Source organism: Schistocerca serialis, chromosome 8 (genome assembly GCF_023864345.2).
Source record: "Schistocerca serialis cubense isolate TAMUIC-IGC-003099 chromosome 8, iqSchSeri2.2, whole genome shotgun sequence".
Taxonomy (NCBI): domain Eukaryota; kingdom Metazoa; phylum Arthropoda; class Insecta; order Orthoptera; family Acrididae; genus Schistocerca; species Schistocerca serialis.
Genome location: NC_064645.1, coordinates 82,207,171 through 82,279,259, shown reverse-complemented (window position 1 = coordinate 82,279,259; position 72,089 = coordinate 82,207,171).

Sequence of the window (72,089 nt, the reverse complement as noted above, 5' to 3'; positions counted from 1 at the left end):
GGACTTAAGTTGGCTTAAATCATAGAAAAAGATTTAGCTTGCCAGCATTTAACCTTTGCGGTCCAGAATTTTTAGGCCGGAACTGACAGTAGAACATGACCGCTCAGCTACATGCTTGATTGTTATTTACATTAAAGTCTTGAAACTTGTTATGTTTTCATTGTTTAATAAATGCAGTGAAGTGCTGTAGCCAGAACTGTCCATCATTATTATAACTGATATTTAATCTACTGCAAATAAGAACGGGTTTGTTTCAAATCTAGCTTTCAGTAAATTACTTGAAAATTATTTGTGGAAGCTTAATGGGGTCACATAGTTAAAGTTTTTATATCAAACTGAAGCTTCATACGAACTTTCATCTTTGTAAGTCTAATATTGAGCGCCTACTATTTTTCGTACAAACGTCGATTTTGATCAAAATATTGCTCCAATCAAGTTGAGACTCGTCACAGTTAAATTTGACTTACATTTGCACATTCTGACCAATTTTTGGCTTTCTAGCTTTATTATTTAGCGCCACTTGTTTTCTATTTAAGACCATGTGTTCAGGGAAGATCACTTTGAGATTTGACAATTCAGACATTAATATACTGAAGCATCTGTTGACAAAGTTTGAAAAAGCAACTTCAGTTTTTAATATCATCCTTACATTATGGTGCAATACTTGTATGGTACGCACAGGCACGTTATGATGACGTGGCGCAAGTAGCAGTGAAAAGGGGAAGTCCCGGCACACTTGCTCGCCACTGTATGTCTCAAATGATACAGCGCTTGTTTAGCCACATACCTTTGATCTTTCGGATTCCTTAGCAATACGTCCTAATTTTTCCATGTTCAAATCTTGTAAAATAAACCTGGACTGGACCGGATTGCTACTGTTTATAACTCGTGTACCTGTGTCGTAATTCTAAACAACGCAAATGGTGTAGTTTCGGAAGTGGTGTCTGGTAAATGAGTTGCCAAAACTGAAATTGTATAATTATATTTTATTAATAACTTTGCCAAAGTAATTAGAAAACCAAAACTGCAAACTGAATAAGCTATCCTGTGAAACTATCTATTGTGCAGGAGTGAGGAGTGCTACAATGTGTGACGTGCAATTCCAATACAAAGCTAACAGAATAAAAATGCTGCATAAAATTACTAACTCAGTTTCGAAAGAATGCATCATTAAAATGCGTCTCTAAAGTCCCCTGTGAATTTACATACTCAGTGTGACTGAATAAATTTCCAAACACTTAACAGTACAGATGCGAATGTAACGCTGCACTGTAAAAAAACACAACTGTTGGCACATGAAATGAAATCTGAACTGAGTTTTACCTAAACTGACCCGGTAATGATTTTTGAAAATCGAGCTTAACTGTAAACGATTTCACTGCGTGTTCTGACTCTAATGCAAAACAGGACCTAAGTAGTTTCCTTGGCCTACCTGCGGCTACAGAAACTTGGTACTGCTCCAAGTGATGAGCATAAACTATGCAGCACAGCAGCAAGCAAGCTAAAGAGGAAAGGAAAGCCTTGCGCAGCGCAATGCAAGGACGTGTGGCTATTCTAAGCACCTCGATCTCCACTGCTACTGTGTTCCGCAAAGTGCAGTACGGCGACACAAGTAATCAGAAAATACGAAATTCTTTCTTGAGAGAACGGTAACGAATTTGAACTTACCCAAAGACTCGACAGTTGCACAGGTCACACCAATATTCAACAAAGGTAGTAGGAGTAATACACTAAATTACAGGCCCATATCGTTAACGCCGATATGCAGCAGGATTTTAGAACATATATTGTGTTCGAACATTATGAATTACATCGAAGGAAACAGGCTATTGACACACAGTCAACATTGGTTTAGAAAACATCGTTCCTGTGAAACACAACTAGCTCTTTATTCACATGAAGTGCTGAGTGCTATTGACAACGGATTTCAGATCGATCCCGTATTCCTGGATTTCCGGAAGGCTTTTCACACTGTACCTCACAAGCGGCTCGTAGTGAAATTGGGTGCTTATGGAAGATCGTCTCAGTTATGTGACTGGATTTGCGATTTCCTGTCGCAGTTCGTAGTAATTGACGGAAAGTCATCGAGTAAAACGGAAGTGACTTCAGGCGTTCCCCAAGGTAGTGTTATAGGCCGTTTGGTGCTCCTTTTCTATATAAAAGATTTGGGAGACAATCTGAGCAGCCGTCTTCGGTTGTTAGCAGATGACGCTGTCGTTTATCGACTAATAAAGTCATCAGAAGATCAAAGCAAACTGCAAAACGATTTAGAAAAACAATCTGAATGGTGCGAAAAGTGGCAGTTGACCCTAAATAACGAGAAGTGTGAGGTCATCCACATGAATGCTAAAAGGAACTCGTTAAACTTCGGTTACTCGATAAATCAGTCTAATCTAAAAGCAGTAAATTCAAGTAAATACCCAGATATTACAATTACGAACAACTTAAATTGGAAGGAACACATAGAAAATGTTGTGGGGAAGGCTACCCAAAGGCTGCGTTTTATTGGCAGGACACTTAGAAAATGTAACAGACCTACTAAGGAGACTGCCTACATTACGCTTGTCCGTCCTCTTTTAGAGTACTGCTGCGTAGTGTGGGATCCTTACCAGATAGGACTGACGGAGTACATCGAAAAAGTTCAAAGAAAGGCAGCACGTTTTGTACTATCGCGAAATATGGGAGAGAGTGCCACAGAGTTGATTCAGGATTTGGGCTGTAAATCATTAAAAGAAAGGCACTTCGTTGCGACGTAATCTTCTCGCGATATTTCAATCACCAACTTTCTCCTCCGAATGCGAAAATATTTTGTTGACACCGACCTAAATAGGGAGCAACGATCACCAAGATAAAATAAGGGAAATCAGAGCTCGTACGGAAAGATATAGGTGTTCATTCTTTCCGCGCGGTGTACTAGATTGGAATAACAGAGAAATGGGAAGGTGGTTAGATGAACCTTCTGCCAGGCACTTAAATGTGATTTGCAGAGTATCCATGTAGATGTAGATGTACAAAATGACTGAATGAAAGCAAACCTTTGAAAATCTGTGTTGCAAAAACTGAAACTCATAGTCCAATTATTACAATCATCTTGACAAAAAATTATCTTTTATAATAAATTTTGCCATGTGCACTGATAACTTCACTTACTCTCGTCTGAACTATGAACTGACTAACCTAAACTAATAAAGAAGAAATTCCACTAAAACTCCCGTTTTTGAAACTCATCTTAATTACGTGCAAGCAAGCAGTGCTGCAACAACTTTACCACATCGTCTTCACTTGTCCAACTAATCTTTACCAATCACATACCAAAATTAATCGTTCTCTGTATCTTTCTGTCTGAGCTCTGCTAGCTATTTCAGAACGCTCAGCAGCATGGCCAACACCCGAATCACTAGTTTCTCTTATAACGCTTGCCAGCGCTGTAGCAAAACGTATGTATTCGGTACTGTGTAATGAATACTTTGGCTGACTCGAAGTACAGAATTGTTACTCATAGGTACATTTCGTTACTCGCATCTAACGATACGATCTCTGTAACGGAAACCAGCAGGGACCATGCGTCTATCAGACTGCAGCACCGGCGAATGTAGTACTAATCGTACGAATACGAAACGTATGGCGTTGCCCCTCGATTCGGGATGCGGGATGGAACTCGTTACCGTAATTGGCCTTCTGCTCGGCTGTTTTCGGAGCATTTAGGCATGTGCGCGCATCGGCGTGTAAATTTAGTTGCATTTAAAATGAAGCGTCCAGATGGCAAATTGCTGTAAATCGACTTTTTCTCGAAAATGAGTTGGTCCCACCATTTTGTTCTCTGTGCTGCCATCTATCAATAACGCTCTTAAAACACGAACAAAACAGCTTTTTTCTGCCCTAAAATGTACCTCGAAAACCGTCTACAGATGCATAATTCTCTTTCCACTTTTGGTTGCAAAGCAAAACTGAGTGAATCCATTGTATGATAAAGAAGCAGAAATTAGTGCATCCTTAGCATGCGGCGTTATTAAAAAGGTTTGAAGATGCAAAACTTGCTTTGTACACATTACGTATTTTGTCCGAATAATACAGCCTTCCCAGCTTATTACTTCATAAACTTTACTTTTGATCCTATGGGTGGCAATTTGTCAAGTTGTCCCTACTGCAAACTAATGTGAAACAAAAAACAGTAGCACGTCAACTGTTACCTAGCTATACTGTCGCGTTTTTCTTGGCTTGGCTTGTTCGTGAGTGCATGGAGAGCGTTAGTGGTATTGTTCTTGGATAAAATACGAACAGTGCTTTATCATTTCCTCCATAATCATGGATGTTACTGGTGGAAGACATGTACAATCAGTTCCAGAAGGAAAAGACCGTAAAAAATCGGCCAGTCCTTCTGACTGGAAGAGGAACAAAGCGAAACGCATGAGGTAAGATTTAGTCCTCAACCCTAGTATTTTGTGCTATTTCGCTGCATAGAAATAATAAGAACTTCATTACCAACTTTTCTGTAGTAGGTCTACAATTTATGAGTGGCATAAACGTTTTGTAGAAACAGGGTGCTCAGTAAGAGACAGGAAATGAACAGGTCGTCCAAGCACATCTGTCGACGTCGCTGAGTCAGTGAGTCAACGTTTTGTAAACAGCCCTAAGAAATCGACCCGACGTGCGTCTCACGAACTGCAAATACGACATACGATTGTTTGGTGTGTGTTGAGAAACCGTTTGCATTTACAACTGTACAGATTGACGATCGTACAAGCAATAAAAGGCACTAATAAAATTACTTGCAAGAACTTCTGTGCGGATATGTTAAATCGATTACATGAGGATGAACATTTCTTGCACAAACATCATCTTTTCTCTTAAGTGGCAAGGTTAACACATAACTGTAGGATTTGGGGCAGTGAAAATCCAAATCAAACATTCCAACCTGTTCGTGATAACTCTAACCCGAACGTTTTTTTGTGCATTGAGCAAGAAAAGTGTACGGCCCCTTTCTTTTTTCCAAGAGAGAACCATCAACGGGACAGTGTACCTGGATATGTTACAAGAAATTTTGATACCACAGACCGATGAGAATGACCAAGAACGAAATGTTTACTTCCTGGCTGACGTCCGGGATTTTCTCAGTGGCCGCTTTCCAGGTCAATGGATTGGCCGTGATGCGCCAATTACTTGGCCGCCACGTTCCCCAGACCTAACACCAGTCGCTTTTTTTATATGGGGATTGATGAAAGATAACGCGTTTGTACATTCTGTGCTGGCTTCTCTACATGGACTTGGATCAAGAATTTACGCCGCCACTGAGCAAGTTACACCTAAAGCGAGTTTCGGAAGAAATTGACTTCTACATCTACATCTATATTTATACTCCGCAAGCCACCCAGTGGTGTGTGGAGGAGGGCACTTTGTGTGCCACTGTCATTACCTCCCTTTCCTGCTCCAGTCGCGTATCGAACGACTGCCGGAAAGCCTCCGTGCGCGCTCGAATCTCTCTAATTTTACATTCGTGATCTCCTCGGGAGGTATAAGTAGGGGGAAGCAATATATTCGATACCTCATCCAGAAACGCACCCTCTAGAAACCTGGCGAGCAATCTACACCGCGATGCAGAGCGCCTTTCTTGCAGAGTCTGCCACTTGAATTTGCTAAACATCCCCCTAGCGCTATCACGCTTACCAAACAACCCCGTGACGAAACGCGCCGCTCTTCTTTGGATCTTCTCTATCTCCTCTGTCAACCCGACCTGGTACGGATCCCACTGTTGTTGTTGTTGTGGTCTTCAGTCCTGAGACTGGTTTGATGCAGCTCTCCACGCTACTCTATCCTGTGCAAGCTTCTTCATCTCCAAGTACTTACTGCAAGCTACATCCTTTTGAATCTGCTTAGTGTATTCATCTCTTGGTCTCCCTCTACGATTTTTACCCTCCACGCTGCCTGCCAATACTAAATTTGTGATCCCTTGATGCCTCAGAACGGATCCCACACTGATGAGCAATACTCAAGTTTAGGTCGAACGAGTGTTTTGTAAGCCACCTCCTTTGTTGATGGACTACATTTTCTAAGGACTCTCCCAATGAATTCAACCTGGCACCCGCCTTACCAACAATTAATTTTATATGATCATCCACTTCAAATCGTTCCGCACGCATACTCCCAGACATTTTACAGAAGTAACTGCTACCATTTTTTGTTCCGCTATCATATAATCATACAATAAAGGATCCTTCTTTCTATGTATTCGCAATACATTACATTTGTCTATATTAAGGGTCAGTTGCGACTCCCTGCACCAAGTGCCTATTCGCTGCAGATCTTCCTGCATTTCGCTGTAATTTTCTGATGCTGAAACTTCTCTGTATACTACAGCATCATCCGCGAAAAACCGCATGGAACTTCCGACACTATCTACTAGGTCATTTATACATATTGTGAAAAGCAATGGTCCCATAACACTCCCCTGTGGCACGCCAGAGGTTACTTTAACGTCTGTAGACGTCTCTCCATTGAGAACAACATGCTGTCTTCTGTTTGCTAAAAACTCTTCAATCCAGCCACACAGCTGGTCTGATATTCCGTAGGCTCTTACATTGTTTATCAGGCGACAGTGCGGAACTGTATCAAACGCCTTCCGGAAGTCAAGGAAAATTGCATCTACCTGGGAGCCTGTATCTAATATTTTCTGGGTCTCATGAACAAATAAAGCGAGTTGGGTCTCACACGATCGCTGTTTGCGGAATCCATGTTGATTCCTGCAGAGTAGATTCTGGGTTTCCAGAAATGACATGATACGCGAGCAAAAAACATGTTCTAAAATTCTACAACAAATCGATGTCAGAGATATAGGCCTATAGTTTTGCGCATCTGCTCGACGACCCTTCTTGAAGACTGCGACTACCTGTGCTCTTTTCCAATCATTTGGAACCTTCCGTTCCTCTAGAGACTTGCGGTACATGGCTGTTAGAAGGGGGGCAAGTTCTTTCGCGTACTCTGTGTAGAATCGAATTGTTATCCCGTCAGGTCCAGTGGAGTGATTTCTGTTGCTTTTCTATTCCTTGGACACTTATTTCGATGTCAGCAATTTTTTCGTTTGTGCGAGGATTTAGAGAAGGAACTGCAGTGCGGTCTTCCTCTGCGAAACAGCATTGGAAAAAGGTGTTTAGTATTTCAGCTTTACGCGTGTCGTCCTCTGTTTCAATGCCATTATCATCCCAGAGTCTCTGGATATGCTGTTTCGAGCCACTTACTGATTTAACGTAAGACCAGAACTTCCTAGGATTTTCTGTCAAGTCGGTACTTCTGATGGGATGTGTCCTGGGTAACCAACGGAAGCCACATACAACATCGTTAGTTCAAGTTAAAAGAACTTGATGTGTTTGCCTACAAAATAACACTAAACCTAGCTCTGTATCTTCTTTCAATAAATTTATATGAATTTTTAAAGTTGTAAAGTCGTTTCTGAAACATCCTGTACTAAAAGTCATACAAAGGATGATTGCTGATGTGGACATCGACTGGGGCGGACAGAAACATTGGGAGGGTAGGTAGACCGTGACTCACGGGGCGCATATGTCGCAGACTTTGTATTGGCGCAAATTACAGTGGGCGCAGTTTTCATATACCCGTTTTGAACGGAGTGTGGGTCTCGGCTGCCGTCTGGAACGGAAAGAGGTAGAGAGCGGCAAGTCGGCGCCTCTGGGCGCTCTCCCATACGGAACCCACGGCTACGCCGAAGGCTGGTTCCGCGGAAGTCACGAGGCCAGTGTGACGAAACACCGCCAGGGGCCGCTGGCCGTGGCCGACCCAAGGTAACGCCGGGGAGTGGGGCGACGGAGAGATCGCGGTGCGGCGGCCAGATCTCGTAGAGCCTCCTCGGCCGGCCGCTCCCGAGGTGTCGTTCACGGCTCGCCGCTCCGCGGAAACCGAGCTTTTTTACGTGTGGCTGCAATAGAAATGACCCGATTTGTTGTGTAAGGTTTTTATATGTGCATTGCGTGAGCGACAGACTGAAAGACGTTGTGAAACGTGTCGACGAGAATGTCACGGTCGTGGTTCTTAATCGCCGTCTGAATGCTGAAGTGTTTTTATTGCAGAAAGTTCCGAGGAAATGTTTTGCTGTAGGTATTTCTGTTGATGTCCTTGCAGCCGTCGCTTATGTCGTCATAAGCTGACTTTATTTTCCATCATCACCTGTCTGTTAATTTCAACTTTTTATTTTTGTTTTTACCGCAAGCATAGCCTTCCATCACATGGTCTGCGTGCGCTTTACTGTGAGCACTATAGTGTACCAATGGGTGCAATTCTTACATCGGTGCGACGAACTCATAAAGTTCAAAACGATTCAAATGGCTCTGAGCACTATGGGACTTAACTGCTACGACCATCAGTCCCCTTGGACTACTGATGACATTATTAATGTGAGAACATCACACTCATCCATGCCCTAGGCAAGACTCGAATCTGCAACCGTAGCCGTCGCGCAGTCCTAATCTCTAGCATTTAGAACTACTCGACCTCCTTGACCGGCGAAGTCATAAAGTGGTGAGTGGCACATACCGAATGCGAGAATTGGACGTGCCGTGCTTCGAACGCATGTGTGTGTCTTAACCGTACCAAAGACTTCTTTTATGGACTCTTTGTGAAGGGAATGGAGAGATCGGACGTGTAAGAGGAGGAGAGAGCTTGTACTCTTGTGAGACGCCGTTACGGTATATAGTAAATGTTCAAATAGTTTTTATCAACAAAATAAAATCCAATAACTAACATCAAGCATTCAAGGTGTGTATATCTCTATACCGAAATTAGTTTATTATCTCGGTACAGATATTACGAGACGTAGATCGCTCGGAGGTAAAGTTTGGAACGACAGTGCGAACCTTCATTTCCCACGGACATAATTCGTCGAGAGAGTATCTCCGAATTAATAAACTTAAACTTGCTGATTTGTTGGACCTAACATCCAGACTCATCAAACAACTTAGCACACAGTTATGCCGAATGATTTGCGTAGCGGCTAAAGGTGGAGCAGATAACGACGAGGAATTTCCGCGAGATCGCCGCTGGGGAATATATCTCTTGCTCTCCTGTGGTACTTAAACGAAATATTTATATTTTCCAGGTCCTCAGGAGAGTAAAGATAAAAGGAAATAAGGAACTAAGCTAAACCATATAAAACTAATAACTAAACCAATAATTAAAATAAAGGCGGACATAAAGAATATTTATTTATAATAATAAATAAATAAAGAATATTTTTAATTAACTAAGCAAATAACAATATATTAAAATACTTGTGTCCCCGAATACCAACAATACTAAGCAGCGTGTTCGGGGGGGAACGTCACCATTCTGCCCATCCGGAAGTTTAGTGGTTACTAACACCGGCGAGTAGGCCGTGGCTTGGATATCCAGTAATCAATAATTTTCTCTGGAGTGCGAACGTCTGGAACGGCGTTCGCTCTCCACCGTGTGGCCACACGGTAAGCTGCGTCTACGAGCTGCGACATAGCTGCGAATGAAGGCAATAGTGATCCAGGAACTACAGATTACTGATTTCGATCCATGAAGGTCACCTTCAGATCTCACTACTTACGTCCTGCTTCAGTTTACTCTGTTATCAGTCAGACATGAAGCTAGTTTTAGTGGCTGCGACGTCGTCACCAATAATGGCAGACTATCTCTCAGCGTCCGCGAATAGTCACAAAGAACTGCAATCAAAGTAGCCGGCCGCAGTGGCCGAGCGGTTCTAGGCGCTTCAGTCTGGAACCGCGCGACCGCTACGGTCGCAGGTTCGAAACCTGCCTCGGGCATGGATGTGTGTGATGTCCTTAGGTTAGTTAGGTTTAAGTAGCTCTAAGTTCTAGGGGACTGATGACCTCAGATGCTAAGTCCCATAGTGCTCAGACCCATTTGAACCCTTTATTGCAATCAAAGTAGAAGCCCTTTTCATCGAGCACCTCCCTTACGCGCATTGTCCGCTTTCACTTCGATGAGTATCTTCTTATCTTTGTGTTTGTAGTCAAATATTACGCTAGCTTGTATGATTGATTTAACTTTTGACAGTTATGAAAGTTATTCAAACACGCAAATAACTGTAACCAGTCACGTTCGTTCACCTTCTTTAACTCGAAATTCATTAGTGTGTGAAGGAAAACATGAACGATGGAAAAGGTTTACCTGTTTGTGTGCGCTGGAAGTTTTCATAAGTTAACTATGCAGCTGTAAGAAACAAAAAAAAAATGGTTCAAATGGCTCTGAGCACTATGGGACTCAACTGCTGAGGTCATTAGTCCCCTAGAACTTAGAACTAGTTAAACCTAACTAACCTAAGGACATCACAAACATCCATGCCCGAGGCAGGATTCGAACCTGCGACCGTAGCGGTCTTGCGGTTCCAGACTGCAGCGCCTTTAACCGCACGGCTAAGAAACAAAGATAACACCGGTAGTGTATGTTAATATTTTTATTGTTTAAAACGCAATCAGTTTGTTTTCTTCCGTGTTTCTGCATCCCACATGTTTCAACGAAGTCCAGTTTCCTGCCTTTACGTTGGACGTAGTTTTCGTGTCTTCAGCTGCCAGATAGTGCTGCAGGCTGCGTATAAATGTCACATAGACTGCTGGCCTTCACATCTGCAACAAGCACGAAGGCGGCGTGTAACAAACGTCGAACTGGTTTAAAAATGTTCAAATGGCTCTGAGCTCTATGGGACTGAACATCTGAGGTCATCAGTCCCCTAGAACTTAGAACTGCTTAAACCTAACTGACCTATGGACATCACACACATCCATGCCCGAAGCAGGTTTCGAACCTGCGACCGTAGCGGTCGCGCGGTTCCAGACTGTAGCGTCTAGAGCCGCTCGGACACCCAGGCAGGCGGAGCGATTTCAATCAAACCTGATACACATATCACTTACTGCCTGGAAATCATCGCTGTGCTGATAACTACCTACCTATTAAGGGGTGGGGGTGAGGGTGAAAAATAAGTGTAGCCCATGATGCACGAACACCCATACTTTAGTCATTCATTTTTTGGAACGACAGCACTTAGAGACTTGCATCCAACTTTACATATAATCTGAAACCATTAAGAAAATTTTTCTCACTGACAACCCACATAAAACGATGAAAGGAAAAAAGTTTATCGGCTACCACATTTTCGCTGTTCATGCAGCAAAACTGTCGCATGGGACACGAAATTTTAATATATTACTTCTTTCTTGCTTACTGTATTTGCGATGTATTTTGCAGATATATTCACATATATATCACTGAACGTACCTGCAATGTTGCATCATTGTATGACACATAGTTCAGGATATATGCCGGCCATGGTGGCCGTGTGGTTCTGGCGCTGCAGTCCGGAACCGCGAGGCTGCTACGGTCGCAGGTTCGAATCCTGCCTCGGGCATGGGTGTGTGTGATGTCCTTAGGTTAGTCAGATTTAAGTAGTTCTACGTTCTGGGGGACTTATGACCTAAGATGTTGAGTCCCATACTGCTCCGAGCCATTTGAACCATTTTTGATATATGACTTCATAAACATTGAACTGCTTGAAAATGGAACGGGCGAAATTCGCTAGATATAGAGGTAACTAAGATGCAGATCCCCCCTGAACCATGGACCTTGCCGTTGGTGGGGAGGCTTGCGTGCCTCAGCGATACAGATAGCCGTACCGTAGGTGCAACCACAACGGAGGGGTATCTGTTGAGAGGCCAGACAAACATGTGGTTCCTGAAGAGGGGCAGCAGCCTTTCCAGTAGTTGCAGGGGCAACAGTCTGGATGATTGACTGATCTGGCCTTGTAACAATAACCAAAACGGCCTTGCTGTGCTGGTACTGCGAACGGCTGAAAGCAAGGGGAAACTACAGCCGTAATTTTTCCCGAGGGCATGCAGCTTTACTGTATGATTAAATGATGATGGCGTCCTCTTGGGTAAAATATTCCGGAGGTAAAATAGTCCCCCATTCGGATCTCCGGGCGGGGACTACTCGAGAGGATGTCGTTATCAGGAGAAAGAAAACTGGCGTTCTACGGATCGGAGCGTGGAATGTCAGATCCCTTAATCGGGCAGGTAGGTTAGAAAATTTAAAAAGGGAAATGGATAGGTTGAAGTTAGATATAGTGGGAATTAGTGAAGTTCGGTGGCAGGAGGAACAAGACTTCTGGTCAGGTGACTACAGGGTTATAAATACAAAATCAAATAGGGGTAATGCAGGAGAGGTTTAATAATGAATAGGAAAATAGGAATGCGGGTAAGCTACTACAAACAGCATAGTGAACGCATTATTGTGGCCAAGATAGATACGAAGCCCACACCTACTACAGTAGTACAAGTTTATATGCCAACTGGCTCTGCAGATGACGAAGAAATTGAAGAAATGCCTGATGAAATAAAAGAAATTATTCAGATTGTGAATGGAGACGAAAATTTAATAGTCATGGGTGACTGGAATTCAGTGTAGGAAAAGGGAGAGAAGGAAACATAGTGGGTGAATATGGATTGGGGCTAAGAAATGAAAGAGGAAGCCGCCTGGTAGAATTTTGCACAGAGCACAACATAATCATAACTAACACTTGGTTTAAGAATCATGAAAGAAGGTTGTATACATGGAAGAACACTGGAGATACTAAAAGGTATCAGATAGATTATATAATGGTAAGACAGAGATTTAGGAACCAGGTTTTAAATTGTAAGACATTTCCAGGGGCAGATGTGGACTCTGACCACAATCTATTGGTTATGACCTGTAGATTAAAACTGAAGAAACTGCAAAAAGGTGGGAATTTAAGGAGATGGGACCTGGATAAACTGAAAGAACCAGAGGTTGTACAGAGTTTCAGGGAGAGCATAAGGGAACAATTGACAGAAATGGGGGAAAGAAATACAGTAGAAGAAGAATGGGTAGCTTTGAGGGATGAAGTAGCGAAAGCAGCAGAGGATCAAGTAGGTAAAAAGACGAGGGCTAGTAGAAATCCTTGGGTAACAGAAGAAATATTGAATTTAATTGATGAAAGGAGAAAATATAAAAATGCAGTAAATGAAGCAGGCAAAAAGGAATACAAACGTCTAAAAAATGAGATTGACAGGAAGTGCAAAATGGCTAAGCATGGATGGGTAGAGGACAAATGTAAGGATGTAGAGGCCTATCTCACTAGGGGTAAGATAGATACTGCCTACAGGAAAATTAAAGAGACCTTTGGAGATAAGAGAACGACTTGTATGAATATCAAGAGCTCAGATGGAAACCCAGTTCTAAGCAAAGAAGGGAAAGCAGAAAGATGGAAGGAGTATATAGAGGGTCTATACAAGGGCGATGTACTTGAGGACAATATTATGGAAATGGAAGAGGATGTAGATGAAGATGAAATGGGAGATATGATACTGCGTGAAGAGTTTGACAGAGCACTGAAAGACCTGAGTCGAAACAAGGCCCCCGGAGTAGACAACATTCCATTGGAACTACTGACGGCCTTGGGAGAGCCAGTCCTGACAAAACTCTACCATCTGGTGAGCAAGATGTATGAAACAGGCGAAATACCCTCAAACTTCAAGAAGAATATAATAATTCCAATCCCAAAGAAAGCAGGTGTTGACAGATGTGAAAATTACCGAACTATCAGTTTAATAAGTCACAGCTGCAAAATACTAACACGAATTCTTTACAGACGAATGGAAAAACTAGCAGAAGCCAACCTCGGGGAAGATCAGTTTGGATTCCGTAGAAACACTGGAACACGTGAGGCAGTACTGACCTTACGACTTATCTTAGAAGAAAGATTAAGGAAAGGCAAACCTACGATTCTAGCATTTGTAGACTTAGAGAAAGCTTTTGACAATGTTGACTGGAATACTCTCTTTCAAATTCTAAAGGTGGCAGGGGTAAAATACAGGGAACGAAATGCTATTTACAATTTGTACAGAAACCAGATGGCAGTTATAAGAGTCGAGGGACATGAAAGGGAAGCAGTGGTTGGGAAGGGAGTAAGACAGGGTTGTAGCCTCTCCCCGATGTTGTTCAATCTGTATATTGAGCAAGCAGTAAAGGAAACAAAAGAAAAATTCGGAGTAGGTATTAAAATTCATGGAGAAGAAATAAAAACTTTGAGGTTCGCCGATGACATTGTAATTCTGTCAGAGACAGCAAAGTACTTGGAAGAGCAGTTGAATAGAATGGACAGTGTCTTGAAAAGAGGATATAAGATGAACATCAACAAAAGCAAAACAAGGATAATGGAATGTAGTCTAATTAAGTCGGGTGATGCTGAGGGAATTAGATTAGGAAATGAGGCACTTAAAGTAGTAAAGAAGTTTTGCTATTTGGGGAGCAAAATAACTGATGATGGTCGAAGTAGAGAGGACATAAAATGTAGGCTGGCAATGGCAAGGAAAGCGTTTCTGAAGAAGAGAAATTTGTTAACATCGAGTATAGATTTAAGTGTCAGGAAGTCATTTCTGAAAGTATTCGTATGGAGTGTAGCCATGTATGGAAGTGAAACATGGACGATAAATAGTTTGGACAAGAAGAGAATAGAAGCTTTCGAAATGTGGTGCTACAGAAGAATGCCGAAGATTAGATGGGTAGATCACATAACTAATGAGGAAGTATTGAATAGGATTGGGGAGAAGAGAAGTTTGTGGCACAACTTGACCAGAAGAAGGGATCGGTTGGTAGGACATGTTCTGAGGCATCAAGGGATCACCAATTTAGTATTGGAGGGCAGCGTGGAGGGTAAAAATCGTAGAGGGAGACCAAGAGATGAGTACACTAAGCAGATTCAGAACGATGTAGGTTGCAGTAGGTACTGGGAGATGAAAAAGCTTGCACAGGATAGAGTAGCATGGAGAGCTGCATCAAACCAGTCTCAGGACTGAAGACCACAACAACAACAACAAGATTCAGATAAACTATCAGTACAAATATGTGTGAACGATGGCAAAATATATGTGTAATATACACGGTGAGTCACCTAACATTATCGCTGGATGTATTTCGTAAACCACATCAAATACTGACGAATCGATTCCACAGACCGACGTGAGGAGAGGGGCTAGTGTAATTGGTTAATACAAACCATAAAAAAATGCACGGAAGTATGTTTTTAACACAAACCTACGTTTTTTTAAATGGAACCCCGTTAGTTTTGTTAGCATATCTGAACATATAAACAAATATGTAATCAGTGTCGTTTGTTGCATTGTAAAATGTTAATTACATCCGGAGATATTGTAACCTAAATTTGACGCTGGAGTACCACTCCTCCGCTGTTCGATCGTGTGTATCGGAGAGCACCGAATTACGTAGGGATCCAAAGGGAACGGTGATGTCAGGCCAATAGATGTTCAATGTGGTGGCCATCATTTGCTGCAAACAATTGAAATCTCTGGCGTAATGAATGTCGTACACGCCGCAGTACATCTGGTGTAATGTCGCCGCAGGCTGCCACAATACGTTGTTTCATACCCTCTGCGGTTGTAGGCACATCACGGTACACATTCTCCTTTAACGTACCCCACAGAAAGAAGTCCAGAGGTGTAAGATCAGGATAACGGGCTGGCCAATTTATGCGTCCTCCACGTCCTATGAAACGCCCGTCGAACATCCTGTCAAGAGTCAGCCTAGTGTTGATTGCGGAATGTGCAGGTGCACCATCATGCTGATACCACATACGTCGACGCGTTTCCAGTGGGACACACTCTATTCCACTCCGTAATTGAAAACGGAAACCACGTGTGTACGTGTATCTCACCCCTCATGGTAATGTACATGTGCGTCAGTGAAAAAGACCAATAAAAAGGCGTTAGCTTGTGGGCGTAATGTGCTGTTCCAGTCTCTTCTGTACCTAAGGTCCATCACCGTTCCCTTTGGATCCCTACGTAATTCGGTGCTCTCCGATACACACGATCGAACAGCGGAGGAGAGGTACTCAAGCGTCAACTTTAGGTTACAATATCTCCGGATGTAATTAACATTTTACAATGCAACAAACGGCACTGATTACGTATTTGTTTATATGTTCAGATGTGCTAACAAAACTAACGGGGTTCCATTTAAAAAAACGTAGGTTTGTGTTAAAAAACATACTTCCGTGCATTTTTTATGGTTTGTATTAACCAATTACACTAGCCCCTCTCCTCACGTTCGGTCTGTGGAATCGATTCGTCAGTATTTGATGTGGTTTACGAAATATATCCAGCGGTAACGTTAGGTGACTCACCCTGTATATGACAGTGCTTATGCAGGCAAAGCTATGGATAAAAAGCGGTTCCTAAATCCCTGGACCAATTTCAAATGCACTTGGTACACATAATACTATCTGGAAAAGAATATGAACCAGCAACCTGCTATTGGTGTGGAGGTGCAGATGGATAAAGCAGGAAATGAGCACTGGCAGGGGTAGAAGGAGATGGACTGAAAGTGGAGGAGGAGGAAATGAACAAGGAGAGGGGTGGCGAGAAATAGACAGAAAGGGAAGAGAAGAATTTGGTCAGTGAAAGGGGAGAGGAGGTGTTGGACAGAGAAACGGAAGAGGAGAAGACGAAGGAAGAAGCGATGGACACGGGGAGGAGGAGGTGTACAGAAAGAGGGGAGAGGAGGAAATGGACAGAGAGAGGGGAGAGGAGGAAATGGACAGAGATTGGAGAGAGAAGGAAATGGCATGAGAGGTGATGCATGTAGACGCAGGATGCCTGTGACGTCTTATTATGCAGTCACAGTTCCCTCAATCACTACCAGCCGTGACCTACGATCATATCCAACGGCCTCTCACTCCGTGGCCTGGAATAACACCGCTTTGCCTCTCCGAAACATTCGAAGAATCAGATCTCTCCTCAGGTCGCTGCCGCATTCACTGACGATCGTGAGCCAGGGTAGTGCAGAACTGCGATTCTTCGCTCAATGCATTGCAATGACATTTATCAGCAGTCCATTTTTCCCTGCCAAGGATCCATTCAAAAAGCAGCTGCTCGTGTTGCTGTGTAACCTCATCTTGAGTAGATGATGGAATTTTCCTAGTTTGGCCCATACTAGTCTCCGACCAATGGTGCGGGTCGACACAAAACGTTGGAGGGGGTCCATTACTGCTGCTTTACTGTTACCAAAGGGTTACGACGTGCTTGGAGCGCAATATGGAGATTGTCACTTCTGATAGTCACAAGTGGCCGACCTGAAACTTGGAGACCAGTATGTCTGCCTCACGTTCCAATGCAGTCCATCACGGGGCCCCTGTCACATCCAATATCACTACAAATCTTGATACTGTGCGAATGGAGCAGCGGGTGAAATGGAGACCTGCAATGAGGCTCCTTCCAAATCCTGTCAGGTGCTGATCGTCTCACACGAGTACACAGAATCTGTCTGTTCTTCACAGTAATTACTCAACATTTCTTATGTATCTCATCTGGCATAGGAACATTACTAAATACTAAATATATTCTACCTCTCATGGAGAAATACAGCTGTAATCGTTCACAAATCCGCCAGTGGTGTGTACGCATACCAAGCTAAACACCCGAGTATGTCTTCTGTTTGCTCCACTTTTTTTGTCAGGCGTTATATATACACTGACGGTGAAAAACTCGACACTCCAAGAAGGAGCTGCGCAAGATAAAAGAAAGTTGGTAGGCGTGTTTCTATATCTGAAAGGTGGGCTATTAATAAATGAAAAGCACCAGTTTGCTTTTGTTCTGCAATATTACTTTTATTGTTAACCGGTTTTCGGCTTACAAGGCCATCTTCAGACATTTACTGAGTATTATCACCAAAGAAGTTAAATGTTAGCAGACAACATTGGAAGAGAAGTAACACATCTAGACTGAAGTAGAAACAAACAGTAACATCTTTGCAATGGAAAAGTAAAAACTGAACTGTACATAAATAACAATGTAGTAGACAGGAAAACGTTTAGCACAAAATAGGAATAGCATACCTACATAACAGTTTCTAATAATAAACAAAACTAATAAAATAAAATAAAATTAGTACTAGACAAGGCTGCATCAGAAGGTATGAAACATGGAGAGTGATACACAACAAATTAAAAGAAGAGACAGTTATCCATGTAAATACAGAATACATAAGGAACTTAAGCAATACCAATAAGATTAACAGAATAAATAAATGCAGGAAAATGGAGGTGTTTGAGGGAACCTACAGTCTAAGAGTGTGGTGGTACTGCATTTTAACATTAACATTATAATCAAGGCAGTGGCTGTGTAACAGTTTTCATTAAATAAATGAGCAAAGTAAAATATGAACAGTATTTGATGAGACAACTACAAAGGGTGTTAAACATGGACAGTAATACAAGTACCAGTTAAGAGAAAGCCTTAACTATGCAAACTACAGTCTATGTGTAATACAAAGACAACTTCAACAAAACAAAACAACTTAATGAATACAGGAAAATGGGACTATGTAGGAAGAGAGAGTGTGGGATGTAATGAACAACAAAGATGATGTAAGTAGGCTGTTTAGGTTTTTATATTGGTAACTCCACGTAGCGCACTGTATGAAAATCACTGGCTGTGCTGTGTGCAGTCTGTGGCTGGGTGGCATTGTTGTAATATTCGCTATTGTAGTGTTGGGCAGTTGGCTGTTAACAGCGCGTAGCGTTGCGCAGTTGGAGGTGAGCCGCCAGCAGTGCTGGATGGGGGGAGAGAGATGGCGGAATTTTGAGAGCGGATGATCTGGACGCGTGTCCATCAGAGACAGTAAATTTGTAAGACTGGATGTCATGAACTGCTATATATATTATGACTTTTGAACACTATTAAGGTAAATACATTGTTTGTTCTCTATCAAAATCTTTCATTTGCTAACTATGCCTATCAGTAGTTAGTGCCTTCAGTAGTTTGAATCTTTTATTTAGCTGGCAATAGAGGCACTCGCTGTATTGCAGTAGTTCGAGTAACGAAGATTTTTTTGAGGTCGCTGTATTGCAGTAGTTCGAGTAACGAAGATTTTTGTGAGGTAAGCGATTCATGAAAGGTACAGGTTACTGTTAGTCAGGGCCATTCCTTTGTAGGGATTATTGAGAGTCAGATTGCGTTGCGCTAAAAATATTGTGTGTCAGTTTAAGCACAATCATGTATAATTTTTCTAAGGGGACGTTTCAATAATTATAAGAAGTTTAGGAGAGGGGAAGTGTTGAGCTGTGTCTGGTCATTTAGGATGAGATCTGGACTGTGAGCAAGATGTTTGTAATTTCCAGGGCTTCCAGCAGGTTTATGGCCTTTGTTTGGTGATAATTAACAATAATATTGTAGAACAAAAGCAAACTGGTGCTTTTCATTTATCATAATGTTGTTCTACCAAGAACCGACTGAAGATTCTGTTAATGTGATCTATTAAAATTTCGTGCCAGTCGCCAGGCGCTAGTAGTGCCACTATAGGATGCAAATCAAGTTTGCTTTAGATACACACTGTAACGGTCGTGAGCGTTAGTTATGTATGAGATTTCACGTGGGTCAGTTGATATTAGCCAAGACTGCCTTTAAGGCGACAAAGACGCCATTATCAACACCTCACCGAGTTTGGCCGAGGTTTCGTAAGAGGGCTACGAGAAGCTGGACGTTCCTTCTGCGATATCGCACAAAGTCTCGGCAGCAGCGTAGTCAATGTACACGATTGCTGGCAGTGGCAGTCATGAAAATGTAGGGTTGCAAGAAGACCAGTCTCTGGTTGAGCACGTGGGTCTACAAAAAGGGAAGGCCATCACATTCGGCGTCTAGCTCTGGTGCATCGTACTGCATCCGCAGCGGGAATCTGAGCAGCTGTTGGCATCACAGTGATACGACAAACTTTACAAATCAGTTGCTTTAAGAACAGCTGTGAGTCAGACGCCCTGCAGCGTCCAATCTGCTGACACCAAACCACCACCGCTTCGACTTCCGTGGTGTCGAACCATAGCTCACTGCAGAGCGAGGTGAAGATCTATTGTATTTTCTGATGTAAGCTGGTTCTGCCTCAATGCCAGTGACGGCCGTGAGTTGGATAGGAAGAGGCCAATTGAGGGCCTGCAACCAACCCGTCTACACGCTACGCACACTGGACTACACCTGGAGCTATGGTCTGGGGTGCGATTTCGTATGACAGTGGGGGCACTCTACATCTACATCTACATCCATACTCCGCAAGCCACCTGACGGTGTGTGGCGGAGGGTACCCTGAGTACCTCTATCGGTTCTCCCTTCTATTCCAGTCTCGTACTGTTCGTGGAAAGAAGGATTGTCGGTATGCTTCTGTATGGGCTCTAATCTCTCTGATTTTATCTCCATGGTCTCTTCGCGAGATACACGTAGGAGGGAGCAATATACTGCTTGGCTCCTCGGTGAAGGTATGTTCTCGAACTTCATCAAAAGCCCGTACCGAGCTACTGAGCGTCTCTCCTGCAGAGTCTTCCACTGGAGTTTATCTATCATCTCCGTAACGCTTTCGCGATTACCAAGTGATCCTGTAACGAAGCGCGCTGCTCTCCGTTGGATCTTCTCTATGTCCTCTATCAACCCTATCTGGTACGGATCCCACACTGCTGAGCAGTATTCAAGCAGTCGGCGAACAACTGTACTGTAACCTACTCCCTTTGTTTTCGGATTTTATTTCCTTAGGATTCTTCCAATGAATCTCAGTCTGGCATCTGCTTTGCCAACGATCAACTTTATATGATCATTCCATTTTAAATCACTCCTAATGCTAAATGATAAGGGGTCTATCTTCCTATGTATTCGCAGCACATTACACTTGTCTACATTGAGATTCAATTGCCATTCCCCGCACCATGCGTCAATTCGCTGCAGATCCTCCTGCATTTCAGTACAATTTTCCATTGTTACAACCTCTCGATATACGACAGCATCATCCGCAAAAAGCCTCAGTGAGCTTCCGATGTCATCCACAAGGTCGTTTATGTATATTGTGAATAGCAACGGTCCTGTGACACTCCTCTGCGGGACACCTGAAATCACTCCTACTTCGGAAGACTTCTCTCCATTGAGAATGACATGCTCCGTTCTGTTATCTAAGAACTCTTCAATCCAATCACACAATCGATCTGATATTCCATATGCTCTTACTTTGTTCATTAAACGACTGTGGGAAACTGTATCGAACGCCTTGCGGAAGTCAAGAAATATGGCATCTACCTGTGAACCCGTGTCTATGGCCCTCTGAGTCTCGTGGACGAATAGCGCGAGCTGGGTTTCACACGACCGTATTTTCGAAACCCATGTTGATTCCAACAGAGTAGATTTCTAGTCTCCAGAAAAGTCATTATACTCGAACATAATACGTGTTCCAAAATTCTACAACTGATCGACGTTAGAGATATAGGTCTATAGTTCTGCACATCTGTTCGACGTCCCTTCTTAAAGACAGGGATGACCTGTGCCGTTTTCCAATCCTTTGGAACGCTACGCTCTTCTAGAGACCTACGGTACACCGCTGCAAGAAGGGGGGCAAGTTCCTTCGCGTACTCTGTGTAAAATCGAACTGGCATCCCATCGGGTCCAGCGGCCTTTCCTCTTTTGAGCGATTTTAATTGTTTCTCTATCCCTCTGTCGTCTATTTCGATATGTACCATTTTGTCATCTGTGCGACAATCTAGAGAAGGAACTACAGTGCAGTCTCCCTCTGTGAATCAGCTTTGGTTCAAAATGGTTCAAATGGCTCTGAGCACTATGGGACTTAACATCTATGGTCTTCAGTCCCCTAGAACTTAGAAGTACTTAAACCTAACTAACCTAAGGACATCACACAAACAGCTTTGGAAAAAGACATTTAGTATTTCGGTCTTTAGTTTGTCATCCTCTGTTTCAGTACCATTTTGGTCACAACGCGTCTGGACATTTTGTTTTGATCCACCTACCGCTTTGACATTAGACCAAAATTTCTTAGGATTTTCTGCCAAGTCAGTACATAGAACTTTACTTTCGAATTCATTGAACGCCTCTCGCATAGCCCTCCTCACACTACATTTCGCTTCGCGTAATTTTTGTTTGTCTGCAAGGCTTTGGCTATGTTTATGTTTGCTGTGAAGTTCCCTTTGCTTCCGCAGCAGTTTTCTAACTCGGTTGTTGTACCACGGTGGCTCTTTTCCATCTCTTACGATCTTGCTTGGCGCATACTCATCTAACGCATATTGTACGATGGTTTTGAACTTTGTCCACTGATCCTCAACACCATCTGTACTTGAGACAAAACTTTTGTGTTGAGCCGTCAGGTACTCTGTAATCTGCTTTTTGTCACTTTTGCTAAACAGAAAAATCTTCCTACCTTTTTTAATATTTCTATTTAATATTTCTATTTCATCGATGCAGTAACCGCTTTATGATCGCTGATTCCCTGTTCTGCGTTAACTGTTTCAAATAGTTCGGGTCTGTTTGTCACCAGAAGGTCTAATATGTTATCGCCACGAGTCGGTTCTCTGTTTAACTGCTCAAGGTTATCCCACGCAACCTGATTGCAAATTTGTACGTCAATATCGTGATTCACTGAGTTGCGCTAGCATTCATCAACAACATTCCAGGATGTGTTTTCCAACAGAATGACGCTCGCCCACATAACCGCTGTTGTAACCCAGGTTCGTTTGAGCAGTCGCCAGCAGGCTCGTGCGCATGCGCAGAGCTGAATTCGCGTACGAGCAGTGCCTTCCACCCGCTTCTGGCTACGTGAAGCGTGGCTGTTTTTCGTATAAGCAGTAGCAGCAAGTAGCCACATGCTACCCGGAAAATTTTTTCAGACGCGCCCAAGCTGCCAGATTCGCGCATGCGCAGAGCAAGCTGAGTTATGGGGGGGGGGGGGGGGGTCCTTCTCCACGTGGCCCTTGTATATGTTTCGTGATATTGCTGGTCTCTTCGTTTACAGCTCCCACGTGAAATGAAAACAAAACAGATTTCTGTGGCCGGGAGCCATCAAGTAAATTAATGTACATTCTCATAATCATGAAAGACCAAGATAAGTTAGTGGTTTCAATTTTCTGATTTCATATTACTTCCACGTTATTAGCAATCAACCATTAATGTCTTAATGAAGCTATTTCTGTTTTGTAGAGTAATTTGCTTCTATTAATTTTTTCCGCTGAGACAGTTAGTTTATTTGAAACGAAGTATTTCATTCCGCACTATTGGCTACATTCGACTTCGTTCAATTTCAAGCCCAAATTTTCATTTTCTGGGACGAATGCCATTATACCATAATAAAGAACCAAACATGAGAATACAGTACTGAACCTCCAAGAAAATTGGTATCACGAAAACCACATAGAAAAGCTGAATATCAGGTACTTCAGAGTGCACCTGGGCATAGAAATGTGCAATTACAGCTGAATGAAGGATTTCAGTATGGTTTATGAAATTCCGATGCTGCTGGAGTAGTCTTTGATGTCCTGTTCCTTTTATGACACTGTAAGATATCTTAATGCTATACACGTACGAACGTATGTAAACATTGACTTGAAGCTAAGTAAGCAAATTTGGTCAGTAGTTTTGAACTAAATATTTTGTTTCAAATATATTGACAACTGTAGCAGAATTTTAAAAATCTGCCTTCTGTGAAACAGTGTTATTCGATCACAAGGCACTTGTCTAGTACTTCCTCTAGGCCTGAAGCTATTTCTTAATTTGTGTTTACATCTTAAATTTATAGAATGCCATTCTATGCTAAATTGTAGACTGGCTGCATACCGTGTTTTATCGTTTTAGCTCCCCACATGGCTTTATATTTATTCCTAGAGTAGAATATAAACTGTCAGTTGCACAGTTTCTTTGCTCACAGACAACCATGTTAAGTTTTTCACATTTTGAAATAGTCATGAAATTTATTGTCCTTTATTCCGGTGGAAGCTACACAAGAAACTGTCTCCTTTTTTTTTTTTTTTTTTTTTGCAAGAAATTTGTATTCCATCCTACTAGCTTTTTGGAGTGCTGTGTAGATGCAAACCTGTTGGAAATGTTACATAACAATACTGCAGAGTACGAATTAAAAAAAAAATCTGTCAAAGTCACCCCTCAGCAAAATTTTATCGTACTTCGAGCTGAGGAGTCTAATTTTGAAATGATATTTTGCCAAGAACTGCTTCCTTATTTGCACCCTTTATCTGGGTGGGATATGATAAAACAATTGCTCTAAGTCCAACTCTCTATGTCCTCTCAACAACATGCCGCAGGGCTACATATGGTCACGTGATGCCCCACCACGCACGAAATTCAACACAGAAATGCGACGAAAAGCATATGAGCAGAGCAAGCACCAAGCACTAGCTGCCTACGTCATCGTAGCTGCGCATGCGCAGTACAGCCTGTTGTCTGGCGCTGTCTGGTAACTGCTCAAACGAACCTAATATTGTCTACACAGCGTCGACATGTTGCGTTGGCCTGCTCGATCACAGGATCTGCCTCCAATCGAGCACGTATCGGCCGTCATTGGACAACAACTGCAGCGTCATCCACGAACAGCACTAACTGTCCAAGTCAAACAGCTGTGGAACTCCACCCCAGAAACCGGCATACGGCACCTGCACAACACAGTGCATTCACGTTTGCATGCGTGCATTTAACATTCTGGCGGGTACTCCGATTGTTAATGTACCGGCATTTCACATTTGCATTGGCTTACCTCATGCCTACATTAACCTATGATCCTGCAGTGTTTATCACTTCGGTATGTTACCTAGACAAATGTATTCCCAAAATTTCGTTACACTGCTGAAAGGTCTCTGTTGGATTCCTTTCATGTTAATTTTTTAAAACTGTTGTCATTTACGGCATACATTCCACTTCTAAATTTACTGTGGTGTTTCTGACTATCTGGCAGGAGACTGAGCAGTGGAACGTGTTACTTTTACACATCACCAAGAACGATCTGTCACACTATTACACTTTAAAACACAGTTTATATGTAATTCATGTCACACAGTCTCAAACTGAACCTACATCCGCTTTCTTTTATATACTGTATATGATAAGATACTGTCATCCCCTTTCCCTTCTGTGTGAAAGGATGAATGAGGAAATGTATTTCTAGTTGCATGCTTGATGGTAACAGACAAGCCTGTCTGCTAGAGAACAGTAGGACCAACGCCGGAACAGGTAGCTACGCTTTATAAAAGCAAAGAGGTTTCTATTCTTGGTATGGTCCTGTCCGTCCCTTGTCATGTTGGTATAGGAAGCTGCCTCTCTGGCCACTTCCGTTTTGTATCTGGAAGCACCCTTGGTAGGGGACCACAGGCCGTCTGTCCGCGGCGAGCGTCTGAAGTGTAAGATCTCCGGCTAAGCGCGTGTCTGCTAAGTCCGTAGGACAATGGATTTCTTAAGTTCAGCCTAACTGAAAATTTAATCACCTTTATTTCAGGTTTAGAATTAATGAAAGACTGATGACTCTTAGAGTACCCATTGGTTCAGACAGATTCATCACCTTCGTCTCTGCATATGCTCCTACTTTAGACAGTGATGAAGACACAAAGAATCAGTTCTACCACCAACTGAACAGTACTCTCTCTAAAATACCCATTCAAGATAAATTAATTTTACTTGGTGATTTCAATGCCAGAGTGGGAAGGGACAACCGTTTTTGGAGAGATGTCATGGGTAAACAAGGTGTGGGAAACTGCAATGCAAATTGGTTGCTACTTCTTGGTCTATGTGCTGAGCACGAGCTTTTCATCTCCAATACCCAATTCCGTTTGCGTAACCGCTATAAGACCACATGGATGCACCCACGCTCCAAACATTGGCATCTTATAGACTACGTTATTACGCGACAGCGTGACAAGAAAGACATTCTCATCACAAAAGCAGCACTAAACATCGATGAGTGCTGGACGGACCATAGACTTTTAGTCAGCCGTTTGAGAGTACCAAAGTATCGCAAGCCACGATCCCACTTTTCAAACCCACCACGCAGAAAATTCAACATAAGCAACCTGAACAACAAAAACATTCGCTCACACTTCCAAGACATACTGTCTGAACAACTTAACAAAGCTCCAGCAACCACAGATGACGTCGAACAAGAATGGACCACATTAAAGAACATCATCAAAGAAACTGCTGAGAATGTTGTTGGTTGTAGTGCACGGAAAAGAAGTGACTGGTTTGATGACAACCACGGAGAAATCCAAGCCATCATCAATGCAAAGCGGGATGCTTACCTATCCCTTGCTCAAGATCCATCCTGCGCAGAAAAGAAAGCACACTTTCAAGAACTCAAGCAGAAATGTCAAAGTGAAATACAAGTAATCAAGAACAAATGGTGGCAACAGAAAGCCACAGAACTCCAAAATCTTTCTGATGCAAGGAACCTGCGTGACTTTTACGCTGGTATTAAAGAGCTGTATGGACCTATCCCCTCCTCATCAGGAGCACTGAAAGCTGCTGACAACTCCACCATTCTTACTGAAAGTCAGGACATCTTAAATCGTTGGAAAGAGCACTTCAGCTCACTGTTAAACAGCCCTTCTACTGCCGCTGGAGATTTTCTCAAAAATGTCCCACAGCACCCTCCAAAACCCTGGCTGGCTGATCCTCCAACTATTCAAGAATTTTGCAAGGCACTCAAGAGTGTGAAACCTGGGAAGGCTCCTAGACCTGACAGCATCCCGATGGAGCTTATTGAGGGTGGCGGCTTGCCTCTAAAAACTAGACTTGAAACGTCGCCTTTGAACTATTTATACATACGACTGTGCTTAAACTGACCCACAATATTTTTTAGCGCAACGCAATCTGACTTTCAAAATTCCCTACAAAAGAATGGCCCTGACTAACATTAAACTATACCTTTCACAAATCACTTACCTCACAAAAATCTTCGCTGCTCAAGCTACTGCAATACAGCGAGCGCCACTACTGCCAGCTAAATAAAAGATTCAAACTATGGCAGGCACTAACTACTGATAGGGATAGTTAGCAAATGAAAGATATTAATAGAGAACAAACAATGTATTTACCTTAATATCATCACAAGTCATAATATAATATCAGTTCATGACAAATTATAAATCTCCGCCATCTCTCTCCCCACATCCACCACTGCTGGCGGCTCACCTCCAACTGCGCAACGCTACGCGCTGTTCACAGCCAGCTGCCGCTGCCCAACACTACAATGGCAGACAACAATGCAAACTAGCCACAGACTGCACACAGCACAGCCAGTGATTTTCATATTGAGCGCTATGTAACGTTGCCAATAAGAAAACATAAACAGCCTACTTACATAGAGAAAACATAAACAGCCTACTTACATAGAGAAAACATAAACAGCCTACTTACATAGCCCCCATGCTCCCCACAAAAATTTTTACAAATTGGGTTGGGCAGTGGCCAATACAGATTTGAAAAAAATTTTTCATAATTACAATAACAAAAAAATCAAAGGCACACACTTATTGATACATTGTTGGTCAAAAGCTAAAAATTTCTCACAGTCCATAAAGACAGTCCACATTGTTCATCACAGTGAAACTGCCGTTTCTTTTCTCAAAGTCTGAGCAGTAAAAGACAATGCACACAGAAGTAGTGGATTTCCATGCAGTCTTGAAGAAGTAGTGTTGTCCTTCCAATGGAAAGACAGTGCTGACTCTTGACATGCTGACAGGTAATGGGCCACAATGGAGCAAACCCACAGCAGAGTCATTCGAAGTTTTGAAAAATATTGGTAGGTAGGTCATCACAGAGCAGACCCACTGGAGTCCTGGTAGAGATTGTGGTATTGGTGGGCCACCAGAGGTGCAGACCCACTGTAGTCCTTGTAGAGATTACGGTATTGGTGGGCCATCAAAGATGCAGACCCACTGTAGTCCTTGTAGAGATGGCCAGCAGCCATCTGTTGTGACTGTGCAGGTGCACAATCACCATTGAAGAGTCTTGCGGATAATATAGCAAGTCCATAAACCACCACTTGTGCACTCACAAAGTTTTTGAAATTGTCCTTAGAACCAGCAATGCTGTTATCCAGTCCCTTGCTGAGTTATTAACACACGTGCAAACACTAACAGTCCCTACTTCTCACATATTGTCCACATACTATGACCAACAGAAACGTGTGCAGTGAAATGTAACTAACAAGTTAATAATGTCATGAACTGGTGACAATTACAATGTTATAACATAAGAATACAATTACAAAGGTACAAAATACATCATTAAAAACATAATAATACAGATAACATTTGTAGTACAGGCTTTACAAAAGAATAGAAATAAACATATACATCAGTGTTACAAAAATAGTGACATAAGTACATACATAAAATAATGAGAATAGTTTTCGAAACATTAATTTCACACATGAACATTGAAACAGAACAGAATTGTAAACAACTTTACAAAGAAAATAACATATTATTAATGCAACTTATATTTGAGGATAACAGTATTCCTCCTCATAGTGAATGTAGCTTAATATTAAAAGAAAAAAAAATTCTATGAAACTACACAGAGACAGGAAGAAAACAAATACACAAGGGTACACAAACACATAGTGGGATAACACCAATAGGAAAGGACAGGGTTCGTTTTCAGTGTAACATTTGGTACTGCAGTCCATCCCAAAACTTCATATATCTTTCCTCTTATTTCATCCTTTGTTTCCACCAAAAAAAATTCTATCTAAGCATGCTTTCTGTATTTATATGTTCACACATTTCTTACCTCAACATTTATTTCCAAGAAAATCCTACCTAAACCTGTTTTCTCAATGCATTTCTTCCAATTCATCGCAACTCATTCTCTTAGAGGCTGCCCCCTCTTAAGCTAACTTAAATCTACTGAGCTCAGATGCTAGACTAAGGGACGAGGCAATGCAGCATCACATAACAAATCAACACAAACAGCAATGCAAAAAATGCAAATTGGCAAAGCTAGCAGCATAAATGAGCAAAAGTCAAATTCAATAACACTATGCCTGGCAAACAGCAGCAACTTATACCTAAACATGACATAGCGCAAGCAGAAAAAATATTACACTAAACAACAATGCAGATAAGGGAAATGTATATTCACATCTTAATGTCTATGTAATTAAAGTGGTGCACCACAAGAACTGATTGTAAAAAGAAATATTACCATGTACTTGAAAAGAAAATTATGCGTTACTGTTACTAGTCCCTTCTTATTGTTCTTTCCTTTCCAAGTGCTCCTTTTTTTTAAAGAATGTGGATTACAAAATTATCATTTAATAGATCTGTTGACAGAAAGTGTTCACATTAGCAAATGCATCTTATTTTATAAAAGCAATGCTGCAACACAGCTGGAAAACAGATGTCAAATGAAATAAGCAACTATGAAAAGCAAAGCATAAAAATATCATTCAGTAGTCATGTGACATTTCGTAAGTTAGTAGAAATTCTCTCAACTCTCATAGAAAGACGCTTGTCATAAACAGGTGTGCAGATGTAAAAATATTGCTTGTCATTTTATTAGGCATTTCAGTAAATATCGTAAATTAAGAGCTAGTGTAATCATATGTTTTCAAGTTCGACCGTGTCGTTTTTGCGATGCTTTCTCTAAAGAAATGACAATGGCCAGGATAATGGCCTTCCCTTTCTTTTTTTTTTTCTTTCTTCCTGTGCTCTGAAAGGCACGCGCTAATGACTTTTTCTCCAGGCGTCTGACACAGCTGGGTGCCCGCGACGCATTACGTGCAGGTGGTCACTTAACTTTCGTACGGAAATATTTACGACAGGAGATTCTGCTACCGTGGTAGTCTCATATAAAAATATTTCACAGGTCAAGAATTAGCGTTGCAAATCTGTAGAAACAAAACCCTATAAATATAACAGTGTCCAAAAAAATTTTCAGTGGCATTGTGATACATTCATGCATATACACACACATTTCATAACTCTTAAAGTACGATTCTTGGTTTCCAACAACCTTTTCATAAATCGGAGTCCCTAACCCCTACTCCTTATTGCTTACCTTATTACACATATACATATTCATATTCATCAACACGTCTTCAATATTTCATCATAATAGCTACATAGCATAATCAGATTCCTCATATAGCATCAGCTTATTTATCATAAACATACCTCAACAGCATAGTACACATCGTCGTCATAATAATAACATCATAACACTTCAGTCAAATCTTAAAATCGTCGTAACTTCCTCCAATAATTTCAAAACGTAAAAAAAATTCTCTGCTCATTTCAATAGTGTCATCTACCTCAAACGTACTTTAAAATCATGCTCCCTTACCAAATATATCATTCAAATCTCTCATAGTATCACAATGGTTCCGAAAAAATATGAACAGTTTACAAAGTACAGACAAAATACAGTTTCATAAGTGTGAAGTTATCCAGCTGTGTAATTGCGTAAACATCTGTCACTGACGTAGTAAAAAAAATGTTTATCTCTCAGTTAAATGATCAGATAGCTGTGTAATTTGTGTGTTAGAGAAATATGGTACCGATGTGTAAAGTTGTATAAGCAAATACCATATTAGCTAGGGTTCCTTGTGGTTGCCACACACATGGTACACAAAGTAAGCGTGTACCCCCCTGAGGATTAATGTAATTATACCCTCAGGTGTTACAAATTACAGCAATGAAATGAAATATATCACGGAAAACTTTCTTTGTAATTCAAAAATCTTTAAAAATAAATGTTTTAAGTATAAAACTGATCACTGGAATCCGTGTCCTGTAGCGCTAAATGTGCATCTTGTTGTAAGATAATCTCTGTGGAAGTGTCGTAGTTATTTTCCTCCGAAAGCTAAGTTCTGCAGAAGCCAATGTACTTACCTCATGATAAACAAAAGTGAAATGCTTTGCGTATAGATATCGTAGTTATTATGCTTATTGGCGTGATGAAGAAAGTACTGTACAGTAACGTATTGTTGTGCCACGAAAAAAGGCTGTCTCATTGTTGCTATACCACAAAAGTTACTACTAAAACATGTTTTTCTTTCCAGAAGAATTCAGAAAACTGTGCAGATATAAAACAGATACATCGCAAAAGCAACATTGTAAATTGTCACTCATTAGTAGCGTCGTGATAAAAATCGTGTAGCTGTCACATAAACTAACCTCTGTGTCATCTGGTATCTCTCAGAAAGCACTTTAAATACAGAATGTATTTTCAGGTAACCAAAATGTTGCATTAAAATCTCATTAGCAGTACTGGTAAATGTTCTAAGTATGTGAGCCTTATAGTCGTTACGTAATCGTACAACTAACAAGCAAGAATGTACACACACAATAACACTGTGACGTCTGTTCACTATAACAATGCATTCGTCATTTCTGTTTAAATAAGTTCTCTTGGTTCTTGATTGGATATTTAACTTCAAACATTGTTGTATGTTAACAGATTCTAAGTCTGACAAAGCATATTAGTAATGTGAAGCGAAAAATTTTATGACAAAGACTAAGTTAAAAAGCAGATTATCTTTCAATAAACGGTTTTACATGCGAAATGTGGTGTAAACCTTTACTCTTCATAGTACTCACAGTTTGGCTGGAATACAATTATCATGCAGTATACGTCGGTAAAGAATACTGGAATTTTTCTCAAGGTTAGCGTCTATGTTATTTTTCCCTGAGCCAGCGGCCGCACGCGGCTGCCTGCGGTGCGAGTCATTGTCTGTCCCTTTGTTGGCGCGCGTCGTTATTGGGATTTGGAGACCTAACTTCTACAAATTCACCGTGACGAGAAGGCCCTGCTCTGTTTGAATCCCGCCAGTTCTGATGCAATTCAGGTCTGTCGTTACGATCATATCGTCTGTCGTCATGTCGGTAGATTCTGTAGTTTCTTTCTTGTCGGTTAAGTGGTGGAGAATTTCTCCTTGAATCGTACCTGCGGGCTGAACTGTTGCGTCTGATGTTATTCTGCCTCCCTTGACAATAATTGTTTTTGTTCCCATATTGTCTGTTTCTCTGATTGTCTCTGTGATAGTCATTACTGCGGAGAGGTGATCTTTCCCTGTAATTATTACTACTCTGCCAACGGTTGTCATACGGGTGGTGTCTGTTTTGGTCACGATATGTTTTGTGAGAATAGCCTTGTCGTGTCCAGTTATTATTTCTTTCATCGTGGAATTGTGACAGATGTGACCTGTAATTGTTGTGCTCCTGTTTCCGCGTTCCCCGATTGTCAGTGTCAATTTCCAGTTCTTGTAACAGACCCTGAAATGCTTCAATGTCATCTTTGCAACGTCCTGCTAAAATAATATGTCGTAAATGTTCAGGCAATTTGAGTAAGCAAATGCGGATGAGTTCTGAGGGGCTGTATGGGTTTGAAAGATATTGATTCTTATGCAACATGTCTTCAAAATATTTGACAAGACTGGAAAATTCAGATTGTTCAAAGTGTTTCATCATCATGATGCTATGTTTTACACGGTCTTGTGTAGCTTGAGACCAATACGCTGAGAGGAAGGCATGATAAAAATCTCCTTCACTGTGACAATCGTGAATGACCGATCGCATTCTTACACCTGGTTCATTCTCTAAGTAGCCACACATAAATTCTAACCTGTGCTCCAATGACCAGTTGGGAGGGAAACAATGAGAGAATTGATGGAGCCACGCTTGTGGATGAATGTCGTTGGCAGAATTCTTAAACGTTTTGAATTTACGTGTAGTAATGAACAGCTTATAGTCAAAATCATCGTGTCGGCGAGTAGCATCTCGGTCATAGTTACGTCGTGTCGGCGGTTCCATCTCAAAATTCGGTGTACCTTGCCAATTTCTTTCATAATTACCGAAATGCCCTGAGTTATTATTTTGTGGCTTTTGCGTATTTCTAAGTCCCTCTTCCCGTGTTGGAGCGCGAGTGTCTTCTGAAATACGTAATTCTTGTATTACCTGTGTCAGCTGATCTTGTACTTCCCGGATTTCTCTTTGGTGTTGTGTATTAATTTGATTCTGATTTTGTTTGAATTTTCTTATTTGTTCATACTCTTCTGTGTCAGTGAAGGCTACGGGTCTTGTGTCATTCAGATCATCATCTACCTTTGTAGATAAGTTAGTGACCTGATCCGAAAGTTCGGCTACTTTCTCCGATAGTGTACTTATTTCTTCAGTGTGTTTTTCTGAACCAAGTTTCAGAGTATCTACTGTGTCCTTAAAGTTTTCCTGAGTTTTTGCAAGTTGCGTAACCGAATCGGTAGATGCAACTGAGTCAAATTTAGCTTGCAAGGTCTCATGATTTTCATGAACAATAATTTGCAGTTCTTTTATGGCTGCTTCGTGATTCTGTAATGCATTTTCATGCCGCGAAAAAATAGGTTGAAAATGCTCACAAATTTGTGTTTTTACGTCATTACAGACTTTTTGACATTTCGATTCAATGTTATGTAACTCAGTAGTTAAATCTTCACGTGTTTGTTCAAGTGTTTGTTCCAATGAGTCTAACTTTTTAAGATTTTGTTCCACTGTGTCTAACTTTTGAAGCTTTTGCTGTGTTTGTCTCTGATTTTGTTCCATTGTGTCTAACTTTTTGAGATTTTGTTCCACTGTGTCTAACTGTTGCTGTGTTTGTCTCTGATTTTGTTCCATTTGTTGCATTAATTGCAATAATAATGTATTAGTGTCTGGAATCTGTTTCTCTACGCTGTTCGGCAGTGCATTTGCACCGGCAACATTCACATTTTGACAAGCAGAAAATGTGTCTTGACTTATTTGAGAAAACGGTGAGGATCCAAAACCTGAATCTACAGTATTTGCGAGATTGTTTCCTGTCATTTCGGATTCCTGAGGCGAGCTGTTGCCGACCGATCGATCGATAATGCTTCCCTGTTCTCTACATGTTTCAATGTCTACACCATTATTTGACGCCCGCTCCATTTCCCTATGCACAGTTACCAAATTACTACTTTGAATATTTGTTAATTCATTACATGGTGGCGTTAACACACTGCTTTCGTCTTCACTGTCATTTCTCAGTTTACTTTGGAGCCTAGTATTACGTTTTTCACACGCCATTATTGTCAGAGTATTTCACACGATAACAAAGAAAAGCACAATTTGAAGATCAAAAATAAGAGAACACATTAACATAGCACTGAAAATAATATCTAGTTAATTACCAGCGCAGCTGCGAAATACTTGGTGCAAATCTACATGCATGCCACAACTGTTTTACAGTACAACAATGAAAGACTGCAACTACAAAGGAGATTCTCTCTACAATTACGCGCTAGCAATAAACAAAAGCTACACTAAATACGCAAACTACAAGAAAAAAATCAGAAGATTCCAGTGAGGTATCCTAGGCTAAGGGTCGACATATGAAACGTCCCCTTTGAACAATTTTACATGAGACTGTGCTTAAACTGACCCACAATATTTTTTAGCGCAACGCAATCTGACTTTCAAAATTCCCTACAAAAGAATGGCCCTGACTAACATTAAACTATACCTTTCACAAATCACTTACCTCACAAAAATCTTCGCTGCTCAAGCTACTGCAATACAGCGAGCGCCACTACTGCCAGCTAAATAAAAGATTCAAACTATGGAAGGCACTAACTACTGATAGGGATAGTTAGCAAATGAAAGATATTAATAGAGAACAAACAATGTATTTACCTTAATATCATCACAAGTCATAATATATATATCAGTTCATGACAAATTATAAATCTCCGCCATCTCTCTCCCCACATCCACCACTGCTGGCGGCTCACCTCCAACTGCGCAACGCTACGCGCTGTTCACAGCCAGCTGCCGCTGCCCAACACTACAATGGCAGACAACAATGCAAACTAGCCACAGACTGCACACAGCACAGCCAGTGATTTTCATATTGAGCGCTACGTAACGTTGCCAATAAGAAAACATAAACAGCCTACTTACATAGAGAAAACATAAACAGCCTACTTACATAGAGAAAACATAAACAGCCTACTTACAGACTCTTCTCACTTATTATATTAATGTGGGAAACCCGCAAGGTACCAGCTGACTTGAAGAACTCCACAATTGTCACCATCTTCAAAAAGGGCGACAGAAGCGTCTGTGGTAACTACCGGGGAATATCTCTACTCTCTGTCACTGGAAAAATTTTCGCAAGAATCCTTTTAAATCGCCTCCAGACACTTTCAGAGACTATACTACCTGAGTCTCAATACGGGTTTCGACCTTCAAGAGGGACAATTGACATGATCTTCTGTGCACGACAACTACAGGAGAAGTGCAGAGAACAGCAAAAGCCTTTACTACTTGTTTTCTACGATCTAGAAAAGGCCTTTGATACAGTTCCCAGAGAAGCCATGTGGATGGTCTTAAAACGCTTCGGCTGCCCTGAACATTTTGTTGACCTGATTGAAGCTCTCCACGTTGATATGACTGGACAGGTCCTCTGCCAGAATGAAATGACTGGTGAATTCCCAATAACAAGTGGGCTTAAACAAGGATGCGTTCTTGCAGCTACATTGCTTGCATTGTATCTGGCAGCTATGCTTTACGAGACAACCGTAAACAATGCAGGAATAGAACTAAAGTACAGGTTTGATGGAGGATTATTCAACCAGTCCAGACTCCATTCAAAAAGGTTCACCAGTACCACTCGTGTGACAGAGCTGCAGTATGCTGATGACAATGCCTCTCCAGCTCATTCACCTGCAGAGTTGCAGCTGTCAGTTGATTCCTTCAGCAGGGCGTACGAACGATTTGGTCTCTCCATCAATATTCCAAAGACAAAGGTGATGGCGCAGCCAACTCCTGGCTCCTCCGTTCCATCTATGATACACTCTTGGAACAAGTGGACCATTTCCTCTACCTGGGAAGCATACTGTCATCCAATTGCTCATCTGGAAAAGATGTGGAGAATAGATTACGTGCTGCACATGTAGCATTTGGTCGTCTTGCAAAGCGTGTCTTCCTGAATAAAGACCTAACACTATACACCAAACTGATGGTGTACAAAGCTGTAATCATTTCCACCCTGCTATATGGTTGCGAAACCTGGACGTTATATCGCTGCGATCTGAAGAAACTAGAACGCTTCAACCAACAGAAGCTAAGATATATCATGAACCTGAAATGGGATGACTTCATATCCAACACGGCTGTTCTAGAGAAAGCAATAATGCATAGCATGGAAGCTCTTATCATTGGGCATCAACTCAGATGGGTCGGACATGTCCAGCGGATGAAAAATGACAGACTTCCACGCCAAATGCTGTACAGCGAAGTGAGCACAGGTAAAAGGCCACGAGGTGGCCCTCTCAAACGTTATAAGGATCAGTACAAGAAAAATCTGAAAAACTTGAACATCGATCCGAGTAACTGGTCCACAATAGCAGAAGACCGAAGTCGCTGGCGCTCAGTTACCTCAAATGCTCTTCAAAACTTTGAGCTGGAACGTCGAAGAATGGAGAATGACAAACGCCAGAGACGTAAACTCCTCCAGGCTCAGCCACGTCCTCCACCTTCCATCAGCTGTGATGTCTGTGGCCGCCTGTTCCACGCTAGGATTGGGTTGCTAAGCCATCAACGACACTTCCACGCCTGAACCGTGACAAAGGAAATCTCAGGAGAGAAATGAAAACTCGGATACGAGCATCAGCCGACGACGACGACAGATCTAAAATATCTAATGTTATCTTAAATTGCAACGCAGTGTAATTAGAGTGTGAAGTTCAGAATATCTTCCAGTAGTTGCTTTGTCACTACTTTGTGAGTAAAGTGGAACCACGTGTGGATGATCCGTAACTCTAACTAAGATCATCAATCTTAAATGCGAATGTGCGTGAGATTATAACGTCTCGTCTTGACAATATTTTTCAATATAGCAACTTTTCTTTATGTTCAACCCACGTGGGGTGTACTTTGTGAGACCAGTACCACGTGCTTATACAATTGTTTGACCCATCAGATTATAGTAAGACGATAGTAACCAGTTCGAGGTTTTTCTTTTGTAATTTGTTTTTCGATGTAGTATGAAATTAGTATACCAGTGTGTGGTAATTTTATGACGGACAGGATTGCGCGCTACGGACGTTAAGTTCTTTGGGTGAAAATTGAATCGGTTGGTTGTGGTTAATTTCCTCTTGCATATGTTTCAACGTTCTTCGTGTGCTATTTTATGAATGCAATGTTGTATGCGGTCTCCCAATCTTGGCTCCATATTTGATGTGTTCTGTAAGATTACAAACTCACATTTTCACAATCCTAAATAAGGCACCAGTTTAGTTATGAATCAAGTTTAATATGCTGAAATTTTAACGGAACAATGATCAATGTTAAAATAAATGCCCAAATATAAACTGATTTATTTCTTTTTGTTTAAATTCTATATATATATATATATATATATATATATATATATATATATATATATATATATATACAGGATGTTTCAAAAATAACCGGTATATTTGAAACGGCAATAAAAACTAAACGAGCAGCGATAGAAATCCACCGTTTGTTGCAATATGCTTGGGACAACAGTACATTTTCAGGCGGACAAACTTTCGAAATTACAGTAGATACAATTTTCAACAACAGATGGCGCTGCAAGTGATGTGAAAGATATAGAAGACAACGCAGTCTGTGGGTGCGTCATTCTGTACGTCGTCTTTCTGCTGTAAGCGTTTGCTGTTCACAACGTGCAAGTGTGCTGTAGACAACATTCCTTAGAACAGAGGATTTTTCTGATGTTGGAATTCCACCGCCTAGAACACAGTGTTGTTGCAACAAGACGAAGTTTTCAACGGAGGTTTAATGTAACCAAAGGACCGAAAAGCGATACAATAAAGGATCTGTTTGAAAAATTTCAACGGACTGGGAACGTGACGGATGAACGTGCTGGAAAGGTAGGGCGACCGCATACGGCAACCACAGAGGGCAACGCGCAGATAGTGCAGCAGGTGATCCAACAGCGGCCTCGGGTTTCCGTTCGCCGTCTTGCAGCTTCGGTCCAAATGAAGCCAACGTCCAAGTATCGTCTCATGCGCCAGAGTTTACACCTCTATCCATACAAAATTCAAACGCGGCAACCCCTCAGCGCCGCTACCATTGCTGCACGAGAGACATTCGCTAACGATATAGTGTACAGGATTGATGACGGCGATATGCATGTGGGCAGCATTTGGTTTACTGACGAAGCTTATTTTTACCTGGACGGCTTCGTCAATAAACAGAACTGGCGCATATGGGGAACCAAAAACCCCCATGTTGCAGTCCCATCGTCCCTGCATCCTCAAAAAGTACTGGTCTGGGCCGCCATTTCTTCCAAAGGAAACATTGGCCCATTTTTCAGATCCGAAACGATTACTGCATCACGCTATCTGGACATTCTTCGTGAATTTGTGGCGGTACAAACTGCCTTAGACGACACTGCGAACACCTCGTGGTTTATGCAAGATGGTGCCCGGCCACATCGCACGGCCGACGTCTTTAATATCCTGAATGAATATTTCGATGATCGTGTGATTGCTTTGGGCTATCCGAAACATACAGGAGGCGACGTGGATTGGCCTCCCTATTCGCCAGACATGAACCCCTGTGACTTCTTTCTGTGGGGACACTTGAAAGACCGGGTGTACCGCCAGAATCCAGAAACAATTGAACAGCTGAAGCAGTACATCTCATCTGCATGTGAAGCCATTCCGCCAGACACGTTGTCAAAGGTTTCGGGTAATTTCATTCAGAGACTACGCCATATTATTGCTACGCATGGTGGATATGTGGAAAATATCGTACTATAGAGTTTCCCAGACCGCAGCGCCATCTGTTGTTGAAAATTGTAACTACTGTAATTTCGAAAGTTTGTCTGCCTGAAAATGTACTGGTATCCGAAGCATATTGCAACAAACGGTGTATTTCTATCGCTGCTCGTTTAGTTTTTATTGCCGTTTCAAATATACTGGTCATTTATTTTTGAAACACCATATATATATATATATATATATATATTGTCTTGAATATCAGCACCGCTATCAGAACAAATTAATGCATCAACATTTCAGTACATTATTTATTTTTTGGTGTTGCGATTTTTTTGCGTGGGTGTATTTCAGCTGAAGCTGTGGCAGAGGAAGACTAGATGGAGATCAACGACCTCTCCGCAGAGAGGAAAAATGTAGGTATCGGAGAATGGGGGGTCTCCACGTGGAGCGGCTGGATGGAGTTCCAAGAAAAACGAGCGAGCGAGCGGTCGGCTGGAGCGGCGCGCGGCTCTTTCACGGCTGGACGGGCGGTACGGAGTCGGCCGCACAATGGGCCAGCTTGCGCCGGGTCGCGGCCGTGATTGATGCGACAATAGACGGCCAGCCGGCGCGGCCACACACTGAGTGAGCCGTCGCCGTCCGTGCACGTGCTGCTGACCCAACAAGTGAATCACAGGCTGCGTCGACGGCGGCTGCACACCTTCCGCATCGTCTATAAGTAAAAATGTAAATGTCGTCCGACTATGGCGTCCCGTCTGGGTAGACCGTTCGCCGGGTGCAGGTCTTTCGATTTGACGCCATTTCGGCGACTTGCGTGTCGATGGGGATCAAATGACGATGATTAGGACATCACAACATCCAGTCCCTGTGCGGAGAACATCTCCGACCCAGCCGGGAATCGAACGCGGGCCCTTAAGCCCGTCTCACACGGAGCAAGATTCGCTGTAAGTTTCCTTGCTGGCTCGCGCGACGGCTACCGTGCGGGCTCCGTCGTCTGCTAGCGGGCTACGTTGCTGGGAACCTTGTAAGATTTCCAGGATAGGTCCGGTGCTATTTTTCTTGCAAGGTTCCCTGCGTGCTACCTGCGCTGGCCAATCATGAGGCGTTTCGTTTGTGACGTCAGACGCGGGAAGCTTGGGCGGGAACCCTTTGTTGATAGTCGCTTTTCCGCTGTTGTGAGGTGCGGTGGGAAATTCTTGTAATTATTAAATAATGGCACCGCAGTGGTCCAAGGAAGCGACTGAAGCATTGATATGTACCTATAGGGAAGAACAGTGTCTGTACGTCGCGAAAAGCACAAACTATTATAATAAACACTTGCGTGCAGAAGCACTCGAAAGAGTTGCAAGTGCCTTGTGTCTTGTTCGATCATATACGACGAACAAGGAGTGCTATGCACAATTTACGTACTCAATTTAAAGTGGAGTACGCCAAAGTAAAATCATCGAAAAGCAGTGGCGCTGCGATGAACGACGTAAGTACAAAACTATGAATTTTGTGTTGAATGTAGAAAGCTACTACTTGCAAAAATCGGCCACATTTAAGATTATTTCCTAGATATATCACAATGAATATTCACCCGATTCTTGAAAGCACACAAAAGTATGTGTTATGCGAACTAACCTAACTCTTTATGAAGCATGAGCATACCTCTTCCAGCGTTTCTCCTCTTAATCCAGTTTTTCGTCCATTCTTTCTTTCTTCTTCACTCATTAACATGCATTTCTGCATCGTTTAGCACCGAAACAGTTAATAACGCCAGTTTGCTCTGAACATCTGTACCTGAAGCAGCCATCTTCGTTCGATGCAACATGCAGCCGATCTTGCACCGTGGGAGAGCTTCGGCATGGACGATAGCCGGCTCCTTTCCCTGAAAGCCGGCAGGCATGCACGCCATCTCGCAAACTTGCTACGAACCTTGCTCCGTGTGAGACGGGCTTTAGGACTGATATCCTGTCGCGCTGACCGCTTTTTTTTTTAAAAAAGAAAAAAACCTCATTTTGTTCGCCTTTGTTCGTTGCATCTGCTCGGAGCGGACGTCGTAAGACGTCCATTAACGTTCGTTGTTGATTGATTAACCCTCTGACCGAACACGCTTTTTTTTTAATCTCATTTTGTTCGTTTTAGTTCATTGTATCTGCTCTGGGCGGTCGTCGAAAGACACCCGTTTCTGTTCGTTGTTGATCCATTAACTCAGTTTTTTTGTTACAGAGGGCAGCTAGCCCTCTGACCGAACACGCTGAGCTACCATCCCGGCAAACAAGTCAATGGTGGATAGTAACACTTTTTTTAAATTTAAATCTCATTTTTTCGCTTTTTGTTCGTTGCATCTGCTCGGGGCGGATGTCGTAAGACATCCATTAATGTTCGTTGTTGATCGATTGACTCAGTTTTTTTTATTACGGAGGGCACGTAACCCTCTGACCGAACACGCTGAGCTACCGTGCCGGTGACCTCTCAGCTACTGAGGGCGCACATCGTCTATAAGTATACTGCGATCACACACAAATCTGGCCACGGTGTTAGTCTCCAGGAAACTACAGGATGGTCTATGCTGGCGACAGGAAAAACCGACCGGTTAAAACGTATACGGTATTTTAGTTATGAGTAACCGGTATTTTCCGGTATTTATTTGGTCTCGATCACACCAGGTGCTTTCAACTGCTTACTAATAAGCGGTTAAAAAACCAAAATATCTATTAACCAAAGCGCTAAATTCTTTCGTTTTGAAATAAACGTTTTTTTAAGGAGTAATTTTCATTCGTAAAAGTTGCGTTTGTTTGAAATACAGGGTGTATGAAAAAAAAATCATTCGATTTGGCACGTCTATATTCCTGAAACTAATAAACAAATTGAAAACCTGGTAGTCAAGGGAAGGCAGGATTCATTTACGATTGCGGTCGAGGCCGTAATCTGTTACTATTAGTTCCTTTTACAGATACACACAATTTTTTTAAACCAGTAATTCCAGACTCAACAATAAATAAAAAATACCACACGTTACTAATGAAGGAATACACAACTGTGTAAATAATGTTTTCAGTGAGTTACAATTTAGCAAATCACCATTAAATACAGATACAGCAGATAATATTTACTATTAAAAACAGTCTTGATCACAATTTATTTATTATGGTGACCGGTTTCGACCACTACTGTGGTCATCTTCAGACCAATGAGTAAGAACCTCCTTCTTCTGCAGAATTAGTTGTGATTCTCCAGAAGAAGGAGGTTCTTACTCATTGGTCTGAAGATGACCACAGTAGTGGTCGAAACCGGTCACCATAATAAATAAATTGTGACCAAGACTGTTTTTAATAGTAAATATTTGTAACGTATTGATCACTGTCTCTCCCATAATGTATTTAAAAAAAACAGCAGATAATGTTTTAAAAGCAAGCCACTGTGATCTGGGCAGAAGGCCTTACACACCAGGAATGGCAATAAATTAAGAATTGTTTAAAACTCGCTGCAACTTACAAATTACGGTATTTAAATATTAACACAAACACAGCAGAGGGCATCAGACGTCAGGAATGGCAGTAAATAAGGTTTTAAGGCTTACTGCTACAATACAAACACCAAATTAGAGACCGAGCGAGGTGGCGCAGTGGTTAGACACTGGACTCGCATTCGGGAGGACGACGGTTCAATCCCACGTCCGGCCATCCTGATTTAGGTTTTCCGTGATTTCCCTAAAAAAACTCCAGGCAAATGCCGGGATGGTTCCTCTGAAAGGGCATGGCCGACTTCCTTCCCCTTCCTTCCCTAATCCGATGAGACCGATGACCACGCTGTCTGGTCTCCTCCCCCAAACACCAACCAACCAACCAAATTATAATTTTAAGGCAAATGACCACAATCACGGCTGAAGGCCTTACACGCCAGGAACGGCAATAATACAAAAAAATTTAGAGACCTGCTGTAAAACAGCAAATACAATAGCAAAGGTTAATTAAAAAACAACTGATCACCAAACGGGTGAAATAAGATGATGGTTAACTTTGTAACACAACCCTTAACATCCACTGAACACTAACTACACTGCCAGATTTATTCCAGAAGGAGGCCAGAACTATTAACTAGACATATATAACCTTTAATGTAGGCATTACAAGGTATTGTAATAAATAATACAGTAATAAAACACAAGGACCAGTTACATATGATCCTTAAAGGGTACTGAGGCAGATTATACCCGCAGAAGGCGTGGACTGAAGGGGCATTACACTGAACTACTGGGCATCATACCTCCTTTTAGAACACACGTGTCTTACAAGAACCAAGGGGCCACAGACGGTGCTCCAGGAATTTACCTCTGAGAAGGTCCGGCAACAAACACTTTTGCGAGCGAGGAGATAGGTAGCCAAGAGTTGTGACTCAGACTAGTGGCAGTCTAACGAATGACTGATGATAATCTTGCTGAAGCTACCTGACGTCCGATAAACCAAATGCAACGATGGAACAATACGCCAAAGCCGGAACCGGCGGTCTGCACTACATCCCAAGAATACTGTGCTTAGAGAGCCCCAAATGAGGAAGGAATCACTACCACCAGAATAGAAGAATCACCAACCGGCCTACAATCAAGAAAGCTGTCAAAACTACACGCCTCACCGGACAGCAGCGGCAAGGCGAGGAAACGTACACTGCCGTTACATACACTAACCCCCAGGGCAGGTAACTGGGGCGTTAGCGGCCACCTGGAAGAAAAAATAGCGGTGGTTGAACTTAACAAATTGTAACAAGTTGAACGCAGTAAATGGTAATAAGAAGTTGAGAAAAGCTAATCAGATCCGGCTTCCCCAAGCACTCCACTCGCTGCTCTTAGCGACACCACGAGCAGCAACACGAACCCAAGTCACTGGAGAATCGCGAGATATCACAATGGTGGAGGTTTCTCTACTTGGATTGAAATGCACTCATCTTAAAGCTTGCTCGATCTGGTTTACGACGAGGTCATGCACCCTCGTGACCACAGCCCCTCCATCCGGCAGTTCATGCGTGCCGCCAGCCGTCCCGGCGTGTTTCTCGCACTGTGCGGACCTGGCTCCTCCTGAGACCCCAACCGAACTCGCACACTCACACGACCCAGAGGAACAACGATGTTGCCCCAAAGATAGTGCTACAAACCGATAACCGCCGCTGCTGCCACAAGAGGACAGGACACGCTCGCGAAACCGAGTGGCGCCAGTCAACACGAGAAAAAGACAAACAACGCAACCATGCCAACTAAACGATACAGTCTGGCCTCCAAGAGAGGGCGGAAACCTACAAACAGCACGAACGTGAGCTGCAGCACGGCTCACATATACAATGAATTTTGTTTTTTGATGAACAGGAAACTCATAAATTTTTTTTTCCCACACCTTTTCAGAGGTGTTCAATGATCCCGCTTGAGATGTACGGCCTATGTTAGTGCGGTATTCAAATTGCTCCCACACTGCAGCGAGCATGTCTTGATTTACAGCTTCCATAGCTGCTGTTATGCGATGTCTCAGTTTATTCATTGTCGTTGGTAACGGAGGCACATAAACAGTGTGTTTTACAACACCCTCCCTCCCTCCCCCCCCCCACACACACACAAGAAATAATCGCATAGAGTCAGGTCTGGTGACCTTGAGGGCCAGTAATGTAAGGCTGCATCATTTGGCCCAGAGCGACCGATCCATCGTTTAGTAATCCTTCGTTTTACAAATTCCAGGTGCCAGTGTGGCGGTGCCCCATCCTGCTGGTAAATGAAGTCGTTCGTATCAGTCTCCAACTGTGGGAAAAGAAAGTCCTCAAGCATATCGAGATATGTGCTTCCTGTAACAGCGTTCTCGGCGAAGAAAAATCGACGATAAACCTTTTATCGTGAAACTAATATGTCAAGTTCGTACAACAAATATACTTATGTTCGTCTGTGGAAATGGACTCGATAAGCAACCTGAGCTATCAGGAAACGGAATCTAACCTCCATAATACCGTGTGTGTGTTGTATTAGTGTCAGTTTCACTGTCCTTTAAGCCCTCGACAGATCGTTCCATGAAAAACTTAAAACTAACATTCGGATAAACTATCATTTGGACAAGCTACTGGACTGCGGTTTTGAACAAGAATTTACAAGTGATACAGAATGTGGACGGGATTTGCTGGATTAGAGTACACGACATGTTGTGGTGTGTCAGTGTCTCTGTTTTGGCCTTACCTTTTGAACTCACCTCTTTAGATGACTGCATTTTTCTATGTGGTTCACAGCAATCCGCAGCAGCATGCAGCGGCAGCCACTAAAGCTTATTGTTGCTAAGAATGAATTTAATAAAAAGGAGTTTGCTTGGGTCCTGTTAACTACCAAATAACTTGTGAGAAGGGATTTCATAAATTATGTCTATTCATAACTTCACGACCATCATGCCCAATAATAGAAAATTGCAATGACAATGACATAGGTGTTAACAATGGCTGAGTGCCAAATTAACAAATTATTTCAATTTCGAAGTTACATTAACGTTTGATAACCACATCATTTATTTATTAATTAGATGTGGAGAGTAATTATTATTATTTGGAGGATAAGGAGGCATCTTTAACTGATAATCAAAACATGGGATTATTACAAAGTCGGACTATAACGAGCCTAACCCTGCAATTGCGCCGGCCGTGGTGGCCGAGAGGTTTTAGGCGCTACAGTCTGGAACCGCGCGACCGCTACGGTCGCAGGTTCGAATCCTGCCTCGGGCATGGGCGTGTGTGATGTCCTTAGGTTAGTTAGGTTAAAGTAGTTGTAAGTTCTAAGAGACTGATGACCTCAGAAGTTAAGTCCCATAGTGCTCAGAGCCATTTTTGAACCCTGCAATTGCTTTTGCGCTGTGCTTGCGAATTTTACCTCGAATTCCATTTTCAAGCGTATTTAAAAGCCATCTAATCTCTCTTGGCTATATAAATGAAATCAGGCATTGAGTGTGGTAAGATCTGCCATCACCGACATCTTCTGTCTCCGAGCTCTCGACCACACTAGTGACATATACAGACACCTAGAGAATTACACGAGAAAACCAATGCTACCTTTCATTTGAGCATAGCTTTATTGATTCAAGAGTTACGACTTCCTATTGGTGTGTTGATGACGTGGAAGCTGTCGAGGTCAATAGAAGCCGAAAGCATTGAAATCGCACTGCTATTATCAAGAGTGACGAGCAGTCGTGTTAGCGCAGAGGATTTCAATTAATGCCAACCAGACAGGCAGCCCATTCATTACCAACAGTCCGATGATGTAACTATTCGCGTAGTTCCGTGAATCTGGCTCTGTCGCAGTCAAAAGAAAAGTTGGACAATCGAAAACAGCTACGGATGAAGCAACTTTAACAGCTGTTCTGGCATCGCTCCGTCAACAGTCCAGAGCAAAGTGCTATCCGCACCTTGCAGGGAACCGGGTTCAGCCGTACACCATTAATGAGAATTTTTGCCGCACATAACTGGCACCCACATAAAACACGAATGTTACGACGTATTACCGGGCACCATCCACTTCGTCGGCTTTAGTTTGCAGAATTTTTCTTGTGACATTCTGTTCACTGGATGGAGCTAATTCTTGCATGAACAGAGGAAATAAACAGAAACATCGATAATGATCAGTTGCCATCCTTCACTGGATGGACTACCGAAAGTACTTGGTGTACTGACAGTAATGGTTTGATGTGGAACATGGGGTTCTCGTGTTTCTGGGGCTTTCTTCATTCAGGGCACACTAACAACAACTTTACAGCATGCTTGGCAACACGTTGAAAATATCCTGTAGTATTTACGTGTTATCACCAGGATTTTATTTGTCCTGTACGAAATGAAGCGTAAATTGAGAATGAACAATACTATGCTCTCGTGAAAGACATTATAGTTTTTGTCGTGTATTTCTCAACCTGTCTGCGACATGACCTACTATCCGTCTGAAAAATACGAGTTTTCATCCAGGACAGTCGATTCCAAAACATCTGCTACGTTGATAACACAATGCCACATATTTTTCCCCTCCCATCTCATATACTACATTATAAATTTCTGGTTATCCACCTGTTTTCGTTTTAGAAGGGTGGTGCAGCACCTGTGGATTACCCTACACATCATCCTGTCGGATACATAGGGGCATACTGACGAATCACACCATCATAAGCGCCAGTTTCAGCTTTTGCTAATCCTAAACTTGTTCGCTGTGTGATTTGGTTAGAAGAATCGAGTCCTACGATGATATAATGGTATTGCTCTACGAGACGTGGTACAGGTCCTCTCAATATGGCTACCATTTGTTAGCAATGTACGTATTTATCGAGCGCAACAGTTCAGAGAGAGATAATAGTTACTCAGCGTAACTCACAAGGGGGCCGCACATCACGCCGATTTCGTCCACATTTATTGTACGTGTAGGGCTTGGCCAGAAATGAAAGTGATAGAAGTGGGGGGTTCAGACGCCAAATTTTAGGAAAAATAGTGTTTGCGCTGGTCAGGCGAGGGATGAGTGATTTACGCTAGCGTTGTTTCCAGACAACGGTTGATACGGTGGGAAGAGTACAGAATGGTAATCCGAAGGTCTTTGGGTCGGGTACCTATGCGGAAACTTTCTTTCATTTTTCACTGTATGTACAACGCAGATCAACCGAAATGATGCTCAATACATTGTATTTATTTATGTTTTACTAATATTTTACAAAAAAGCATGAAAAGAAAATGCAAAGGAAAAATACGATTGCAAACAAATCTCCAGGAAGATTGTGCGCTTTAATTAAATCGCTTCTTGTAAAGTTAATTGCGGAGTCCTTGTGAACGCTGTATGTACAATCCTTTCCTGGAAATTTATTTGCAATTCCAAATTTTCCCCTACCTTTCTTTTCATGCCTTTTATGAAAGTATTGGTAAGCATAATATAATGAGCATTATTTACACTCCTGGAAATTGAAATAAGAACACCGTGAATTCATTGTCCCAGGAAGGGGAAACTTTATTGACACATTCCTGGGGTCAGATACATCACATGATCACACTGACAGAACCACAGGCACATAGACACAGGCAACAGAGCATGCATAATGTCGGCACTAGTACAGTGTATATCCACCTTTCGCAGCAATGCAGGCTGCTATTCTCCCATGGAGACGATCGTAGAGATGCTGGATGTAGTCCTGTGGAACGGCTTGCCATGCCATTTCCACCTGGCGCCTCAGTTGGACCAGCGTTCGTGCTGGACGTGCAGACCGCGTGAGACGACGCTTCATCCAGTCCCAAACATGCTCAATGGGGGACAGATCCGGAGATCTTGCTGGCCAGGGTAGTTGACTTACACCTTCTAGAGCACGTTGGGTGGCACGGGATACACGTGGACGTGCATTGTCCTGTTGGAACACCAAGTTCCCTTGCCGGTCTAGGAATGGTAGAACGATGGGTTCGATGACGGTTTGGATGTACCGTGCACTATTCAGTGTCCCCTCGACGATCACCAGTGGTGTACGGCCAGTGTAGGAGATCGCTCCCCACACCATGATGCCGGGTGTTGGCCCTGTGTGCCTCGGTCGTATGCAGTCCTGATTGTGGCGCTCACCTGCACGGCGCCAAACACGCATACGACCATCATTGGCACCAAGGCAGAAGCGACTCTCATCGCTGAAGACGACACGTCTCCATTCGTCCCTCCATTCACGCCTGTCGCGACACCACTGGAGGCGGGCTGCACGATGTTGGGGCGTGAGCGGAAGACGGCCTAACGGTGTGCGGGACCGTAGCCCAGCTTCATGGAGACGGTTGCGAATGGTCCTCGCCGATACCCCAGGAGCAACAGTATCCCTAATTTGCTGGGAAGTGGCGGTGCGGTCCCCTACGGCACTGCGTAGGATCCTACGGTCTTGGCGTGCATCCGTGCGTCGCTGCGGTCCGGTCCCAGGTCGACGGGCACGTGCACCTTCCGCCGACCACTGGCGACAACATCGATGTACTGTGGAGACCTCACGCCCCACGTGTTGAGCAATTCGGCGGTACGTCCACCCGGCCTCCCGCATGCCCACTATACGCCCTCGCTCAAAGTCCGTCAACTGCACATACGGTTCACGTCCACGCTGTCGCGGCATGCTACCAGTGTTAAAGACTGCGATGGAGCTCCGTATGCCACGGCAAACTGGCTGACACTGACGGCGGCGGTGCACAAATGCTGCGCAGCTAGCGCCATTCGACGGCCAACACCGCGGTTCCTGGTGTGTCCGCTGTGCCGTGCGTGTGATCATTGCTTGTACAGCCCTCTCGCAGTGTCCGGAGCAAGTATGGTGGGTCTGACACACCGGTGTCAATGTGTTCTTTTTTCCATTTCCAGGAGTGTAGTTTTAATTGCAGTGTACGCAACGTAAAAATCGAAAATAAAAAAGAAGAAAGTCTCCGAATAGGCAGTCGACTTCACGACCATCGGATTATCGTCCTGCACTAACCGCTATCTGGAAACTCCAGTGACGCAGATGGTTTATGCGTCGCCCGACCCTCACCAAAAAAGCTGTTTTTTTCTGAACGCTTCCCCATCTGGAGCTCCCATTTCTTTCGCTGTAATGTCAGCCCAAGCACTGAGAACACCGTAAATACGTACCAAATCTGTGAGGACTATTAGATGTGATCAGTGTCAAATCAAGACGTAGAGCAAATGAGCAAAGTTTTCTTAAAGGGCCTGCCGTGCATCGATGTTTGAATTGTGCAGATCAAAATGAAAAAAAAGAAAAAAAAATGGCTCTGAGCACTATGGGACTTAACTTATGAAGTCATCAGTCCCCTAGAACTTAGAACTACTTAAACCTAACTAACCTAATGACATCACACACATCCATGCCCGAGGCAGGATTCCGGACTAAAGCGCCTAGAACCACTCGGCCACCGCGGCAGGCTCAAAATTTTAAAATAAACAGATTTACAACGAAGGCAGTTATTTAAAGATTAAGTGCCTCGTAAGAGGGTCTTCGACTTAACATCGAGTCTGTTGGCTGATGTGTTTATTGGGAATGAATTCGGCGGTGATTTAACTGTCAACGTGAGCTAGTGGCGAAGTGAATACGGACGTTTATGAGGTTTTGGACACTGGTAATTTGCGGAACTCGTATAAATAAATGAAATCGCTTTTCATGGTTTGTGGTGCCACACCCAATTATGACAGCGTCAGAATTGAGTTAATTAGAGAATAACAAGCCTCTGAGGTTAGCAATGGTGTCATTTAATTTTGACTGTAATTTGAGTCATAATTTCACATTACGAGCACGAACGAGAGGTATCAGAGAGACGGTAGTGGTAGTGGTAATTTTTGCTGTTCATAATTGTAATTAATTTAGATGTTACTAATTTTCGCGAACATGGCGTTTTCCGTTGTAAGGAATTCCTTTCTACTGTTTGAACACGAGTGAACCAGAGGCGTAAGAAAAGCGGTTCCAACCGTTAGAAGAAGTGAGTGTCTGCGAACCTAACGCAACTAACAAGGGAATCGTCCAATGCGACATATAAAACCTATCCTGAAATTTTTCACGCGGATATACCGAACAAAATGCTCCATCAAAATTTTAGCACCTACAGCGCACAGCAAGTATTATTTTAATGTTTCAGCTGCTCGTTTTTGTTCCTCGAAAAACCGCTTATAACAGCGGTTTGTACAACCCTTCCTACCTACGTAGCGCTCGATTCAGAGCATAAGCAGAGGTAGTTGTGACAATAGGACGTAGCGAAGCGTAGCGCAAAATCCAAACTGCACACGCGTGAATTTTAAGCACTTAAACCATACCAAAAATGTCCCACTTCAATAATTTTCTGAATAACTTGCAGTTCATATCGACCGCTAAACTAATGCAGATCTATTTGCTACACAAGTGACTAACAGAGGAAAGGAAAGCAGGACAGTGTATGATGTTACATTACAGACGACTTGCATTAATTGGAACATCAATTTTCTGACATTAAATATTTTAGAGCAATTCCTGTGCCTCAATTTGTATGATAATTTTTGAATAACGTATATTTTGCTACAATGAAACAGTTCCTAGTAGTCGTCACAAAAATGCGACCTGTCTATTGGATGACGAAAACAAACATTTCCCTTATACCAGGAACATCTGATAAAACGAAAATTAATGCATGCTGGCATTTGACAGTAATTAATAGATTACTTAGATAAAACTGGAATGGAGTAGTACATGGTCGTGGCCGTTGTCCTGCATATTGTGCTGTGTACAGACATACTCGATCAATTCATAAAATATGAAAATGTGACAATGCGGAAATGAATTCAGTTTAACAATACCGTTTCGCTGATAAACTTGAACAGCTATCGGAAAGTATGTCGTCCGACAACTACCTGAAAAATGCTTTAGACTGTTGAAATTTTTTTTTATCGAGAGGCTAAATCAATCTAATAGTTCAAGATGGAATCCAAATTATGTTAGCAGTATTTTCGTCGTCCTCCTAAACACAAAGTTGTCGTTATGTCCAGGCCAAGAGTCTAACAAGAGCAATGAATTATTCCCTGCAAATGGTAAAACGAAGTTTTGGACGTAACATCGGAAATTATTCTTTCCCATTTTTCCAGGTTTTACTACGTCGATTAGAAGATTTTTGTAAGCAAACAGTCCTTTTTTTAAATCTTTACTCATAATTTGCCTATGTTCCTGAAGACAAAGTTGCGGAAACAGTAATCCACTGATTCTAATCACTAGCACTGTTGTATACGAATGTGTCATAGCATTCATCGATTGCACAAGCGACTCTGTCTTTTTTTTTATCTCAGAAGGATAAAGTGCGGTTTGCGAGAAACCTGACTAACTGGCTTTATATACAGCTTTTAGGGGATAACAAGAAGCTACGTCTTCATTTTAGCTACGAATTTCTCTGTAGCATGACCTATTAATGATATCTCCTCGATACGTTTACTTGGGGTAAACTTCTTAACTTCGCGACTTCCTTTTCCGTACAATTTTCTGAATGTGTTTAACCACGTCAAAGAAGCTTGAAAATCAGTAATGCTCATCTCACTTGAAGTACATAGCGACCGGTCTCGTAGATCTCCCTCAGTAAAGCTGCATTGTCTGCCATGAACAGCTCTAAATCTGTCGAATAGTTTTTCTTTCAAACTTTTTCGTAGTTTGCGTAAGTCTTTCTTCCGTCTGTACAGTTCGTGTCAGATTTTAAGAAACGAAACCGGCTTTGTACGCTGCTTAAGCATTTTCTCCTTCCTTTGTTAAACAAAAAAATTGCAGCCTTTTGTCACTGAGGAGTATTACTATACATATTTTCTTTGGGCTTGGAAGGTACTATCTTTTTGTTCTGGACTTCTAGTTAGCACAACAATCGTCGTTCGAACCATTATTCATGGAATCGATCGAGTTATTTAATGTTTCCTCTAATGTTTGCACAATTTCCAACGAAATGTTGACATCATTTGAAGGACTGTCCTAGGGATTAACTTATAAATAATACACATATAGGTCTTCAGGAGCAGTGGGTGATTTCGATTGATACCACGTTCTTCATGTTTCATTTTTGCAAGGCTGAAAACTTTAATTGGATTTCACATTATTGTGCAATTCTGGATCCTGCACGAAGACAGATGCTGTTGCTAAGCAAGTTCGAAGAAATCACAAAGAAAATTAATTCAGTTATATTTCCCTTGTTAACACTACACGATACCACAAAGGCAACTACTAATTATTATGGATATTAAGTTAGTTGTAAATTCGAGCGTATAGTAGCTGTGCACAATTGTGTCAGAAGAACTATCAATGGATTCTGAAATTCATTTTAGAAATTACGATCGCGTTGTGCCGTGTTATCGGTTTACCACCACGCCGACAAACATGGATAAGTACCTACCGTGTTGCGCATGCGATGTCTGCTACAGTTATGGCAAGCGTCTTCATTTCTCCAGCCTCCTGGCGAACTAGGAGTTTGCCAAATTTCAACATTTTTTAAAAATACTTGCAGTGTATCTTTTTCTTTTTTTTAAAGAGTCGTAGGTCTCACGACTGGTCTGATGCGGCCCGTCAAGAATTCCTCTCCTTTGCCAACCTCTACATCTCAGAGTAGTACTTGGAACCTACGTCCTCATTTATTTGCTGGATGCATTCCAGTCTCTGTCTTCCTCAGCAATTTTTGCCCTCTAGAGCTCCCTACAGTACCATAGAAGTAATTCCCTAATGTCTTAACAGATGTCCTGTCATCCTTCCCTTCTCCTTGTTATGTTTTCTACATATGTCTTTCCTCTCCGATCCTGCGCAGAACCTCCTCATTCCCTAGCTTATCAGTACATATAGTTTTCAACATTCGGCTGTAGCACCACATCTCGAATGCTTCGATTCTCTTCTGTTCCGGTATTCCCACAATCTATATTTCTCTCACAAAGACTTTTATTGGCCAGGAGTGCCCTTTCTGCCAGTGCTGGTCTGCATTTGAAGTCCTCCTTGCTCATCCGTCACTGGTTACTTTGCTGTCCAGGAAGTAGAACTCCTTAACTTCATCTACCTCGTGACCATCAATCCTGATGTTAAGTTTCTTGCTGTTCTCATTTCTGCTACTTACCATTACTTTCATCTCTCTTCGATTTACTCTCAATCCATGTTCCATTATACTGTTCATTCCACTCAGCATATCATGTAATTCTTCTTCACTTTCATTTGGGATAACAATGTCACCAGTGAATCATATCACTGATATCCTTCCACCTTGAATTTTAATTCAATTCCTGAACCTTTTTTTTTTTTGTTTCCATCATTGCTTCTTTGATGTACAGATCGAACAGTAGGGGCGAAGGACTACATCCCCGTCTTACACCTATTTTAATCCGAGCACTTGGTTCTTGGTCGTCCACTCTTATTAATCCCTCTTGGCTCTTATACATATTGTATGTTACCTGTCTCCCCCTATAGCTTACCCTATTTTTCTCAGAATTTCGAACATCTTGCAACATTTTACAATGTCGAACGCTTTTTCCAGGTCGACATACCCTATCAACATGTCTTGATTTTTCTTTAGTGTTGCTTTAATTATCAACCGTAACGACAGAATTGCCTCTCTGGTGCATTTAGCTTTCCTAAAGCCAAACTGATCGTCATCCAACACATCCTCAATTTTATTTTCCGTTCTTCTGTATTTTATTCTTGTCAGCAACTTGGATGCATGAGCTGTTGAACTGACTGTGCGATAATTTTGGCACTTGTCAGCTCTTGCAGTTCTCAGAATTGTGTGGGTAATATTTTCTGAAAGTCAGATGGTATGTAGTCGGACTCACACATTCTACCCACCAATGTGAAAAGTAGTTTTGTTGCCACTTCCCCCAATAATTTTAGAAATTCTGATGGAATCTATAGTAGTGGGACAAAGAGAGCGTCACCCCACTCTCCATTGTTGCCAAATTTATTCAAGATGGCTGATCCGGTGATAGAAATGGCAACATCGCAATGACATCATGGTGGGAAGTTCAAATTTTGGCGGGAAGATGGGTCAATTCGGCTACCTCCACTAGCCTAACCCTTTCCCCTCCTCCCTCCCCTCCGATCCCCCACAAAATGACGGGAAATTCGAATTCCAGCAGGACAATGCAACACACCATGGCTACCTCCACTAACCTAAGAAAATGGAGAGAAAATAGGTCACTTGGGCTACCTGCACTAACCTAAGGCATCTGACCACCACCTCTTCCTAGTAACTGGCAGGAAAAAGACTCAGCCTATGCTGGATAGGATTGATATAAGTCTTTGTTTTGTATGTAGTGTCCATTTAGACAATCTGCAGCAGTAGCTCCATCCACTGTGTTCACCATGAGGTCTGGAGTCCAACTGACCTAGTGCACAGTACTGCCGCCAGAGCACGCTGTCGCCCCATGGCGGTCTGGAGTGGGGAAAATGGATGGAAAAGAACTCAGCCTGTGCTAGGCTGCTGGAGAGAGGAAGGAGTGTACTTTATTTATCTTGGAACAATTTATTTAGGGACAGATTTCTAGTAGTTCATTTATTACACTGATACAAAACACTGGCTCTGACGTGCTTAGGTTCACAATACACAGTTTACAGACCTGCAAACTACTTGTAATCTGTCGAAATAATGGAGTACATTAATGTACAGACACACAAACAACTCGTAAATTACGAAAATAATGCAGTACACAGCATACAGACCTGCAAACTACTAGTAAATCACCGAAATAATACAGTACACTCATGTGCAACCACGAAACAACTCGTAAATTCTCAAAAAATAATGTATGTAAAAAGGCTCTGCAGCACACTCACAATGCTTAAACAGCTGAAAATAAGGCACTACGCAAACACTCATTGCACATAAAAACGCTTTCAAACTATCATCGACCGCAACTATCAGGGGCACCAACACGCACATGCGCAGATGCCACCGCGAGCCATGGCTGGACGCAAACCAGCACGTGCCATCACTCTCACGCCGCTACTGCCTACAGAAAGCAGGTGAAAGTCACGTCTATTTTCGGGTATACAGTTAGAGTTCTTCGAGTGTTGTACTGATGTCACATGTCTATTAAATGAGAGCCAAGTCACCCTCTGGTCCAAACACGCATGTATACCGTTGCTCACACAAAACCTCTCTACCTATGGATACTGGTGTCACAGGTCGCACTATAGAGATCTGTTCCAATGCTTCCCTGAATAGCACAGGGTGCATTGTTCCAGGTGATCCTAATGGGACATATGAGCTGTGTCTAGCCATGCACACATTTACCTGCGAATTGTGGCTGATGCATCGCTGCAAAATGTTCATGTGGTGACTCATGTGGTGACTCACCATCTAAAATGGTCTCAATGTTATACAGACATCATATGGCTATGTAAATAAGAGCCAAGCCGACCTCCCAGAAATTGTAAAGTGCTGCAGAAATAGTTAACGATCGCTTTTGTAAGAGTTTTTGTGATGTCTCAGCTTGTCTGAATGAACAGGACCTGTTCACGAAAATAGCCCAGAATAACAGCGACTGCATTCTTCCTGATGGTCCTAACTAGGCACCCCATCCGTCACATGTTACCCCTCTTGGAAATTGTTAAGTCCTGCTTTCAACAAACATCTTCGAAACAGAAACTATCTCAACGCTATGTCAAGGCCCCTATGTTGTGTTGGCAGAAGAACCAACACCGTGTTACTAGAGGAGGCCGAAATACACGCGTTTTAGCTCACGCTGGCTGGCGTGAGGAGGGAAGAACTATACTGACGTGAGGTCTGGAACATGACAAGGAATTAGAATTCAGAAAGCGGATGTAAGTAGTTTGATTAATGATGAACGTCGGTCTTGACGGTACATGATTCACAATATTATCTGTTCAGAATTCATTCTAATTACTGAATATGGCGCCTTGCTAGGTCGTAGCAAATGACGTAGCTGAAGGCTATGCTAAACTGTCGTCTCGGCAAATGAGAGCGCATGCAGACAGTGAACCATCGCTAGCAAAGTCGGCTGTACAACTGGGCCGAGTGCTAGGGAGTCTCTCTAGACTAGACATGCCGTGTGGCGGCGCTCGGTCTGCAATCACTGATAGTGGCGACACGCGGGTCCGACGTATACTAACGGACCGCGGCCGGTTTAAAAGCTACCACCTAGCAAGTGTGGTGTCTGGCGGTGACACCACATCCTACGCCCAAGCACAAAGTATGTCTTGTGAATGACTGGAGCATTCTGATTGGCTCTTACTGAATTCACCCGCCAAATTACTGATGTTGCTGGTGTGGAAGCACTGTCCGCCTTTTTTTTCTGCAGACGAGACTTTAGCGGCATATTGCACTGACAGTTAAGCCCTGCAAAAGTGATCTACAGATCGCCAAATACATCCCACGTATTCATCGTGCCGCTGTGCAATGCCGGCGGAGAAAACTACCACCGTAAATGCGGGCCATGACTGCAGCCACGGAATGCATGAGCTCAGCTCTGTTGGCAGTTGGAGCAATGTACAAGGGTTGCCCAGAAAGTAATGCGCCGCATTTTTTTTTCTCAGTCGAAAACATTGCTACGAATGCGAAACGTCACATATGTATTATTTAACGTCCCCTGAATAGGTGCGCCAAGTTTCCGTCACTTCCGACAGATAGCGTAGTTGCAGGACAGTTTCAAAATGGTGTCTGCAGGTGATGTACGTTACAAGCAACGTGCCGGCATTGAATTTCTCACTGCAGAGAAAGAAACTGTGGGGTGGGTATATGCACAAACGCTTGTGCAAAGTCCATGGAGCATCTGCTGTCGACAGAAGTACGGTTAGTCGCTGGGCACGGAGGCAGAGGTCGTAAGAAGGCGATTCGGTGGAGCTCCACGATTTGCAGCGGTCGGGGAGACCATCCACGGCTGCCACACCTGACACTTTGCAGCGAGCTGATGTCGTCATTCGCGACTCGAGAAGATATTTTGAGGGCAATGAGGAGGTAATTGACGTAGCAAATCACTGTCTCGGACACCAAAACAAGAATTGGTACCCACAGGGCATACACGCTCTGGTTTCGCGCTGGAGTAAGGCCACAGAACGGGATGGAGATCACGTGCAAAAATAGGGTGTGTAGATAAAACACCATTCGTTCCTGTGTGTAATTCTTATTATGTTCAATAAAGGGCTGTTGAAGAAAAAATGCGGTACATTACTTTCTAGGCAACCCTTATACACTGTGCTCTTGATATGTCCCTAAAGAACGTAATCAAGGGGGCATCAAGCCAGACTGAAGACACTGGCCACGCAGTAAACCTTCCTCATCCTATTCAATGTTCCCCAAAACCTACAGTTAGCTGTTATAGCGCATCAACACTGGTGTGTGCTGGGACTCCGTCATACAGGGACTGGAGGACTCTCCACACAACCAGCGGTAGAGTGTCCAGTAGTTCTGCAAGCATGGTATGCAGGAATTGGAAGTAAGCTCCTCCATTTAACTTAGGTGGCAGTATTACAGGTTCTAGATGATTATCCACAATCACATGTTTGGGGAAAACCTTCATTAGTGCTATCTAACAAAAATCGCACGTGTGTTCTTTTAGTCCCAGATACGGCTGATCCTTCTCTTAAAATACCCGTCCTGTGTAAAGAGGGCTCCAACTGTAAATATAACACGTGGTTGGAAGGCATCATTATTCAATCTTTGGTGTACGAACCAATACAGAAACTGCGTACGATGTGGGTAATCAGCTGGTTCTAAGACCTGCACCCTTTGAAGATGGTAGGCCTACACATGTAGATTGTATTCCTGCAATAGTCTGCAAACAGATACGTGACTTATTACCATAGCAAGGGCTACAGAAAATGTGCTGCTTCGAGGTTCATAAATCTACGGATCTTCACTCTCGAAATCTGATGTTCTCACGTCACGCCGACCTCCACCAACGTGCCGAGCACGCAGATTCGCTGCTTCTCGTAAGCGTCCATGAACTGCAGCGAAGGTGCTGTGGTATGGGCGTCTTCTGTTAGGGAAGCAAGTTTCGTAGGTCTGCTCTTCCATTTCCCCTCGTCTCACTGTAACACAAATCGAGAGATCTCATCATATTCATACTGCATGTTACACTGAGTATTAACGGCAAGAAAGCCTGAATTCAGGACCAGTAACATGCATGGCACTGAAGATAGACTGTTGTATTGTATTGAACTGGGGACATAGAAACGACGGAGAGGCTTCGTCCCCGCCGTAGCCCTCAGTGGTACTCAATCCCACAGCAGGCTACAGCAGTCCACTCACCTCACCGCCGCCCCACACCGAACCCAGGGTTATTGTACGGTTCGGCCCCAGTGCCCCCTCCCCCACCCCCCTCTCCGTGGCGGAATAAGCGGAACCAGCCCGCATTCGCGAGGCAAATGGAAAACCACTATAAAAACCATCCACCGGACCTCGAACGAATCCGCTGGGTGGATTCGTGCCCGCACCCCTTCCAGCCCGGAAAGCTCTGCGTTACACCGCACGGCTAACCGGGCGGGCCAAGATAGACTATTACAACAAGACAAGCTGAGTGTCAAACTGGTACGACTCCACAGAATAACAACCTCACTGGGAGCTGCGCAGTAGGTGGCTCGACGGCAGCACGTGTCATAAATACGCGCGGATCTAAAACTGAGGCAGATGTGGGATACGCTCTGCATCCCTTCTAGCGACACATACGAAATGTTCGCACTGCTGCCTGAATTGTCTGTCTACACGGCGGAGTTACTGGCCATCAGGGACGCTATTTATTATGCACACAGACTTCCGGTTTGCACTGATCGTCATGGACCCCCAAAGTGTGTCACAGAAACTACAACATCCGGCATTCAGTAAACAGATGTATCTTGGATGTTTTGGAGGCTATAATAGACGCGCGCACATTGGGCGTTGACGCCTGCTTACTCGGGACAATAGGGCATCAAAGCATTATCTATAATGAAAGTTTTGACCGTCTCGCTTAGGGGAGCACTTCGAAAGGACAGTTCTGCCCAACACCAATCCTTTACGCGGATTACAATTCGACGGTCAAGAAAGATGCTTATCACGACTGCAATTGAAGGGCTTAATTCAATAGTGGTACAAGTCCATTACCTCCACTTTTCTGTCTATAATGCTTCTGAAATTAACGAGCCAAACAAACAGAAAGAAAGGTTCATTCTAGCAAGAAGCCATATGCTTGAATATTTCTGGTATCTCAACTGCAGATTTTTCAGCGCTCATTTAACTTTACGACTCTGTATCTCAATATGAACAAAAATGGACTTGTACCACTATTGAAATAAGCCCTTCAATTGTGAATGGCACTCAACACAGCACTATAAATTTGGCCGCCTGGCGGCCATACAAGCTGACGTCTCTACTCCGTCACGGTTACCTCGGTGAAGCGTAGTGAACTCTTTTATCCGCGAGAGACTGGTGGTACTCGTGTGTTACCCCGCGCACTTATACCGGTTTGAAAATCATATCTCCTGGACACTGTGTCAGGAGACAATATCGGTGGTGTATCTGAATCCTGTCATATTAGCAAGGCGCACACGTGACCTTGTACCCTATGTTGAAAAGACGCAGGAATTCGATGTTGACAATAAGTTGCAGGGTCTTCTCCTCCCAAGGAACCAGCCCCGTTCCAAAACTAAGAGTCTGTTTGTGGTTTTACTTTGAATTAAGAACTTGCCGTTTTAAACGACTTTGTTGTCCATCTTCCAGTTATAAGTTATTTATTTATAATTTCTGCTACCAGTTACTTTTATTTGGTTTATGTTTAATCTAACGTAATACAATCCGTTTCGAACATATTCTGTTCATCATCAGGCGTTTATACATACACACATACAGAGAAATGTTACTTAAAAATAAGTTGCGTAAACCTAAAATAACCTAGAACGTTTCGTCCATTTTTCGTTACTGTAGCGGCCGGTCTGGCGTTTAGGGGGGGAGGGGGGCAATGCATGGCCAGAAATCGATGCCAGTGATGTCTTTTGCTGGTTGTTGTTGGTTATGTATGACATCACAGCATGTGTGGGATGCAGACAGTTTTGCATCAGTTGTGTGTTGTGAAAAGCGTGTGAAAGGCTTTTGTATGACAGTTGATCACTTACGACTTTATCTTCTTGTAGCTTCACTTGCATCACTGGTATAATGGCGGAGCTGTTGAGTAACATTACAGTATTGCACTTTCTGGCCGTCCACTGCCCTCCTCCCCGCCAAATGCCACTACAGTAACGAACAATGGACAAAAAGTTCGACGTTAATTTAGTTTAACACAGTTTATTTTCAAGCAACATTTCTCTGTATGTGTGTATAAATACCCGGTGATAAACAGAACATGTTCGAAACACGTGGTATTACGTTGTATTAATGGCATCCACAGCAACTTAAAACTGTTATTTTCGGCCATTATGGCTACGTTTCTGAACAGTGACGGTTAGGGATAATTATTTATTCGTAATTTCTGCTACCAGTCTGTTTTATTTGTTTTGATGCCATTCTTCTCTTGAACCGGCCCTGTTCAAACCCTGGGTTTCATTTTCTGTTTGTTAATTTTTGTAACAAACTTTTCTTTGTATTTTTTATCATTGTTATAGTGTGAAATTTGCGCTGATGTTAACTTGGGGCTGTTTTAACTACTGCTGGCTGCATGGTATTTTAGTGTTTTTATTCTACATTAAGAATTTACATTGTACACCGAACTCTTTTCATTATTTTACTGTGTCAACTAGAATTATGTTAACATAGCACTTTTGTAACTACTGCTGACTAATGGTCTTTGCTAATGAAAGCCAAAAATAAATAAGTAACGATGCGCAAAGCTCATAAACGGTGGACCAAAACGTATATGTTCCTTAACAACAAATGATCGTTTCTGTATGATTTATCATCCTTCGAAGTTTGTCTGTGAAGTCCTGAAACACATAGTACGTTTGTGGACCGTTATCAAAAAGTACAGATTTAAATGAGTCTGTAGCTTTCTCTTGTTTAGCAGAGTTGTGCTAGCCCATTCCATAGTTAACAAATCATCATGCCTGATGTGCTCCACAGCGATTGTGAAAACAAAGCGGTTTTACTCCTCCACGCACACAGTGGCACTTTTCCTTTGCACGGTGTAGAAGCTGTCGCTTAAGTGCATCCTCTAATAGTAGCTTACTGCGATGAGGGCGTGTGGAATTTTAGGGCCGTGTTTGGGTTGTTACAAGTCAAGGGGAGGTTGGAGCCCGGTGACGCCATATAGCCTACGTCTCTCCAATGATACAAAGGGAATCTTACCCCACCAGCTCCTCCCCCCCCCCCCCTCCGCTCCTTGCCCGGCAAATAAATAAGGTGAATCTTTTATTCAGGCAGAAGTCCTGATTCACATATCAGATAGGCATGTGCTAGCCTACGGAGGCTGTTTGTAACTTACCTGTCAGAAACCAAATATTACTATCAGTTATCTTCTAGGATAGAGTAATTGTAGTCCTTTCATTTTTTTCTAGCGAGCAGGGTCGACGAATTAATGCGGGCTATCTTGACGAGCGGGAAATACATTTTATTCCAAATAGTATGTGGATCATCAATAACGCCACATACACTTCCTGCCTGTGAGGCTTTATCACGCACCTTTCTCTCTATCTCGACCGACCGCACTTGCTGAGACTGGAAAAAGAACCTGCGCTCCAGTTCAAGTTATACGTCTCAGGCAGTACAGTGAGCTTGACAAAAAAATTTAATGCAGGTGAAGCCAGATAAACTGGGATAAGAAAGACTAAATAAAGAAATATTAACTACAAGATCAATGTATTTTGCTGAAGAATGGCACCAAAACTATTTTCACAAGTTGTCGTACAACGTTTACACTAAAAAGCCAAAAAAAGTGGTACACCTGCCTAATATCGCGTAGGACCCCCGCGAGCATGCCGAAGTGCCGCAATACGACGTGGGATGGACTCGACTAATGTCCGAAGTAGTGCTGGAGGGAACTTACATCATGAATACAGCAGGGTAGTCCATAAATCCGTAAGAGTAAGAGGGGAAGGAGATCTCTTCTAGACAGCACGTTGCATGGCATCCTCGATATGCTCAATAATGTTCATGCTGGGGAGTTTGGTGGCCAGCGGAAGGGTTTAAACTCAGAAGAGTCATCCTGTAGCCACTCTGTAGCAATTCTGGACGTGTAGGGTGCCGCATTATCCTGCTGGAATTACCCAAGTCCGTCGGAATGCACAATGGACGTGAATGGATGCGGGTGATCAGACAGGATGCTTAGGTATGTGTCACTTGTCAGAGTCGTATCTAGACGTATAAGTGGTCCCGTATCACTCCAACTGCAGACGCCCCACACCATTGCAGAGCCTCCTCCAGCTTTAAAAGTCCCCTGCTGAGATGCAGGGTCCATGGATTCATGAGGTTGTCTCCATACCCGTACACCTCCATCCGCTCGATACAATTTGAAACGAGACTCGGCCGGCCAGGCAAAATGTTTCCACTCATCAACAGTATAATGTCGGCGTTGACGGGCCCAGGCGAGGCGTAAAGGCTTGTGTCGTGCGTTCATCAAGAGTACACGAGCGGGCTTTAGGCACCGAAAGCCCACGTTGATGATATTTCGTTGAATGGTTCGCACGCTGAGACTTGTTGATGGCCCAGCATCGAAATCTGCAGCAATCTACGAAAGGGTCGCACTTCTGTCACGTTGAACGATTCCCTTCAGTCGTCGTTGGTTCCTTTCTCGCAGAATCGTTTTCCGGCCGCAGCGATGTCGGAGATTTGATGTTTAGCCGAATTTCTGATATTCACGGTACGGTACACTCGTGAAATCGTCGTAAGGGAAAATCTCCATCGCTACGTCGGAGATGCTGTGTCCCATCGGTTGCGCGCCGACTATAACACCACGTTCAAGCTCATTTAAAATTCGATAATCTGCCACTGTAGCTGCAGTAACCGATCTAACAACTACGCCAGACACTTATTGTCTTACATAGGCGTTACCGCCCGCAGCACTGTATTCTGCCTGTTTACATAACTCTGTATTTGAATACGCATGCCTGTACCAGTTTGTTTGGCGCTTCAGTGTATATACAACTGTGAAGACGCAAGTACCTGGCTGTTCTCGCACACGAGTACACGTCCAAGTCGGCTACAATCCTGACAGCGAATAAAATAACCAAATTCAGACTTGTTCACAAAATGTAGCAGTGGCATGCTTATGAAGGAGGTGAACAAAAGTGGAATTGAGACTGTTTGCAGTTGGTCCAGTAATTTGGCAGCGCCTTGAGATTTGACTGCGAACAGTTTCTTACGTCCGATTAAGCAAATGCCTGGGCTGTTATGTTTTCCTGATTCGCTTTCTAAAATAAATCAACACAACCTCGCCCTACCACGAAAACAACCATATGCGTCGTTTTCGTTGGACAGAAATTCTTGGAAATTTCAGAGCATCCCAGGGAAGTGTTACAGGATCGTTAGTCTTCAAATGGCTCTGAGCACTATGGGACTTAACTTCTGAGGTCATCAGTCCCCTAGAACTTAGAACTACTTAAATCTAACTAACCTTGAAAGGGTACAGTACCGCCCGACATTGAAAATAGGTACAACATACATCATTATTTTTGTCAGAACAACACATTTTTTTTGTAAAATAACTCAATTTCAATTAACACAGCGAAGCCGGATACCAGTGTGGGAAAGAATGACAATTTATTTATTTAACTGATAACATGTGCACTCCCACAAAGTAAATCCCTACATCCAGTTTGGTGAGATCTGTGAAATGAATGAATGTATGGTCGTCTGCTAACCGCAGATGGTGAATGTGAATATATGATCATCTTTGAGTCGATCCTTTGGCCACCTTTGGTGGGACCAAAGAGATGAAATTTACCAGAGCTTTGAGCGCCTGAAATGTGGCTGACCAATACGATAGCAAGGTGCTTCCCCCACCTCGACACAGGTGCGAGAGGACCTAGAGAACGGCCACGTTTCAGCACTCTGCCGCTGGATCTTGTGCTGTTAAGACCTGTTTTAGTTGTGCTCCGTAATGACGAAAGAGTGGAGACATGGTATGCATGTGGAATATTTAAGAGTAGTTTGAAATATTAATTTCTCTATTTCAGGAACTTTTGTGGGGAGAATTAAATGTCAGGCAGGTAATATTAATGGGATTGTAGGAATCTTCAGAAGTGACCAACGGTCACAATGAAACCACGTGTAGCATTAAGTTGAAATACTTCCGTGTGCTTAAGTTAAGCTGAATTACTAGCGTGTGTACAATAAGTTGAAATATTTAAGAAATAGCGCATGTACAATAAGTTGAAATATTTAAGAAATAGCGTGTGTACCATAAGTTGAAATATTTAAGAAATGGCGTGTGCAGGACTTGAAATTAGAGACGAGTACTTCCACCTGGTGAGTACTGTGTGAGTCTCAAACTGTGTATGAGACAAAAGATAAAGAGAAGTACTCGTCCATGGTATCACTTGAGGACTCGCGTGTGTGATGTTCTTAATATTACTTTGCGTGATATGATTCCGTGTGACGCTTGATTCAAACTCTGAGAGAGAAGCAAGGTGAGTCGGCCGTCTATCCAGCAACGCCACTTGGCTTGCATTGCACAGGAAGACGTGCAAATATCTCCGGAGTTCATAGTAGGAAAGTAGAATTACAAAGTGGAGCAGTGTCGTGTGAAACTGGGATAAATACTAAATGAAGTGGGAAAGCTGAAAGTGATAATGTTGTGACTATTCTCTGTGTAGTATTTCATGTTGTAGTGTGGTGTATGTCATGTAATTTGGGTATGTGTGGTTTGCATGGGAGAGTAGCGAGGTAGTTTCAAAAGATTAGTGTGTTATGCTTGTTCCTTCGGTACCGCTCGGTCTGGAGGAAAGTTTAGTGATGATGATTGTGAGAGTCGAAGCGTGAGGTATAATAAAAGATCCACCATCCTATCCAGAAAGTGCACTGTAGCGTTAAAAATAACTACGAGACCATAATATAGAGATTCACCATTGTAAAGCCATGCCCACTGGTCGGAATTTCTCACGTGTTATTGTTGTAGGTTATAGAATTTGTGTGTTTAGGTTAGAGAATTTATTGGAATAAATAAGATAGTGAAAAGAAAAATATTGGTGACTTTTCCTTCGAATTGTATGTTGTAATAATGTCCCGAATTTATAATGTGTGCGCCATTCATATTCAGTGCGGTGGTCACGTGTCGATAAAAGCCGTTAAATAAAAGACAAAAAGAAAATGTGGTATTGCCAGTGCGTAGTGTCCAGTCAGAGTTCTGTACATTACTGATAGTCAGATGCGTGTTTCCGTTGCGTATTAATCATATAGGAGGATAACTTGTAACTTAAGTGTGAGTACTAGAGTTCATGTTACTCGATAAATAAGAATGAATCCACTCGCTTGGCAGACCACTCATCTTGCAGGCCTGACTGCTTGATGCCACAGTATGAGTAAGGCATGTGGGTGCCTCTCAACCTAAGGACATCACACACATCCATGCCCGAGGCAGGATTCGAACCTGCGGCCGTAGCGGTCGCGCGGTTCCAGACTGTGACGCCTAGAACCGCTCGGCCACTCCGGCCGGCTGTTAGTCTTAGGTGCGAAGGGACTTCATAAACTAAGTTACACATTATTATGGTAGGCCAATTAAATTTTATAGTATGCTACACTACACTTCACAGTGATACAGATAGAAGACACTATTTTTCAACGTAGTCACCAAGCCTCTGCAAATAATGGTCGGAACTTCTGCCAATTATTCAGTTACTCGATGACAGAATCCGCTCCTTGGTCACTGAGCTATTCGAGAGCCGCTGTGTGACCGTCCTCATCATTGGACAATCTCCTTCCCCCAAGATGTTCTGTCACCTTGCCCAAAAGTGGACTTCTCGGTCAGCATCATCCACGTCTGTGCGGACGAGGTTGACACCTGCGGCTGCACGCGACAAGCATTTCGTCCACACGCCGCGAGAATTTCACGGTGAAGCTTTGAGCAATTTAGACGTTTCGCCCACGAGAATCACACTGTCCAACGTACTTCAAATTCGGAGTACGTGGCCGTGCCATTTCACTCCCACGCAGTGATTCACCGGTTTCCCGCAATCCTGTAGAACTGTGTTTGCAGGACAGCCGGAACAAGTGCTCTCTCCTGAAAATGCATCGCAGTTGTTGCATGGTGGTCTTTGGTGTGCGACGGCGTGTGTAACTTACCTTCTGAACTTCACACGTACAGGGGATAGACAAAATAATGTGAACAGTGGTAGTAATGGGAAGGTTGTGATCGACTGTCAACAACGCAGGTAAGGCACGTGTCGCGCTGGACTGTACATGTTCAGTACGGACTAGGTGTCAGTGCAGGTTGGTTACGAGTACTGCACACTTTGTACGAGGGTTGGAACTTGAATAGTGGCAAATATTTATTTACAACTTACACAAACCAGACACATGGTTCATTGTTTTCCTGTCCTTGAGAGTAGTCACCAGCATCGCTTATAACCCCTTGCCAGCAATGTGGAAGTCGTAGGACACATTTAGCAGCACCAGATGTGTTGATACATCGAGTCTACTGCCTGACGAATCTCTGTAACAGTTTTGAAACGAATGCCATAAAGTGGTTCCTTCACCTCATGAATCAAGCCCCATCGATCGACCAAATTGGTGCTACACGAGACCGGGCATTATCCTACAAAATGGTGGGCGGACCCTGCAGAAAGTGTCGCCGCTTCTTTCTCTAAGCTGTTCATTTTTGGAACACAGCCTACAATCCACCACAGTCCCAGGACTTGTGATTTCAACTTGATTCCTAAGATGAAGGATGCACTGCTTGGCATTCGTTTCAGAACTGTTACAGAGATTCTGGAAGAAGACCGCTCTTCTCGAACAATCAACACAACTGGCGCTGCTAAAGCTATCCTACGAGTTCCACATCACTGACATCTGGTTGCACACAATTCTGGTGACTACTCTGAAGGACAGTAAAACTTCGAAACATTTGTCTATTTTGTATAAGCTGTAAAGAAACATTTGCCACTATTAAAGTTTCAACCCTCGTATTTGCATTCAGAGGTCTTGGTCGATGTGCAATGAAAGACTTAAGAGTTCCAAAAAGGGCAGATTTTGGGGGCCCGATTAGCTGGAGCATCAGTAACCACGACAGCCAACTTACTCAATGTTTCAAGATCACTGTTTCAACAGTCATTATAGCCTACACAAAACTTGGAAAGACATCAGCGTGTAAACTTAATAGTGGACCCAAATGAAAACTAAATGACAGAGGTCGTCGAACACTGACACGAATTGTGTCAAAACAACTCAAAACTACGAAGTCAAAGTGACTGCAGATTTCAATAGCCATCTTCGAGGCCCCACATCTATCGACACTGTCCGCCGAGAACTCCGTAAAGCGAATATTCATAGAAGAGCTGCTACACCGAAACCATTAGAAACGACAACCAAAGCCAGGAAGTGCAAATCATGGTGTCAGGAGTATACATCCTGGACGGTTAATCAGTGAAAACACGTCATATGGTCCGACGAGTCGACGTTTTCGATATTTCGAACATCGGATTGGGTTTACGTCTGGAGAACGCCAAAAGAAGCCTACAATCCTGTTTGCTTGATTCAAACGGTTAAGCATGGAGGTGGAAGTGTGATGGTGTGGACAGTCATATCATATTATTCTGCTGGTCCCACCATTACTATCAAAGGTCATGTTACAGCCAACGATTGTGTGAACAATTTAGGCGACCAGCCCATGATTCAGATGTTGTCCCCCAACAATGATGCCATATTTCAGGAGGATAATGCACCCATTCAAACAGCCACGACAGTACAGTCGTGGTATCAGCAGCATGCAGCTGAACTGCAGCGTCTTCCCTCGCCAGCATGGTCCCCGGACTTGACCATTATCGAACCCTTGTGGTCGGAGCAGACTTCCGTCTCCCTCGTCACTACAGCAGCTAGAAGACGTTCTGATCGAAGAGAGGCGTAACATTCCACCGGAGACTGTAAAACTATTATATGCCATTCAAGAAGAATCGCAGCTATATTATGGGCAAATGGGTGTCCAGCTCCTTATTATTAAACCATTCCCAAGTAAGTACAGGTGTTCACATTACTTTGCCTATTCTCTGTATGTACACCTCGTCAGCTGTGCGGACTGCTAGGCGCTGAGGCCAGAATTCGATTCCCAGCCAGGTCGGAGATTTTCGTCGTTTGGGGGCTAGGTGTCGTGTTGTCCTTAGTTTCGTATCGTCATAAGCAACATTACTAATGAGATGTCTGAACAAGTACAGTTCGGATGCCAATAAACTGGTAAAAAAACTCCACACGAACAATGATCACATGGGCTCTATTTCGTAACATAAATTTACACCAGTAGCAATTTATAGCGCAGTAGAGACACGGATAACATACAAGTTGCACAGAATGTACGACAAACAAATGTGAAGACACATGGACTTTAAACTACACTTCGGGGTATGAATAGCAGGAAACAGAATCTACGATGAACATCCATTATATTGCAATACGGAGAATGTAGTTACTCTGTTGCAGTATCAGGAATACCTGTGTACTGTATACACATGATTATATATTATTAGGTGAGAAATCTCAATATGATGCTTATGCATATGATGCTTAAATAACGAGCAACTGTTGTAAATTGCAGGCCTTATTGGACGAAGATGGTACTCAGTCACCAGGAACTCGCAGAACACTTGAATGTGACGCGGAAAGCCGTTTCTCTTCGGTTGAAAGCTTTGGGGAAGGTGCAGAAAGTGGGAAAATGGGTTCCCCAAGAACTGACTGAAAGACAGCAAGAAAATCGAAGGACCACTTGTGAAATGCTGCTCACAGATACAAAAGGAAGTCGTTGCTCCAGCGAATAGTGACACGTGATGAAAAATTGATATATTCTGAGAATCGTAAGCGTCTTAAAACGTGGGTGAATCCAGGCAAACCATCGACATCCACTGAAAGACCAAATCGCTTTAGAAAGAAGACAATGCTCTGTGTCTGGTGGGATCAGAAGGGTGTCACCTATTATGAGCTGCTAAAACCTGGTGAAACCGTTAACCCAGATCGCTACGGACAGCAAATGATCGATTTAAAGCGAGTATTACGTGAAAAAGACCGGAAAATGGAAAAAGGTAACACAAAGCCTTATCGCTCCCGATAACGTCCCATCAGCCACGGCAAAACAGGTCGCGGAAACGATCGACGCCTTCAGTTGGGAAATACGAAGGCAAGCGGTTTATTCTCCAGACTTGGCTCCGTCCGATTATCATCTATTTGCATCACTGGGACATGCTTTCGCTGAACAACGCTTCAGTTCGTATGAAAATGTACGAAAATGGCTCGCTGAGTGATTCGCTTGAAAAGAACTGTTTTTTTGGCGTGGCATTAATAGCCTGCCGGAGAGGTGGGATAAATGTGTAAATAGCAATGGAGATTATTTTGAATAAAATATTGTTTATGAGTTTCAAACAGCAGCCGTGTAATTATTGCAACCAAATTCCGGTTTCATACTTCTACACCGGGTATTTACTTAGAGTAATTAATGTCAGATAATTTATTAATTACCTAGCAAAACTCATTATTTCGTTATTTAATGGTATCTAGCTGAATGACCCTTTGATATGGAAACTACCCGTTGTTACTGTTGTTATCACGTGTTGTTCACGAAAGTGGTTTGTTCTTTCTGCTCAACGTCGGTACCTTCGTCTAGAATCAAACGCAGTATTTAAAGATGAGAAACGTACATAATGCGTTCGTGGTAAGTACTATGGTAAGGGTATTTTCAGCAGTAATTTCTAGTTTGCACCCCGTATGCCTACTGCAGGCATTACCAGCAGATGACGTACATCGTAGTAATAGAAACGAGGGAATTCCTTAAACCGAACTACAATTAGTGTTCTCTAAGACACTACGAGCAAATGCACGTATTCCAACCTGTTCGAACCGCGTCCAAAAAAAAATTCATTCCGTATGTAACATTTCTAGCTCTTGGTGCCCTAAGCTTTGCTCCCGCGTTTCACATCTCAGTGGAGGGAAGTTGCAGTAGTTGACACACCACATCATAAAGCAGAGTGAGGAAAGAACAATAGATGGAACGGGGAGTAGAGCTATCATGAGAAATTCCCCAACTGAATTATCGGGAAAGCGCACCAAAACTCATATTTTTTTCATATCATTACTAAATTATAATTCAGATTTTATTTGTAATAATAAGGGAGAACCTCTTAATACTGAACTATCACTACATGGACAAAAAACAAAATTTTAGTATCTACTTTTAGTAAATATTTGAAAACTACAAAGAACGGAATCATTTCGTTTAGCAACGAATGGCCGACTAATGGAACGGCTTGCGCTAGACAAGTCAGTCGTTAATGGAGCGGCCGAACAACATGGTTGAGTGGATGGTATTATGAGTCCGAGATAGCGATTCTTCGAGGAGTGCAGGGTATAATTAATCTTGGCCCGTTCGGCTAGCCGAGCGATCTAACGCGCTGCTTCCCGAGTGCGAAGGTGTACCGGTTCCCGGCACGAACCCGCCCGGCGGATTAGTGTCGAGGTCCGGTGTGCCGGCCAGCCTGTGGATGGTTTTTAAGGCGGTTTTCCATCTGCCTCGGCGAATGCGGGCTGGTTGCCCTTATTCCGCCTCAGTTACACTTTGTCGGCGATTGTGGCGCAAACACTGTCTCCACGTACGCGTACACCATCATTACCACACAAACATTTGGGGATACACTGGTCTGGTATGAGACGTTCCCGGGTGGGGTCCACTGGGGGCCGAACCGCAGAATGACCCTGGGTTCGGTGTGGGGCGGCAGTGGGGTGGGTGGACTGCTGTGGCCTGTTGTAGGGTTGTGAACCACTGAGGGCTACGGCGGGACGAAGCCTCTCCGTCGTTTCTAGGTCCCCGGTTCAGTACACACATCACATAATTAATGTTAGGAAATATTAATAGAGCTTTATACCATACTTAACAGTGTGCAAGGATTAAAATTTTGAAGAATAAGGATCATTGGTGACTCTTGTAAGCGTACGGGTTATCAGACAATATTAGTTTTCTGTTTTATCTGATGGTGTGCGCGTAACAAAAAAACAAAGGGCATTCCTCTAAATTTCAGAACATAGTGTCTCAGTAAGAGCGAGTCTCAGCGCAGTTGTTAGTAGCTGTATTACAGCCTCACTATAGAAGCAAGGGATTCAAGATCTTCGTGCTACCACTGTGATGATACGACAACATCACGCGAAAAAGCCACCTTGGTAGACATTTTTAGAAGTTTTGTGTCTTGTCCTGAAGCGGCAAGGCACAACTGAATGCCCTTAAGTCCCGCTATTTCGGTACAACTGGAGACAGTTACGTGTAACGTTAGGTAACACTGAGGAGGGAACCGTAAAGGCACCCGCTCAATAAAAGGAAGTCTTCTGGTCCAAACTGTATACCAATTAGGTTCCTTTCAGAGCTTGCTGATGCAATAGCTCCACACTTAACAGTCATATACAACCGTTCGCTCGACGAAAGATCCGTGCCCAAAGACTGGAAAGTTGCACAGGTCACACCAATATTCAAGGAAGGTAGTAGGAATAATCCACTAAATTACAGGCTTATATCATTAACGTCGATATGCAGCGGGATTTTGGAACATACACTCCTGGAAATGGAAAAAAGAACACATTGACACCGGTGTGTCAGACCCACCATACTTGCTCCGGACACTGCGAGAGGGCTGTACAAGCAATGATCACACGCACGGCACAGCGGACACACCAGGAACCGCGGTGTTGGCCGTCGAATGGTGCTAGCTGCGCAGCATTTGTGCACCGCCGCCGTCAGTGTCAGCCAGTTTGCCATGGCATACGGAGCTCCATCGCAGTCTTTAACACTGGCAGCATGCCGCGACACCGTGGACATGAACCGTATGTGCAGTTGACGGACTTTGAGCGAGGGCGTATAGTGGGCATGCGGGAGGCCGGGTGGACGTACCGCCGAATTGCTCAACACGTGGGGCGTGAGGTCTCCACAGTACATCGATGTTGTCGCCAGTGGTCGG